General features: G+C 34.2%; 2 pseudogenes; one reads left to right on the top strand and one right to left on the bottom strand.

Moving 5' to 3' along the window:
* Positions 1-11,802: 11,802 nt before the first annotated feature.
* On the top strand, positions 11,803-66,098 carry LOC133076363 (breakpoint cluster region protein-like; annotated as a pseudogene).
* Positions 24,852-24,943, bottom strand: LOC133076712 (U6 spliceosomal RNA; annotated as a pseudogene).
* Positions 66,099-72,089: the final 5,991 nt, after the last annotated feature.

The following is a 72,089-nucleotide window of genomic DNA, read 5'->3' as shown; positions in this document are numbered from 1 at the left end:
ATATTAGTTTGAAAATGTAAAAATATTAAATAGTAACGATTAATGTTCCTAAAATGTTATCAGTATTTTTTCTTACCAGCCTAACTAGCTCTCACTTTACAAACAAGGGTGTACCAATGAGTATTCAGGAAAAAAAATACATTTTATTGATGTGTGTATGTGGCGTGATATTTTTTTAAGACTAAATATCAGTGAATTTAATTTCTGGATGTATTAGTAGATTACAGATGAGTAGAAAACAAAAGAACTATGTGTATAACTTTCCTCAAAGACACATTTTGTGATTTATCTTTCTTTATATATGCAGCTTTAGTTAATTAATGTTTTTAATAACATTTCATTTTGGAATGATTTTAGTATTATAGAAAAGTTGCAAAGATAGTACGGATAGTTCCTATATATTAGGATTCTCCAGAGAAGCAGAAGCAATAGGAGGTGTGTGTGTGTGTGTGTGTGTGTGGGTGTGTGTGTGTGTGTGGGTGTGTGTGTGTGGGTGTGTGTGTAGCTTCCTAACAGGAATATCTCCTCACTTTCTCATTGTGAGGTAGGAACTGATGCCACTGGGAAGCACATATCCCTGACCATTAACAACTTTTTTGTTTTCTTTGTAAGAGGGGATATGTTGGGGAGGGACATGCACACAATATGAAATATGAAATGCATTACAGCTGCACTGTGGAGCAGCCACTGTGAGTTTCTATGTTTGCTGGAAAGAAGGGAGGACTAGCAGCAGATTCAGTCACAGAATGGGGATTGTGGTGGACACAGGAGGAGCTCATTTCCTCTGCACATCTTGGCTATTAGACCTGTGTGTGTGTGTGTGTGTGTGTGTGTGTGTGTGTATGTGTGTGAAAAAGAAGAAAAAAGAGTCAGTGTTCACTGATTTAAATATTATTATTATTATTATTTTACTTTCCAATGGCGGCTGAGGGGATTGGAGAAACAAGTCAGGGCAGGGCCAGAGTCTTCCCTGGCATCACAGCCCACCAGTGCCACACTACAGCCCCAAGTGAGAACTACAAGCATGGCTGGCCCAAAGGATGGGTCGGGGAAGGGGGATAGGACAGGGGCTGGAAGAGGGGCTCCGGGCTCATCACGGCACAGGCATTACCTCACATAGTGTTAGTGAAGCCTGAACCAAGGTGCCACCCGGTCAGCACAATGACCACATCTCCCTTCTTGAAGAGATATTTATGATATACATATATATATATATATATATATATACATATATGTGTGTATGTATATGAGACTTATTCTAATAAGAAATTGACTCACACAGTAATGGAGATTAAGTCCTATGCTATTCCGTGTGTAAGCCAGAGATCCAAGAAAGCCTATGACACTGTTCCAGTCTGAAGGTCCATTGGCTCTAGACCCAGGATGAGCCTATATTACAGTTTAAATTAAAAGACAGGAAAAAATTGATGTCTCAGCTCAAAGAAGGTCAGGCAGTAGGGATTCCCTCTCACTCATGGGAGTGTTACCCTTTCTGTTCTATTCAGGCCTTCAACTGATCTAATGGGGTCCATCCAGATTAGGGAGGCCAACCTGCTTTACTTAGTCTACTAATTCAAATATTAAGCTCATTTAGAAACATCCTCACAGACACGCCCAGAATAATGTTTGACCACATGTCTGGACACCCTGTAGTTCAGTCATGTTGACCCATAAAATTAACCACCCAGCTCCCCTACCCCGTTATCCATTTTCCCCTAATGTTAACAATTTACTTTACCACAGAATATTTATCAAAACCAAGAAACCTACATAGGAACATTAGCATTAACTAAACTTCATACTTTGTTTGAATTTTGCCATTTTTTCCCATTAATGCTTTTTTATTGTTCCAGGATCCAGTCCAGGACACTGCATTGCATTTAAAGTTAATTCATTTCAATTGTGTAATGTATTTTATTGTAGGATTATGCCACAATTTATTTGTTCATTCTCCTAAAGGTGGTAATTATTTACAAATTTCCACTCTTGAAAATATAACTATCCAATGAAATCAGCTGAACTCATTTAGAGGCATTCATGAAGCATCCCTACTCTTTCTCCTATTGTCTCTTCAATATGTCCTGGGAAAAAAATCTGACTCATTCCACAGCATTTTGTGTTAGTCTTAAAACCAGTCTCCTTTTATTTTTTTCAGCCTTATTGATGTATAATTGACAAAGAAAATTGTAAGATATTTAGAGTGTACACTGTGATGATTTGATGTACATATACATTGTGCAAGAATTCTCCCCCATTGAGTTAATTAACACATCCATCACCTCACTTATTTACCTTTTGTGTTTTGTTTTGGTGAGAACATATAAGTTTCACTCTCTTAGGAAATTTTCAAAATACAATATAGCCTTACCAGTCTCCTGTTAATAACTAAAAAGTATAATGTGATATGATCATAAAAGCCTTGAATATTATTCACATTAAATAGACTCTTTTTTCTCCTTCTGGGGTTGGTTTCTGGTTTGCAAGTGTGCCATGGAGAGTGGAGCTTGGTTAGGAGATGTCATTAGAAGTGGATTTTTAATCCTTGAAGACTGGGCAGGATGAATGGAGTTTAAAATAAAGATACATTAAGAAAAATTATCCTAAACTTGGAAATAAGGTTAAAAATTGGGCAATATGTCACTTTAAGGTCATATGAGGGCACTGTTTAACAGGTCCATCTGAGGATTATCCAGAGAACTGTACTTTATCCAATTCACTTCAAACAAAGTCCCAGATTAGTGAAGTTACATGTTAAATTGTATATTTTTGTCCAAGAGAGATACAGACACTTTCTTTCTGAAAGAAAAGATAACCCTCCAAATTACTGGTTCTTGTTCCATAAGAAATCAACAAGTTTTGTAAGTAACCAGTCTTATTCACTATCTATTTATTATATTGTCTACAAACCTCAAGTCCTCAAATGATCTTTGAACTAGTTATACTGTCTTAATGGTTTCCTTCTAAATTCTTTTTCTTTGACACATGTTCATTTTGTATTTATTTGAGCCATATGTTTAAACTTTTTGAAAATCAGTCTTTAACAGACAAACGGATTCTGCTTTACATATTGAGTGATACTTAATCTGGCCTCTGTTCCCTCTGGGAAATGCAGATGCATAGTTGCTAGCTGCTCTTTTTCAGTATGCTTTTTTGTATTTTCAGAGATTCTCTTGCAGTAACTTCTGACTGAAGCCCCTTGGAAAATGATGCCTGTTTTCTGGAAGGCTGCTTTACACTCCTTTCTTTATTGATGGGTCTACAGACCCATCAAGCTCTTTTATTGGAATTCCACTTCCTCTGTAAATTCAAGTGACCCTCCATGGATCCTTTTACCACCATTAATAAGTATAGCTTGCTCTGAATGCAATCAACTAGAAAGACTGTTTCAACAACAGCCTTTCTTCTTTATCCTTCTCTAAATGATAACCAGGCACCAGGCTCTATGATTGCCAAACCTGAAAGAACGCTTTTTCAGCTCTCTAGGTGGTTGGCCTGAAAACTCCTCACTTAGCTTGAGATATGAGGAAGAAGTATTTTCACTTTCTATTTTTCTTCCCCCAGTGGGAACTCATTATATGAGCACCCTCTCTTTCTCTGAAGAAATCTTCTCCTCTGTCTCTTTAATATCCACTTACTTATAAGTCTTGCCACTTTTATTCCATATTTCTTTGGTTATTCTTGACATGTACAGTTTGTTCCTTTGCATACATATTTTCAGATTAGCTAGTTTCAAATCCAGTACTGTGAAAATTTTGCTAATATTCTGATGATAATTTATAAATTTATGAATTAATTTTTTGATAATTAGAATCTTCATACTTTTGAATAGTATTGTCCATGAACATGGTATGTTTGTCCAGTTTTTTAGATCTTCTGTTATATATTTTATTCTAATTTTATAATTTTCTTTATAAAAGTCTTATACATCATTGAGTAGCTCAATTTATGTGTATCTTGTAGTTTTAGGTTTTTATGTGGTTTTTGAAAAATTTTATTATTTAATTATGATCATAAAATGTTCTGCCTTTTGAATAATATTTTTATGCCAAACAACATTGTTGTTCACTATTTTATTTCTAATGATTTCTAGATTCTCCAAGGTTTCCTTTTCCTATATAATTAATGACATTTTTCATCTAATTTTATATCATGTATTTCATTTTCTAGATTTATTGAAATTAGCCAGGATCTGCTACCCTCCCTGACCACACACAGAGCCTATAAAGTTAAAAGGAAAGAATGATAGTGAGTGTAATTCTATTCTTGATCTTATGGGAAATATGTCTAAAATAACTATATATGTGATGCCAGATTTAAATTTGTTTGTAAGTTTGGGCCATTACCTTAATTAGTTAAAAAAATTAGCCAATTTTGTTGCTACAAATGTTTGATTACAAATGAATTTGGATAAGGTCTATTTTTTTCTGCATTTATTAGTATAATTATATGCTTTTTCTTTAAATCTTTCAATTTACTGCATTAATCACTGTTTTAATATTTTGAAAACCTTGAATTCTTGTGATATAGCTTTATTGATGATCATATGCATAAATACCTTGATAAATAAGCATGAACAAAATGTAATAATAATTGTGTACAAAGAAACAAGTGTAGGAGAGTTGCTTTTAGATCTTGTATTCTATATGAATTATCTGACAACCTTTATCCCTCATTTCATTTTGCATTAAAATGTCTTTAAAAAGTAAACTTTAAGTGAATAAAATATTTTATATAATAATCTACTTTTATTCAAACATTTGTGATTGCCATAGGTTGAGGTTTTTTTGTTTTTTGTTTTTGTTTTTTTATTTAAACTTGGATATTACAGTAGTTTAGGACCTTTTCCTTAATGCTTCCAAGGGGATTAAAATATTCTGTCTATGTAAATATTAGGAAAATTAGAAGAATCAGACAAATCATAAATATGCAATACAGTTATATTGTGGAAGGAAAGTTTTATGATTGTTCTAATTCAGGAAATGTTCTCTCAGTAAGCACTGGCCAGCTTCACTAAATGCAGCTGTGTTTCCTAGGGATAGAAGGACCAATAAAAAGCAGCATAACTACCCACACATCATCTAAAATATAAGGCTTGAATACAATTCATACAATTGTTGGATAGATTCTTTTAAGCTATGTTTATTTATATAAATGTTAACAGAACTGTAATTGCTCTACTCATAATTTTTCTTTGAAACACTCTGAACATGTAACAGAATCTTGTATATTGTGGATATTCAGTAAATACTGTTGAATATTTGACTGTCTTCATTTCATTATTCTCATTAACAGTAATATCCACATTGACCATCTACCTAGAAAAATAGCCTTCAGGCAAAATTTTAAATAAATGGAAATTATTTATATTAGGAAAGAGAAAACTCAAAATTGAGTTAAAACACCACTTTTAAAAGTATAATTTTATCTTTTCAAAGATATATTTTAAACTTCAACATGTATGATTATTATTATAAAAAATTTTGGATAGAAAGAGTTATTAAATAATGGTCATTATGATCATTAGTTTTATTGTCTACTTTGTGGTCTCCCCTTTTTTAATTGCTTGTTTTTGTAGTGGAGAACAAAACTGATATTTTACTCCCAGTCATCAATGACAATGAATTAGGTCATGACCAGGCAAATATCTATTAATGTATTTCAGTATATCCAATATCACTTCACAAGAAAACAAAACAAACAAACAAACAAAAATAAGATGTTAGCCCCAAACTCTGCCAACTAATCAAATTTCTAACTTGTAACAGTGGACTTTACAGCTTTCACAGAAATTCCTTGAACTGGTTCATCAAAAATCACCTGTGTTACTGTAGCCAGAAGATATTTACAATGTTACAAAGAAAATAGCAAACAAAACCTTCTGATAAAAGTCTGAGTGGGGCATAACCTCTTACACTGTCAGAATCTATGCCAGTTCAAAAAGAAAGAAATAAGGAGGATGGGAGGGAGACGCAAGAGGGAGGAGATATGGGGATATATGTATATGTATAGCTGATTCACTTTGTTATAAAGCAGAAACTAACACACCATCGTAAAGCAATTATAGTCCAATGAAGATGTTAAAAAAAAAAAAAGAAAAAGCAGAGAGAGCTACAACCACACGGACACACACACACACACAAACACAAACGCATGCAAACACACACACGCACACTCTGCTCCCTTCCCCAGGCCAAATAACAACAGACATGAACAAAATTCAGAATAGCAGGTAATTCACAGAGATTTTGTTTAAGAATCATAAACATTTTCAGAACACTGGAACCCAGAAAGGAGGTGAGGAACAAAGAAATAAGTATCATGATATAATGCCCATGATGGTATGATTCCATGTTAGAATCATATGGGTGTATGAGTAACATCTTTGGAAATTTGTAGAATTAAAATATTAACAATTAATCATCAAAAGGAATTAATGATTATGAACAAAAGTCACATTAAACCACTATTTCATACCATATATAAAAGTAAATTCCAAAAAGATTAAAGTCCAAATTAAAAAAATTAGAAAGACAATTTGCAAAATAGAAGATACCAAAGAAAAAAACATATGTAATATATTTGAGTACAAGAAATTAATATTTTCCAAATGGAAGAATAAGTCAGAGAAACATAAAAGAACCAGGAGAAAAGATCTGAAACATATAAAAGAAAAAAAGGAGTGGACTGATATTTTAATGTTCCAGTAGCTCCTGCAAATTAAAGAGTAAAAGACCTTTAAACTAAATGGAAACGATGGTAGAGATTATGACAAGAATATACAGAGTAGAAAAGACGATCAATTCAAATTTTCAATAAGTGTTTTAAAAGATGTTCCACCCCTTTTTTAATCAGGAAAAAGCTAATCAATAACTAACAATTTTCATTGATTATACTGGCAAATATGTTAAAGACTAATATCATGCAATGATGGTGAGGGCAATCAAAAGGAGCTCTCTCATGTATTTCCAATGGAAGTGCCAATCACAACAACCTTTTGGGAAACTAAGCTGGCAGAATCTAAAACTGAAATATGCATTCCAATATATTCAACATTCTCACTTCATAATAAAAATATGGAAAGAAAAGTCCCATTGTTTAAAGATTCCCTGCAGAATTCTCTGAAGGGATAACAAATAAAAGGATCCTAAATACCCATTAATAGGAGAATGACTAAAAAAAATCATAGCACGTCCATAAATATCTGATATTACACAGTCATTAAAGAAAAAAATCGATTCTTTATAAGCATAATGCTCGGTAAAAGAAGCAAGTTTCAGAGTAATGTATATAATAGCATTTTTGTAAAAACAGATTTTATGTATGTGTGTGTGTATATATATATTTTATATATGCTTTCATATGTTTACATGGACATAGAAAAATTACTTGAAAAGATGTCCATTATACAGTTAATAATTTTCCTTGTGGAGTGAGAGAAGGGAATGGAGAGAAGGGAGTGAGCACTTAGTTTTACCATGTGCTCTTTTGTGTCATCCATTGCCATGTGTAGTTTGTAAGGACAATCCAATAGAGTATAATTCTTGATTTTTTTTTACTGAAATAAGTGTACAATTCTTACAAATGTTGTAGAACACAAGGCTCAGTTTCTTGTGGAAAAAAAGAAAATTTTCTCTTCTATTTCACAATTAATTTAGTGTCAATCCAATAGCAGATATTGAGCTTTACCAGAGTTTATGAAATCTTTAAAATTGCTAGGGAAACTTCAGAGGCAAGTAACACTTCCTTTAAGGGCATTTTAGCTATTTGGATGAGCGTTAACAGATTGTAGCTGTTGGAACATTGTGATCTAGTCTGAGTGATAAAGTGAGGCACTATAGTTCATGGCAATAAATGCCAGCTGCAGTGACTTTATCAGTCAACTAATATTAAGAATATATTTGAGGGCACAGTATCATTTCTCAGTACTTGACATCCAGGCACAAAATATTTTCTAATGTTTATTAGCACCATATCAGTTGATATAAAAGGTGGCTTTGTTGGTTTCAGAAGTGCTTTTCCCCAGGACCATAATACACTGCTGCTTTTGGCAATGTAGAACGTGAGCTTTTTGTAAAACTATAAAGTTCAATGCATTTACTGTATATTCCATTAAGTACTTTGAGTCATAATATAGTGCGAGGCATGTGCATTCATTAAAACATTAATTTTATTGCATTGTTTCAATAAAAGAAATCAAAATAATCAGAATATTTTTTTAAATAAAAGGAGATAGTAATTGTATAAAATTGAACATTCTGATTTGATGTTAATAGCTTCTATATTACCATTGGTTAATAACATTCTAATTACCATTGGTTAATAACATTCTAAATTGTTCAATAACCAGAGAAAATATGTACAATTCTTATTAAATTAAAATATATTCCATAGGACAAAAGTATCAAATACTTTGAAAAAATGCTTTTCAAAACTATCTATATGTTTAAAAGCTTAATTGAAAATAAATGTTGATAATGATATCTTGAAAGACAGTTTGGATCCTCATTTAGTTTGTATATTGACCTTGGAAAAGTACTTGCATTCAGACTTCCCTGTGCTTAGGTTGACTTTTCACACCACTCTTCTCATATTACTGATTAACTCGTGTGAATGTAAATTTTTGAATGTGTGCCTTGGTAGGTTATGACAGCTTTTCATACAGTATTTCTCTCTGTGCTTCAGATTCCTATTCTTTTTTCATTTTCTTTCTGTTATGCCTCCAACTCCGTATACCAACATTTGCAGCAAAGTAAACTCAAACCTCTATTAGTGGCTGAAAATGTGCCTTCTGATCCACTCTTGTGCCAGAGATAAAGATTTTGCCCTACAATTTTTATTAATTTAAATAATTTTAAATTACTTCTGCTTGTCTCTTCTTCTATTCTCTCAATTGCATGTTGAGTTTTACTTATGTTTCCTTGATTATTTGTATATATCTTATATTTCCTGGAGAAAATATGATCTAACTTACTCATTTTTCTTTGTGTTTGCTTGCTTGCATTTTGTGAAATATGCTTGAGTAATAATAACTAATTATATAGATAGGGTGTATAAACCATGTGCAGGGCACCAAAAAACCCTTAAATAAATATTTATTTTCAGTTTACACACCATATTGTAGAATGACAGTTCAAATGCAGAAGAAGTCCTTAGGGAGCAAAAATGTTAATATTCCTGTTTTAGGTTTGAAGAAAAAAAGTGAGGGGTCTTAAAACATATACATTGATTAACCTCCCTAAAGGCTGTTGCCTGCTTTTGGGATTGGACTATAATTTATTTTATTTTGTTTTTAAGATATCTTAATTGATACACCAATTATTATTTAGATATTAACTGAAACTCTACAAGTAAAAGCCCAAAACTACTCTGGCAAGTCCATAAGGAATCCGTTTTTCCTTTCTAGTTATAAGATATATGCATTTCAGTTTAATCAATTTACAAATGTCGAACTGAGGTTAAAAAAATAAAATACAGCCTCTAGTCATTTTTCCTCAAAGAAAGAACCTCTCAGGGCAATCTGTCAGTTTACATTGCAGTTAAAAAAAAGCTTCAGAAGCATCGGCCTCCAAGTAATAAGCACATAAGAAAGTATAATATAAAACCTGTATCACAGAATTATCTTGATTTATATGAGTAGCACAGATAGAATTATCTAAGGGGATATGCAGTACAATTGAAATAAAACCAAAAAAATGCTAAATTTCACATTGTGTCTCACAATAGTTTGCAGAAAAGAGGTCTTGCTCAAGATGGTCATAAACTGACCTTAATGAAAGTCAGTAATTTATATACTGCATGTTGAACTATCTAATTTTTGTTTATGTTGATGTAATTGCTATGATGAAAGTGGGGAAAAAAGGACCAAACCACATTTTCAGAATACTAGAGTTTTATTTAGAGTGGTATTTTATAAGTTAAAGATGAACAATAAATTGATTTGACTGGCCACTAAATCATTTTTTTTTAATTTTACCTGATAAGATATGCTTTATAATAAGAGACAACAAAGAGAGAGAACAATGGCAAACAATGAATGATGCTGTAAAGAAGGCTGATTATCACTGATAGGTCTCTTCTTTTTTCTTTGATTTTCTTATTCATAATTTCGGTTCATTTAGAAACACTTGATATTATGTTATTGAATCAAAATTATGACTATAAAAAATGAGATTGCATGGATCAGAAGCAAAGTAGGAAATAGAAGAAGAGTACATCCACAAACTCCTTTTCAACATCATAGTCAAAAACTCTCTTTAAATATGAACTTCAGTACAACAAATAGATGAAGGCTACAGCAATGATGGACACCAGGAAAGAATGATATTCACACACAAATTTAATCAGTTTATACAATTGAAATTATATTCTATGATAAAAAATGAAAAGTCCCTCAGAGATAGGCTCAGAACACACAGAACCTGTTGTGATGTTTCAAGATACCTAAAAAATATATGTTTTTAAAAATTCCATGAGATGAAAGGCTTAGTTTATAGTCCCAGTGGTTATATAACAGTCATGAAGCTCTTGGCCTCAACTAACAAAGCATGGAATTAAATAAGACAAAGTATGTACAGGCATACCTTGTTTTATTGCACTTGGCTTTATTGTGCTTTGCAGACGTTGTGTTTTTTACAAATTGAAGGTTCATGGCAACCCTGCATTGAGCAAGTCTGTCAGCACTGTTTTTCCAACAGCATTTGCTCACTTCATGACTCTGTGTCACATTTTATTAATTCTCTCAATATTTCAAACGTTTTCACTATTATCATATCTGTTATGGTGATCTGTGATCAGTGATCTTTGATGTTACTACTGTGAGTCACTGAAGGTTCAGATGATTGTTAGCATTTTTAAGATATTAATTAAAGTATGTACATTGTTAGACATAATGCTATTGCACACAAACTACAGTATGGTATAAACATAACTTTATATGTACTGGGAAACCAAAAAATCTGTGTGACTTGCTCTATTGAGATATTTATTACTGTGGTCTGGAACCACATCCACAATATCTTCATTGTATGCCTGTAATGACTTCAATAAAGATCAACATAAACAACTATTTAGGAAGACTTTAATAAATCACTCTGTCTTTGAAAGAAAAGGTACTCTAAAATACATACGTATATATCTTAGGGTAATATAATTCATTAGACTTTTTGATGCTATAGATATATAAATTAACATATAGATATGTAAAATGACATAGTTATATGAAATGATTTATACAATGTTTGGCATATAAATAAAGGACACACTTTTTTACAATAAAATTTAAAAGTAATTCTGCAATCATATTCCAAATTAATGTGAAAAGAACATTTAAAGGCCACATTCCTTAAACTGCATTGCAATGAAACTAGAATTCAATGATTGCATGATTAATTATAAATCACCCAAAGTTATCAAATAATAAGTGTAGCTGAATACATCGATAGCCCAGAGAAAATGCAAAATAGTTTAATATATTTAGATCAAATAAACTTCAACTTTTTGGCTTAGTTTTTTAGTTAGCTGTAACTTTTACAATATACCCATGTAAAGAGTTCAAGAGCACTGAAAAAATTTAAAAAGTGTTCCAGTTAATTTTATGAAATGATCTAAATCCCAACTTTATTGGAGAGCAAGAGAAAGTAAACTGAACACCAGCCTTGTTTATCTGCAGGGTTTTAAAAGGGAACAGTGGGGAGACTGGTACAGCTTGAATCACTCCTACTCTTAGGAATATGCCCCTGACTACTGTGTGGAGGATAGTGAATACAACGGTTTGGGGGGGGGGGGGAAGCTGTTAAGGTCACGATGTCTGGAAACAAGATGGTAGCAGTAGAAGTCATTGAATGTGGTGGGTACTGGATATATTTTGAAGATAAACCTAATTTGATTCTTTAAGTGACTCAAGGTGGAGTGTCAGAGAAATAAGGGGCCAATGTCTTTCCATGGCTTAAAGTCTAATTTTATTATAAACTATGGGCTGTGCACTTGCTTGGTCATACTCAGTTCCTCTTCTCTTTGCCTGGAGCATTAGACCCCAGCTTCACTCACCTTTCCCTTCCCAGATTGTGCCCTTAAATCTTTGGCATAATATTTCTCAAATGCTTTTCCTCATTTCTTGTCCTGGCTGTTTTTGTCATTGTGGAATCATATTGTAGGTCTCAGCTTAAATGTGCTCTTTCATAATGACTTCCATGAACATCGTGTTAAAGTGTAAGCCCCCTTACTCTCTTCTACATTCCACCAAAATCATTCTGTATTGCAACATATTATTTGTTTTCTTTGCAATAATTTACATTTTGGAATCATTTACTTATAGATTTGATTTCTTACCTAGTTTTGTCGGTCTCACTGAAATTCAGTAAGTTTCATAAAGGCAGGAACTAACTCTGAATTAACTTCTAATGCAAATTGGGCACCTGCTGAGAACTTGGCTTATAACTGGGCCTCAGAAAACATGTAAACAAATGAGTAAATGTAAACAAAATTGGAAAAATAACATCTCTTCCTGATATATTAAAAAATAGTTAATTAGTAATAGGGTAATAAATTACTTTGTGGAAGAGAAATTTTATTTTAGTTAGAACTATCGTGGAACTCATATTTAACTATGAAGAAATAGAAACACACCAAGCCATGTCAGGATGTGACAACACTACCCCTCAACTGGATATCTTTCACTATCCCCCTCATATACACCATCTTCTGTGTCCTGCAAGGTCAACCCAAATAAACAACATTAAGTGTTCCTTTATCCCAAGGCTTCCTTTTAGGTTTATCCAAAGTTGAATACCTGTAGACATTATAGAGGAGGAAGGAGAGTTAAGTTGGTGAGTATATTCCCTTGGTTTGCTCCATTATGGCTATTCCACACTGATTGCATTTCTTAATACACTCAGTCTCCAGTCCTGATAACTGCTTTCTCCCTTGTCTCTGTAGCATAAAGGCAGTATTAGCACCCCTTTCTTATGAGGCCTAGAACTTCACTTTATCACGTTGCTTTCTTAACCCTCACCCATATATTTTTAAATAGTCTCTGTATTACTTTTTTAATTACTCAAATTTAGTGTGCTTTTTTACCCTTTCCAGGACCCCAACCAAAAAACCACTATTAAACCTACTGTGTTGCAAATTATGTAACCTCTAGATATAAATAGTCCAGCATAGAAATCAGAAATAAAAGGTATAAGGGTTGAAAATAGAAATGAGAAAATTATTACATATAAATGACAGAAATATTTATTAAACAAAATTGAATAAAAAGTTTTATAAGAACTTTAAGCAGTTCAGTAAGAAAATACACATATAATAAAAAGTTTTCCCTACATATTTTCCAAGTTTTATTGAGTGCATCACAGAAGATAGGGACCTTACCAAGCTCTTTGCCTCATAAAAACTCATCTAATCCATACCACAACTCAATGAGATTATTATTATTATTGAAATATTATCTTAATTTTATAGAGGAACTAATTTATACTCAGAGATTAGGTGATTTTCCCTACCTGAAAAGCAAGATAATCAAGATCTGAGCCCAGAGAGTCTAGAGATGGATAACTGTACTCCTTACTTCCATCCAGTACACAAGATTAATGAGCTAGAAAACATAAGGGAATATAAGTCTTCTCAAACTAGTATTTTAATACAAAAAATAGATATAAACCTACCAAGAAATGTTGCATATCTTTTCTAAGAAAATTACATAATTTTATCTAGAAAAATAATTAAAGATGAATAAATGAAGAGTCAGTATGTCATTAACTGAGAAAACACGTTTTTATAAAGAGTTCAATTCTCCCTAACTTATTTAATAGATTAAAACAAAATCAATTCAAGCTCACCCTGGGATATTTTCACCCCAAACTTGACCAATGATTTTAAGGTTAATGTGGAAGAATAAGTGGACAAGAATATACATCAAACACTCAAACAAAAAGAGAGTATTATCAAGAGGATTGCCAGAGACTAAGATATAGTATAAGACATAATAATTAAAGTGTAATCCACATGGGAAAAAATAAGAAGAAGAAATAGACCATATTACGTTTAAGTATTTAATGGATAAAGGAAACGTTTAAGTCTCTGGAAAATTTTCAATGAAAAGTCCCTAGCTCAGACAAATGAAAACTAAGGTGGACACCTACTTAACCAAATGCTAAAAGAATTTCTGAATATATCTGAGAGTTAAATATGAAAAAATAAATCAATATATAACTAAAGAAATCAAATAAGATTATTAATATTATTTGTTAGTGGGAAGGAATTTCTATGCTCAAAAAAGAATGTATATACACACATGCACAAACTATATGCATATGTATTATTTCTATCACTTGAGGCATTTATAAGTCAAAGTATTATTATAATATTGTGCAAATAATGCACTTAATAAAGAAATACATATGACAGATAAAGGGCTAATTTTCAAAAGATATGATTTTTTAAAAATTAAATAAGACTCCTCAAAATAAAAATGGACCAATGACATGAAAAACCAACTCAGAAAATTAGATTTAAATGTCAAATGTCTAGATTGAAAATTGCATATTTAACTAGTAAGCAATACATTAAAATTAAAATGAGCTGTATCTTTTATACAAAATTGGCAAAAAATAAAGATAATGACATTACATCATTAACAAAAGGATAATGGATGATGCTTTCTAATATGTAACACTTAACCAAGCTGTCTTCATATCTGAACTATTACTATTTTGAAAGGGAGTCACTGAGAGTTAAGAAACATTTCTTAGACTACTTAGTAAAGAGGAACATAACAAGTGTAGAAACAAAATTTTTTTAAATTTTTTTTAATACCAAGACTCATGTTCTTAACCATTATGTTTTATGCTGTTTAATATTTTCTCAGAAAATTCTATTATAATGCACCAAAATATCAACATGCTTTTATTAGGAGAGGAGGGAAGATAGTAACTGGTGAAATAAAAATATGTATTTCATATTATGTTTATAAAAAATTTAGGATGCAAATTTAAAAACTTATTGTTATCTAAACATTATAAATATAATTGCCCAGAAGTAGATATTATCATATGTTTTCAACTATGATTAACTTGGATGGTAGAAGTATAGGTTTAAATGTTGATACTTTAAAATACTGTTTAGAATATTTTCTATAATAAGCATATAATGCTTTAAAACATTTAAAGAAAACTAATACTTTTAAAATTTTATTTTTAAATTTAAATGTGTAGATTAACGTGGAGGAGTCACTATAAATTTCCAAGTAGAACATGCTTCAGCCTAAGATAATACCTGTATGGGTTTAAATTTTCAAGAGCTGTTTGAATAATTTTGGCTGCACCCCAAGCACAGAAGGGCGAGGAGAAGCAGCAAGATCTTCACGAAAGTATTTATTGACCTTTACAAGAGCAGTGACACCATCAGGTGAACAGAGATCTGGCAGCTTCTAAATAATGTTTGCATCAATGAGAATTACACCAAAATTGTGATGTTTCATTATGATGATTCTGACAGCTGTGTGAACTACAGGAATCTCTTCTACCCCCATCTTTCATGTTCTAGCCTCATTCTTCTCCCTATTCTTCCATAGAGCTTTGGATTAGCATTTAAAACTTTGAACTAGTAAAGTTTATTTTATTTTCCCAATCTTATATCTCATGACTACAGGAAACGAAACTGCTACTAGAGCAACCATCTCATGATTCTCCAAATATTCTACAGAAAACTTTGTAATTTAGCTCTCTTTCCTCCTTTAACTCCTAACATTCTAACAATTTTTCAAAGTCAAGATGTAATGCTACTTGTTTAATATTTCCTTCTGATTTTGATAGCTTTAGTATATCTGCCCTCCTAAAATAAGTAGAGTATAATCCAATATATGAAATATTTAATACAAGACTCAATAAGGTTAAAAACAGTTTTGAAAAATATTTTTTAAAATATGCTGGAGAATCTCACATTAAATAGGAACAACAGCAAAAATAAGCTAATGAAGTAAAAAAAGTACTAATTATTGTTACACTCTTTATTATACCTCCCTGATTTATCTTTAGGTCTTTTCAACTATATTTCTCAAAAATAGTATTGAGTTGGCCAAAAAGGTCATTTGGGTTTTTCCGTAGGCTGTTACAGAATGAATTTTTGGCTAACCCAATATTTAATTGCTGCCTCCATTTCTTACGTACACAATCTGTAGGCAACTCCAAACAAGATCAATTCATTTTCCTCACTTTAATTAAAACAGTACTTGAAAAAGTTAACCAAAGAAAGCTTTTCTAAACTTTCTATGTTATGTTCTGTCTCAGTAGAATTTGATACAATTGATGACTCCTTCCTTCTTTAAACTCATTTTTTCCTTGATTTTGGTGACACTTCCACTTTCATTATGGTTAATCACCATCACATTCAAAGAATAATTGTTCTCTCCACAACCTCCAGGTGCTATACCCTTAACTTTACCTACCCTGACTCTCTCCCAAGGCAGTCTCTTCCAAGCACAGAACTATAGTTTCCACATATAAGTCAAAGATTACAATTTTATCTTCAGCTAAGATTTCTCCACTGAGCTTCAGATTTATATCCACTGTTCTCGTGATGTCACCACTTGAATGCTTCAAAATATCTCCAAACTAACAGGTGAAGAACTGAAATAATGGTCTCCCCTCTTTTTTCCCCAGAACCAATTCTCTTCTATTGTTTCTTGTCACAGTGAATGGTACTTGCTCTTATATGAGCCAGAAACCAACATGTCAAATGACTTTCCTTCTCTTCCCCATATCTGATATATAACATTGTTCTGTTAGTTTTATCTTCTAATTATATGTTAAATCCATTTTCATCCCTAATATTAAATCCAAATTTCAGTTAATTTTGCTTATGCAAATTGTTTTTTATGCACTCTCTTTGCTTCTGCTCTAGGTTCAGCTACCTTCACACTTTAGTATAATGCTGTTTTTACAAGGTCTTCTCCAGTCATGCACAACTTCTGATTAAAGCAGTGCAGGTTATGTTTTGAACATCTTTAGGGGGCATTCTTCACTCCATAATCTTATTAGTTTAAATAGGTATTTGGCAATTTCCTAGCAGATGGCAGTAAAGTGTCATGAAGAAAGAAACCCTTTTGCTGATTTACACAGTCATTCTATGGTCTGGTAACAGAACACTTACCCTTCACTCTCTTGCTTAAAGTCATTCAACTCCTCTTCATTTATTTGAGGATTAGATATACTAAATATGCACTAGATGTTCTCACACATGGGCTGACTCTGTCTTTCTGTCCTCCTTTATTCTATACCACACTGTCTTTATTATCTTTGACTCAGTCATCCTGACTTTTTTCAACTCCATGAAGCATTACAGGCTCTCCTACCACACAACTTTTTCACCTTTTATTTCTGTTCATGGAGTGCTCTTCCCTCTGCATTTCCTCTGTTAACTCCTAATCTTTCTTCACATCTCAGGTCTGCTTTCATTTTCCCAGGAAAATATTCTCAAATCTTCTATCTAGGTCAAATTCCTCTATTATGTTCTCTGATTGATCCATGAACCTCCTTACTCATAATATTTAGCATAGTTATAATTTCAAATTTTTCTGTAATGATTTGATTAACATATGGTTGGAGGAGTTAATCAAGAGGACATGACCACTGGTTGATCACAAGCTGGACCCAGGCAATCAGAGGCTCCTCACTCCCTCACCTGTCCTTGGAACATACATTCAGCCTACAATTCCCACAATGGGAGCTGTTCCAAGGATACAGCCTTGAGAGAGTAAGGTGTTGTTGTGATCATCAGGACTGAATATGTGACCAAACGGGTTAAGACCTCTATGGAAAATTTTTAATTGAAGTATAGTTGATATACAATATTATATAAGTTACAGGTGTACAATACAGTGATTCACAGTTTTTAAAGGTTATACTCCATGTATAGTTATTATAAAATATTGGCTATACTCCCCATGTTGTACAATATATCCTTTATATATAACATTTTGTACCTCTTAATCCCCTACCCCTATAGTACCCATCCCTGCTTCATTTTCCCCACTGATAACCACTAGTTTGTTCTCTATATGTGTGAGTTTACTTCTTTTTCCTTATATTCACTAGTTTGTTGTATTTTTTAGATTCCACATATAACTGATATATATAGGATTTGCCTTTCTCTGACTTATTTCACTTAGCATAATACCCCCCAAGTCCATTCATGTTGCTGCAAATGGCAAAATTTCATTCAAGTATCTGGTAGTTGTGTGTGGAAATCTACTCATCCTGCTGCCGCCCAAGACAAGCCTCATTGCTTATGAAATTTGCCACCTACCAATCTGGAATGGTCTTCCTCTTTCTTCAGTCTCTTCCTGTCCTCCTTGTAGGGAAGCCAGTTTCAAATTACACCAAGGAAGCTCCCTAGAAGGTTTTGAAACAACACATATGTATTCTCTACTAAACTGGAACTTGATAAGTGATAGTGTCCACATTAGTTTTGCACAATTTGGATCCTTAATTCTACCTCAAATCCATGACCCTAGTAGGTTGGAAGGAAGAAAGAAAGGATGGAAGGTAAAAAAGTTTGTACCTACAAACTGTTGATGGCATGACCAATGGAGATGAATAATTGAATTGTGTGGAAGGTTTTATTAGATGTTTTCTAAAAATGATGACATTGTTTGCAGGATGGATATTTCTGCTAAAATTTAGAGTATAGAGAACACAAATAAGTAAAGATTTAAATTTAATGGGGTTTATAAAATAATTTTATGTTAAAAGCATGATAAACAATTTAGAAAGAATTCCTAAAACATAAAAATTGAAACTTTTTCAATTGTATAATGTATTTTGAAATTTTGTAAAAAAGCATGTTATTGATAATAGACTGGCTTTAACTGCTTAACACATTAAATATGTTTCACACATTTTCCATTCAGTATAACTAATTTTTTATATAAAGTTTCCTAAGAAGTCTTTTCATTAAAATTTTACACTTCAGTAACTGAAACTTTAATAACAGGTGAATATAGCTTATCTATTTTGGTTTCAGAAAATTAGTAAAAATGTTATATTTGAATAGTACTCAATTTTGATTAATGATATAAGCATTTAACATGTCTGTGACTTCATTTTTCTTTATTGTGAGTAAATAATTTGTTAAAAATAAATGTTATTCAAATTTATTTTATAAAGTAGGTTTCCTTTGGGTTTAAATCTTGCAAATTAGAAAGATGGGAAATATTCATTAAAGGAATTAATAGGATTTCTGTTGGCCAACAAAATAGATGGTACATTCATACCATCTTCCAACTGTTCAATAAATATATATAAAAGGTATATATACGTATGTATGCGTATATATATATGTATATATATATATACACACACTATGTGCTGTGTCTCAGAGTAGCAGTGGTAGTTAAGACACAGTCCTTGCTCTCACAGAGCATACAGTTTCATGAAAGAGACAGATTTTAAAACTTACAACACAGTAGCTAGTTACGAGTGTGAAGATAAAATGCTACAAGTGTATATGAAAGAGATTTCAATTTTTGGATTTCAAATAAGGATTCATTAAAGGAGAGATAAGAAGAAGGAAAAGGAACTGATAGAAAGAAACTATACTGGAGGTAGATGTAATGAAATCAATCAAATCTTGTTTTAGAGAAGACTAAGGAAAATATATTTAAATGAATGTTATGTATGAGAAACAAATGGTGGTTTCTTTGATAATAATGTATGGTTTAAGGAGAAAGCTAGTGAGAGATGAAGCTGGAAATTTGAAATATGAACCAGATATTGGCTTTGATTTACAAATAGAAATGTTTTGTTTAATTTGTTAATGATTCATAAACAGATTTTGGAAGGGAATTATAACAAAATACATCTTTTTTTAAAAATGATAATGATGAAGGCCCTATAAAACATGGACAAAATGAGAAGAAATAAAAATAAAAGTATAGTAAGAGTCTCAAATTTAATCAGAAACATACTGACCAATACCAGAATTGTAAGAAGGAATCTCATAGCATTTCTAGACATCATAACCTGAGAATTAATAGGTCTCTTTGGGAAAAAAATAATCATAATCTTGAAATTTTGAGCCAAGATGATGGAATAAATGCTTGTTAATTTTTATTCAACAAATATTTATTATGCAAAGAAAACATTCCAAGCAATATTTTGGGTCCTGGAGATACTATAGTAAACCAAAAAATACAAAAAGTCCTGCCAGGGAGACAAATAGATTTCCATTCTATCCAGGGAGACAAAAAGACTAACAATACATGCAAAATATATTAAATGTTGGCTCGTGATAAACACTAAGAAAAAAATAGTAAGGCAGGGAAGTAGACTAGGAAGGGGAAAGGGTGAAACATTTGATACCAAGAGAAGCCTCAATATATAAGTAAAAGTCAGATAAGGGCTGAAGGAGGAGAGAGAATAACACATGAGGCTGACTGGGAAAAGTTTATTCCAGAAAGTAGGGAGAACTTATGCCAAGACTCTGAGGATGGAGGCAACCTGGTGGATACATTGCAGGTGTCTTTGGGAAAGCATTAGGAGACCAGTGGTCTGTAGAGAAGTGATTGGGAAGGATAGTGGTGAAGTCAGAGAGAGAACAGGACATAGACCATACAGAGACTCATGGGTTTTTTGTCTGAGTGTGATGGGAGCCATTGGAAACTTTCAAGCATAGCAGTGACATGATCTGAATTATATTTTAAAATGATCACTCTGGCAGATAGATGGGGAAAATAGTAAAAGCAGGCAAGTCAAGGCAGGAGGTTTTGCACAATTTACAAGAGAAACAATGATGGCTTAGACCCCTACATCCAGTTTGAAGTAGTAGAAGCAATGAGAAATAGTAAAATCTGATTAACTGTGGTGGCGTAGCACAGCGGTCAGATGACCAGCTTCTAGAGTTCATTTGCACAGATTTGAAATCCAGTTAGTTACTTAAAACATAAAAGACAGTGTTTTATTTTTTTGTTTAACACTTCTCCCTTTTGTAAAAACAGGAATAATAATAATAGTAACTAATTGAGAGGTAATCTCTGAAGAGCACTTAGAACCATGCTAGGCAGGTAGGAAGCACTAAGGGTTGGCAAAACAGGGAAAGAGGAGGCACAAGGATTTGCTAATAAACCAAATGTTAAGAGTGAGCAGAAGACAGGAGTCAGATGACTAAAAAACTGGAAGGTCTCAAGTTTTTCTTTACTAAAAAGGGGAATATTAACTTAGTAAGAGCAGGCTTGAGTGAAGATATAAGGAGCTCAGTTTGAGATGTTTAATGTCTTGGATACCATTTAGATATCCCTGTGGAGTAGACCACTGTAGGTCTGAGATCGAAATATGAACTTAGGAAGCTTTAGGATGTAAAGGGAGTACATGATGATAGAAAAGAGAAGAGTTCTAAGGACTCTTCTATTAATACTCTATTAATACCAATAGATAGACTCTATTAATACTAATATTAAAACATACAACTGTAGGGAATTGGGAAATGAGGAAGAACCAAAAAATGAGACTAAGAAAGAGAAGTAAAACTAGAAGAAGAAAAAGAGAAAACAAAAGCAAGCCAAAACAAAATCCCCAAAAGCCTATGATATTTTGGAAGCCAAGAGAAAAGGTGTTTAAAGGTCAAGGGAGTCATCAACTCTTCAAGTAGAAAGAACACTGAGAAATGACCATTAGATTTAGCAGTTCTATAGTCCAGTCGCCCTAGTCAAGGGTTTCACTGGAGCAGTGGGAAAAAACATCTTATTGGAGTGGGGGGTTCAAGATGGAATGAAAAGAACAGAAGACTTTCTGTAAAGAAAATAAGAGAAATGAGATCTCAACTGAGGGGAAAGTATGGTCAAAAGGTTTATTAGTTTGTTGTTTCTTTTAGTTTTTTGAAATACAGGATGTTTGCAAGTTTACATAAATGGTTCAGGAGAAAGGGATAATTTGATGAATTCAAGAAAGGGTAAACTTGCTGGAATATTATCCTTGAGTAGATCAGAAAAGATTGGCCCAATGTGAACTGCAGAAGTTGTCCTTAGCTAGGAGCATGGGCAGTTTAATCCATATAAGTAGGAGAAGGTATAGTGTATGGACACAAACACATGAAGTTAAGTGGAAAATTGTGGAAGTTTTCTCCTGATTACTTCAGTGTTCTCAGTTTTAAAAGATACCATTCCTGTTATGCAAGATGAATAAATTCTGGAGATCTAATGTACAGTATGATGACTATAGTTAATAATACTGTATTAATACTGTACTTGAAAGTTGCTAAGATAGTAAATCTTAAATGTTATCAACACACACACACACACACACACACACAAATGATACCTACTTGAGTTGATGGATATGTTAATTAATTTTATTGTATTAGTCATTTTGCAATGTATATGTATATCAAACATCACGTTGTGCACTGTAAATATATGTAGTATTTATTTTGTCAATTATAGTTCAATAAAGCTGAAAAAAAAATACATGACATTCTCAGCAAAGAACATTAATTAAAAAGTAGTGTGGTGTGATGGTATGAATGGTCACATAAGAGGGGAAATGGCACATACATACATGATACACACTTATGAATATACACATGCATTAAACGTATATTTGTATGCACATATATTCATAAACATATGTAGATAATAAAGAAAATAAATATTTAATTATATATGCATGCATATACATGCATGTATGTATACACATGTGAGTACATACACACAAATATACATTCTTGTGGCAATGGGTGTCTATGTGTGTATAAATCTAAGTTACCCACTTGAGCCTAGAAGATCTTCACTGTTCTGAAATGATATGTTTGTTTTGAGGAGGTCATGCAATTGTTGAGTAGAAGGACATTCATAGATAAAGGTGATGAATAAGAACAGGAGATAACAAAACCTTAGTTCAAGGTGAGGCTTAAAAATGTAAACACTGGATTTAAATTTAAATCCAGAAAGCAAGAGTAATAATTTTATGCTAAATTTTCTTAAATGTACATTTTCTTGAATGAAGTAGAAATTAACAGGTAGAAACTAAAGGCTGAGATTCTCAGTAGTCCAGAATATTTGTAAGAATATTTAAAAATAAAAGTGCCATCCCCTGGCTACTTCTTCATAGTGATCAGAATATATACTAACAGGACTTAATAGTAGCTTAGTAATAGGTTTTCTTTAGAGCCAGCAAGAAAAATTGGGCCGGTCTTGAAAAAAAAGTGTCCTCAAAGAATATAGAAAGTAATGGTTACTTTAAAAGAGGGAAAAGGCAGATTTGGCAACAAAATAAAGAGAGAGTGTGTGTAGCCACCTTAGGGATGAGAAGTAGCCCTTGGGCTTACTAGTATATAAATCACAAGATTAGGAAATGCGAAGACAAATAGCTCCCTGAAGGCTATAAAGTTATAGTGAGTTGAAGGCTGTAACCAAGCTAAGAACTATTCATGAACTGATCAGCAATATTCTTGCAAAAGATACACTGTAGACAGAGTGGTAGAGAAGTTGTTAATGCTCTTTTTTTGACAGCACAGCATCTGATGAGCCAGTGAGCACAAAAACAAGATAAAGGTCAATAAAATTTCATTACAATACACCAATCACACAAACATCAGATTTGGAAGACCAATGTTCTAACTTTAAATTAACTGCCAGGGAAAAACTGTAAAATCAAAGCACTTGAGGGTGATCTGTAAGCTGGCATAAATGAAGGACATGGATCTTATATTATTACAAGAATCAATATATTTTGAGGGTGTGTTATGTACATTATAAGCCATAAAAATAATCTTAAGACGCTGAAAGATTTTATTTAAAAAGCTAATCAAATGAAAGTCTTAGAAATCCTACTGAAGACCACATATTAGAACAAATTAACATTTATATGCATGCTGATATATTTTAATTTGATAATACCCACTTCATTGGTTAACAAATGAAATGAGGTTCAATGAAGGAGGTGAGTTTTATACGGAGTTTTGAAGGATTATGGCTAGAAATGTATTTGAGGATAGTTAGATGTATGGACCTCAGTTTTGCAGTATTCTATTAACACGACTGCTAGCTAAAAATGAGATAGTCCACAAAAACAAAATATTGTCTCCATTTGCAAATAGTCATAAAAAAAAAATAGCCCAAACGACCTGCCAGGCTTTTATTCTGAGAAAATACAAAAACAAGTTTTATTTTGTTTCCAAAAAATCACTCTTATACATGTTCGTTTCAGAGGAGTCTCTTTGATAAGTGATTCTTGTATACTGTCAATCTGTTGAAAAACTGAAAGACTATATTAACTTTATGTTCTTCGATTGCATTGTTCATTGGTTCTACTATGGTTTGAACATTTTTGAAATGTGGACTATAGTAGAGCATTCACTAAACACCTTTCTCAGAAATGTTTATTGATGCTCTTTGCTTTGTGTTAATAACATCTGAATTGACAGCTTTACTCTTCATACTGAAGCCAACCTCAACACCAGCTTTGGCTACAGTGAGTGGGCCTTACAACCTCAGTCTGTTACACTCAGAACCTCTGTGTGCTTCTTCCCCATTGTGGAGGGATTTCTTGAATTCTAACTTGTACCATGTAGCTCAATCATGCTGGGTCCTTACACCCAGCTTTGCCTTTTCGATCTCTCTCACTCAAGGGCATGGGATTTTCCAAAGAGCTTTAGAAACTGGTTGGGTGTCACTTCTACCTAAATACACTTACTAAAACTTTCCAACAGGTGACTGCTTTTATTACGTTTAAGGTATAGCAAATGATATCTTTGGACACCATGATCTGGAAGGAAGACCGTTCCTAAAGAGGCCAGTCAATTGCACAACCAGGTTGGTTTATCTCAGATTTAGCCTTAATCATTCTCAGATTATTATTATTTTTTTTAATATGGAACACTTCAAGAATCCTTACACAGGATCCAGGCTAATCTTCTCTGTATGATTCTAATTTTAGTATATGTGCTGCCAAAGCAAGCATCATTCTCAGATTATTCTCTCAGATTATTCTATTTCCATATTATTTTGCCTCATAAGTAAGGACACATAGGACATAATAATACATCTCCAGGATTCAGAAACACTTACACCATGTTTCTTTGTTGAGTCTTTGTCTTTTAGTACTAATTTATCTATTTACAAATACATGTCTCTACCATGGGTTTCTCTAAGGTAGAAATACCTTTTTTCCCTTGTATCGACATTACATAACAATATGGTAAGTATTTAATAAGCCACTGAAAAGTTACATGTCTGAAGTTCACAGTAATAATAATAATAATATGGAAGTAATAAAGTTCAATAATTGTTATAAAAGTACAGATATCGTAGCTACTTATATCTTAAATAATTACTAGTTTTTGATGAAAGATATATATCAGAGTTGTATTTTTTAATTGAATAATTGTCTTTTTTATTGAGTCATTAATGCATGTTTGTTTAGTTTTCATAATTAAGATAAAACAACTATCAGAATTTTGTTTCTACATATTCGGTCACTCCTTATGTATATTACATAAATTTGTATATATTCTGTATATTCTAGTTTGTAATCAGTTTTTTAACATAAAAATAAAATCCATGTTTATTTTGCTCAGTATCTCCACAATCTGTAAGTTTTGCTTTCATTAAGTCTTTTATATTTTATTTAACCACTCCTGTAATTAACTAATCCCATATTAGTGTATGTTTTAGGTTTCTTATCTTTTCACTTTTCTGGATAAATGTCGTATAACACAACTTTGGCCACAGCCTAATTCTCTTATAATAAATAGCTGTAAATATGTTGTTGAGTAAATGGTATGCATTTAAAATGTTAATATACATTGTTAAACATATAAATATACTATTAATTTTAAAATTCCTAATAGTAGTTTGTATCTCTTGCTTTCTCTCTCTCTCATTTAAATGACTATTAGACATTTAAGTTGGTCAATTCTTCAGATTGTTGCACACTACTATCAGTTATTAATTATCATTAGTTTTATTTTAATTATTCTTATTTCCTTCTCATCCATATTCCCCAATCGTATTCCTATTCCTCTCCCTCACACAAACACCCTTTTGAATGTGTTTGATATATACCTTTAGATACATACATTATTCTAAAATATAACATGTTCCTTTGTCTCTGTATGTATTTTTGATGTACAGAAATGATGTCCTGCTTGAGAGCTCATTATTTTTCTTATCTATTACTCTCAGCAGTATACTCTATAAGATCTATTGGTACTTCTGAGAGTACATTGAGTTCGTGTTCTTAACACTGCATATTTCACATTTGCTTTAGTTCTCTAGTGATGAGAACTTAGGTTGTCTCCAACTCCCTCTACCAGAAAAAAATGATGCAATAAATGTGCAAATATATATTTTTTCAGACTGATACTAGTGATAGGGGTGTTAGAGGTTCTAGGTATACTTAATTTTAATAATTACTTTCAAAATTCTCTCTGTGATGGCTAATCATCTAAGTTACACTCTTTACTGCACACTATGCATTTTTTCCATATATTTGTCAAAACTTGATGTTATCTGACTTTCTATCTTTTGCCAATCTGGTGTTCATAAATTCTTAACTTATTCCTTTTCTATTTACACTACTTTAATCCTTAGTGAAAATGAGCATTTCCTTATAAACATGTTAGTAATTTGAATTTCGGTATCTCCTGAATCTTATGGCCCACGTGGCAGAGCACCTGGCTTGACAGCCTGGACCTGTTGTACAGTCTTCTCTTGTTCTGGGCCGCAATCAAAACTAGCATTCCTCAGGTCACTGGGTAAATGGCCCACTGTAACACACCCAAGTGAGGGATATGTTGCCTCCAAAATCCAAAGATGCCCACTAGACATGGAGCCTCTTTTTTTGGTTATAGAAAGGGACAGATGTGACAACTTATCCTTCACTTTAGAAGAGGTGTCTTGAAATGCCCTCCACTGCAGGACCCCTGGACATTTTACTGAAGTGGAAGTCTACTGAGTTTTTGTGGAATTGATTTCTCAGTTTTTGAGGAATTGATTTCTCAGTTTTTGACGTGCAAATATCTTAACATTAAGTCTAGAGTAGTTGCTACTTCTTGCTCATTAGATCTAATCAGCACAATCTCACCAATATGATAAACTAATGTCATGTCTTGGGAAATGGAAATTTGATCAAGGTCCCTAAAGACTAAATTATAATGTTAAGGCTGGAGATAACCCTTGAGGTAGAACAGTGAGAGCAAACTGCTTCTTGTATTTTTTACTACTGGGTATCAAGAAAGAAACACTGGCTGCATACCAGGTACCAGGGGATGTGTTAATTTGCTGAAGTGATGAAATCACATCTGGAAGACCAGCTGCAATTGGAGCCACCATTTGGTTAATTTTACAAAAATCCACTGTCACTCTTCAAAATCCATCTGTTTTCTGCACAGGATAAATAAGGCAAGTTGAATAGGGATGCAGTGGGAAGCAATACCTCTGCACCTCTCAAGTCCCTGATAGTGGCAGTAATCTCAGAAATACTTTCATAAATGTGACATGGCTTTTGGTTAACTATTTATCCTAATTAGAGGCAGTCCTAGTGGTTTCCATTTGGCCTTTCCTACCTCACTCCACAGGTAAAGGAACCAGTGTGTGGATTCTTCCAATTAAACAATCTAGAACTGGAGAAATAACCACAGGGTGGACTCAGGGACCCACTAGACCCAACATAAGATGGACCTGAGCTAAAACACCATTGATCACCTGACCTTAATAAACCCCTACTCTGAGTAATAGACCACAATGACTTATAGATCTCCTGGAATTAGTGTCATTTCAGAGCCAATATTCAGTAATCCTCAAAAAATCTGAACATTTCCTTTTCCCCAATCCTTAGTAAATCTGGTAAAAGGGCATATGTCCCTTTCAAGAAACCTGGGAGAAAGATAGACAGTATGAATTTTGGTGATGTAGCTGGATTCTTTCTCAAGAGGAGTTAGCCTTTTCATTCAAGAAATTCTGGGTTTATAAATGGGTTCACATCTGAGAATTGATCGAGGGGACATAGTTCTCTGTTTTGGTGATTAAAGTTAGACTTTTGTCTAACTCAATCTAAAGCTCTGATTACATTTCATAAAGTCAGAATTTCATAGACTCCCTATCTCTTTCTCAACTATTCTGGTTACTGCTTTGACTCCATTGTCCATTATGGCAACCAGACTCACCTTGTCTCTGGTGACTGAGTTCTGCCCATTGTTTCCTGCCACTCCGGGATCCAGTTACCCCCATTGTATGTAAGGATCTCTGTGCACTAGCAGCACTTTCCACTGTAATTTCTGGCCTACAGAGAAGAGATACCAAGGATCTCTTCAAAGATGCTGAGGCTCACCTCACAAATGATTTCTCAAAGTAATGTGAAAGGTGTGTTTTCTGGACCCTCTTGAAGTGGGTGAGCAACTCTTCCATGATTAATGTACTTTAACATTCCAATATTCCTAAGCCTTTCAACACCTTCCTCTACAGTATATCAGAGAAGTTCTTGCATTTTAGCTTCATGTAGTATAAGCTATTTTTTTTTTTTAATTCCTCAACTTTTTTTTTTTTTAATTTATTTATTTATTATTTATGGCTGTGTTGGGTCTTCGTTTCTGTGCGAGGGCTTTCTCTAGTTGCGGCAAGTGGGGGCCACTCTTCATCGTGGTGCGCGGGCCTCTCATTATCGCAGCCTCACTTGTTGCGGAGCACAGGCTCCAGACGCGCAGGCTCAGTAACTGTGGCCCACGGGCCCAGCCGCTCCGCGGCATGTGGGATCTTCCCAGACCAGGGCTCGAACCCGTGTCCCCTGCATTGGCAGGCAGATTCTCAACCACTGCACCACCAGGGAAGCCCTATAAGCTATTTTTTGATCCATGTTTCAGGCAACCAACTAAACACACTGTTAAAGCTCTTTCTAACCCATCAACCTGAAAAATTGAATCCAGAACCTTTGCTTACTTGGCCCATATTAATAAATCCAGAGTGAACCAACTATATATTCTTTTCACCATTTTCCTTCACTCTTTTTATCCTTTCCTACACGTATTCCCTAGATTTCTGTCTATATCCATTGGCATGCAGTATACCTCCTTGTAGGACACATGTTTTACTTCACCCTTTATGACCTGCTGGGACTTGAGTGTAGTTATAGGTCTAGAAGCTAAGAGAGATGTTGTGGATGGGTCCTGAGAAGAATCAGCAATGTCTTCAAAGGCAACCACTTCAAAATAGGCCATTAGTTTCTTCAGGCAAATCACGGTTAACCTCCTCAGTCTGTAGTGAAAGAAAGACTGCTTTTATTATCAAAGAAGACTCAACAGAATTTAGGAGTTCAATGTTCACAGATTTACCAGGATCTTGCCTTTCCAATTTTCAAGATCCCATTCCTTCCTAATGAATGCCCTCTCTTTAACAGAAGATATCCTATTGAGATGGTCGAGAATTCAGTTTGTGTTATGATCTACCATTCACAGGATGTGACACTGTAATTGTTTTTAGAATATCAGTCCTATAGCCACAGGAAACAGGGTTTGTTTCAGGGCAGAATAGAAGCTTTCAGGTAATGTACTCAGGGCTTGAACTAGGAATTTGATGTGCTCATCCCTTCTTTCTCCCAGTTTCTCCACTGCAGTTAGGAACAACCAGCCACTCTCAGTATACTCCTTATTTTAAGCCAAATGTTCTAAAGTATGAAATACATAGTTACCTAGAGTCTTACCTTATATATATATATGTATTTGTTAACAGATCCCAATGGTGATATTTTGTGCATCTCTAAGGCTACACCCCACCATGGGCTACCAATGTTCTCTTTGTTAGTGGAAATAGAGTAATATGTACCTCTAATCAGATTATAGAACCAATTCCAGAAAACCGAGAATCCGCTAAGAAAACACATCCTTTAGAACCACTTGTAACAAATTATCACAGAGTAGTTTAAAATAAGAGAAATGTACTCCCTCCCAGTTCTGGGGGCCGGAATTGAAATCAAGGTGTCAGTAGGACTGCAGTCTTTCACAGTTTATTGTTGCTTTTGTCTTTCCTTGACTCATGGCTGCATCTCTCTCTGCTCCATCTTCATATCACTTTCTCCTTTGTGTAACTGTGTATAAAATTTTCCTCTGCCTCTGTTTTACTTGTGATGGCATTTAGGGCTCACTTTCATAATCCAGGATAATCTCTTCCTTTCCAGATTCTTAACAACTATTTTTGCCACATAAGCTAATAGTCACTATTTTACCATATAAGGTAATACTTACGGGTCCAGAAATTAGGACATGACCTATATTTTGGGGGGAGGGGTCACCATGCAGCCCACTACACTCATGATTTATAAGATCTTGTACCAGTCAATTTCACTCTGTCTTGCTTAAACCATGGCATTATGGTTTGCCTATGATAAGAAAAACTATCTATTTTTACTATTTTTTTCCTGATGTTATGAATAATATCTCATTTTCTATTATATTTTAATTAACTATTGATGGTGCAGAAAAATACAGATGGTTTTATAAGTTGACCTTTCATACAAAACATTTGCTAAATTTTTTCAGAGTTCTAGAAATGTCTCTTGATCCAATTGAGGTTTCTATATAGATAATCATAACCTCTACAAATAATAGTACTTTGACTTTTGCCTACCAATTTTTGTAGCTGTTATATCTTATTTTTAAAAATAATTTTTCTGCCTGTAAATTCTAATCTTATGTTTATTAGTAGTGGCAATAAGAATCTTTATCTTGTTTCAGACCCTATGGGAAATATTTCCAATAATTTTTCATTAAGAATCATGTTTGTTAATCAAACATAAAAGTAGAGAGTACAATGGTACTTTCCAAGGGCTAGGAAGAAGGGAAGATGAGGCAATGTCAATGAAGGGATACAAAGTTTCATTTATACAAGGTAAAAAATCTGGAGATCTACTGAACAACAAACATAGGGCCTCTGGTTAAAAATACAATATTGTATACTTAAAAAATTGCTAAAGGGGTAGGTATAATGTTAAGTACCCTTACCACAAATGGAAAAAAAAAACCAAGAAATAACATTTGTTATTAATTTTTTTATTTACACACTGGGACAAGTTAAGAAAGTTTCTCTCTATTCCATATTTTCTTGTCTCAAGCATATTAATAACATTGTAGTAATTTTGTATATACCTTTCCTTTTTATTATGTGATTAGTACATCTCTTTTTGAGAGGTAAATTTAAAACTACAATAGTTTATTTGCTCTTTCCATCTTCAATTTTTTAGTTTTTTTTTTAATACTATCGGAAGCTATGTATATAAGGTGTATATATATTTAAAGCTGTTATAACTTTTAAATCTTTTTCATTTACAAGTATTTAAAGTATTACTACTTATGATAATTTAGCTTAAATTATATATAATTTAATATTAGAATTACTGTATTGAGTTATTTTGAGGTTTATGTTTGCCTGTTGTATTTGGCTTTAACAATGTAGTTTCAGAATTATGTATCCTTTTTAGTTCGGTGAATTTCTTACAGACAATATATTGGATTTTTTCCCTTATGTAATATCTCTTCTGATTGATGGGGCTTCCTTATGTAATGGACTAAATGATGGTCCTCAAAATGATATGTCTACATCCAAATCCCCAGGACCTGTGAATATTACTGAAAAAAAAAATGTGATTAAGTTAGGGCTCTTGAAAAGAGAAATATATCTTGAATTATCCAGGTGAACCACAAGTGTGATCATATATATCTTAAGGGAAAGCCTGAGGAAGGTTTAGGGCAGACACACAGAGTACAAGACATAAGACAAAGAGGAGGCAATGTGACCATGGAGGTAGAGATTGGATTGATGCAACCACAATTCAAGGAATGCCTGGATCCACCAGAAGCTGGGAAAGGAAAGGAACAGAGCCTTTGGAAGGGGCACAGCCCTTCTGACACATTGATATCAGACTTCAGGACTACAGAACTGTGAGAGAATACATTTCTGTTGTTTTAAGCCCAAGTTGTAGTAATTTGTTACAGCAGTCCTAGGAAACTAATATACCCCATTTACACTTATTGTAAATACTCTTGTGTTAGCATTAATTTCTGCCATCTTATTGGATGATTTCTGATATAAAAATGTCTTTTGATTCTTAGTGTTCAATTGAATATGTCCATTTTCTTCCATGGGATTCAAATTTTAAAATCATTAAAGTGTGTCGTGTCTGCTTTCTCACATTCTAAATAGGAAAATTAGCACCTGGCTTGTCTTCCTCATAGATTCTTTGTTGTGAGGATTAAATGGTTTACCAGGCCTCAAGTCATTTGGCTCTACTTTGACATGGTCGCATCTCCTAGTAAGTTTAAAAACTTAGATTGACACCTTGGATAACACACACTTATGTATTAGATATAAAGATATTGAATATAGAAAGAAAGAAAGGACTTTTATTCTGAGGTTATTTTATACGAAAATTCAGTCATGAAATGTATAACTGAGATAAGTATGAATGCATATATATGTACAGTACTTGATTTGGTAAAGTAGGTATAGTAAAGACAGGTAAAGCATCAAACAGTATAAACATAGTAACCTAAGTAAACCAAAATGAAATAAATGAAAATGATGAAGTATCCATTACAATTATTTATGGTATTTCACTGAAGAAAACGATTTGTTACAAACACAACAAGGAGCCATAAAGCTCAGTAACCAACATTGGATGGCAGCTTCATAAAATATTATTAAAATTATACTCTACCTACTACCACCAATATTAGAAATGGCTTTGCCGTAATTGCAGATCATGATGCAAGTAAATTATTAGGATATCTTTTCTAAATAAAATCATTTTATGACATTTGAATGAAGAATGAAGAAAAAAATAAGGCCTATGTGGTTTAATGGTTGGGAAGTGATGGAAAATTATTTTATTCTTGTTAGTTTTATTTCTTCTTAATTATATAGAACATAATTAAATAATAAAAACTATGACAAGTACATTTTATGTCACTATAAAATTTATGTGTTTCTTGGAATTTGAAATAATTAAACATATGTACAGTACATGTTTTATCTCTAAGTAGATGAAAGCTGCATGAAAATATGAGCTAAATAAATTGAAAACTGTTAAGTTTAAATTAAAAATGTTTAATATGTCATAAAGGGATGGGAACATATGCTCACATTTATACTAGTCTGTGGAGTTAAGATGCTTAGAAAGATCTTAAAATGGCATACACTTAAACACAACTTGGTAAGCATTCATTGATTTTTTTGGTGTATGTGTAGAAGTCTCAAATTCATATATAAACATAAGTAAAACTAGCCAGAAACAATATTACTGGGAATCCATTTGCAGAAAATACTATCATTAATATATATCTATAAATTTATATAAATGTATAATGAAATAAATAAATAAATATATATATGCTATATGTTCTTGGCAGATTTCAGTCTAAGCAATATGTAGCTCAATAGCCATGTATGTATTATTAATATTCACTATTTTTTGAAAGTTGCTAACATTTATGTCTTAATTAAAATGAGCCATGCACTGTTACATTTTTTACTTGTTAATATATTTAATATTTACAATAACCCTGTAAGAAATGCATTATCATCATCCACATTTTACAAATGAGGAAACAGTGGCAGAAAGAAGTTAAATAACGGCCAAATTCACACAACTAGAAATTGTTCTAGCTAAAATTCAAACCTTGGTAATTTGGTTCTAGAATGATACTCTTCATCATTTTGTGACATTGACTCTGCAGTTATAACAATTAGAGTCAGTTCTCCAGGAAAATCGTGATAGAAACTGTCAACAAAAAATTAACAAGTTGATCTAAGAAAAAAATGGAAATTTTTATTCAAGCCAAATTTGAGGATTATAACAAGGGCAGAGCATCTCAGAAAGTTCTGAGAATGAGAACTGTCTCGTCCATTAGAAGTCAAGGCAGAGTTATATAAGTTTTTTGAGACAGGGGGCTATACGTCAAATGATGTATTATTGACAGTTTACATAATCCAGATCTAAGCATCATTGCAGTGGGTTATGTGACCCCTTACAAGATCAAGAAGGGATATTATCTTTTAAGGAGTTGTCTTGTTGATGCTAGGAAAATGTTGCTCTTTATGGTTGAGCAGATACTCCTGATGATGTGGGAGGTCTGGTTGATACATAATGCAGATACACAATGCACAATGTGGGGGGAAGAGGAGGGCAAAGGGCAGAGCAAAATTTTTATGTTTAGATTTTTCTCGTCTTGCCATAAAATATTAATTTTATTTCACAAGACAAAATTTGCCTTCTACACTCTCTGTGTTTCTATCATACTCCTCTGTTCCCATAACTCTAAGTAGCACTGAGGTTGTTACCCTTTCTAATTACTCTCAGGATGACAAATAATAAGATGATATATCACATATTGCTACCTTTATATTTTAACAATCATACTAGAGATGTACCCACAGATTCAAAGAAATAGATCTGAAATTGTTAAATTTTGAAATAACAACAAGGCCCTAAGTGATGAAGAAGGTGAGGCTTTGGCAGGTGCATAATTGTCAGCAGGAGATCCTATTTAGTTCTCCTTAAACTGCACCAGAGATATTTAAATTTTTCATCTACTTATATTATTTAGCTAGCATGAAAAGTATAATATTCTTGCATACTTGTATTAATCAGCGTTCTCCAGAGAAATAAAACCAATAGTCTGGTTCAAGGACAGGAGGAGATGGAGGTCACAGCTCAGCAGGCAGGCAGACAGGGGTAAATCCTCCCTTCCTCTTTTTTTTTGTTCTATTCAGGCCCTCAATGCTTTGGATGATGTTACCCATATTGGGGAGGGCAATCTACTTTACTGAGTCTACCAATTTAAATGGTAATCCAATCTAGAAATACTTAGATATAACGTTTAATCTGGGTACCCTGTTACCCAGTCACACTGACACATAAATTTAACTATCACAACATTTCATAGGTCATTTAAATGTATAATTGAATTAGACTTCCCAGCGTTTGGGGAAAAAATAAATTGTATTTAACCATTATCTAAAATGACACCACCCTTGAAGTGGAACTGTACTGGGATATTACTTGAAATGGCCAAATGCCATTTTGCAATTGTCCATAAAATGGTATTTCTTAAGATTTCTGTCCAAATTCAGCATTGGGATGTGCCACCCTCACCCTTGAGATATGTTGTGTTCTAAGGAAGACAGAGTAGCCATCACACAGAAAGACTTTTCAAATGAGGCTCATGTACCCTGAAAGCAAAACAGCTGCCGTGTGGACAACTGAAGGCTTGTGACCTTTGCTACTGGAGAAAAATGTCTGTTGACACTTGGGCTCATTATTTCACACACACAGCCAGTTGGATTAAAGTTTCCTAGAATAGAAATATCAATTTCCAACAGATTTTCTTTCTGTTGCAAGGATGTGCTATTTCTCTTTCTCTGAGAGCCATTTTTGAAATTTTGTATAATAAATTTCAGAGCCACAATGTACCTTGTGGAATAGGAATGAAAATCCACTTTCCATTCCTATCACATTTTTATTACATCAAATCACATTTTTTCCATAAGTTCCAAATCAGGCCTTAATGAGGAAAATCAGCACTCCCATAAAAATGATTTGCTTTCACTTATTCTAAAATCAAAAATCTGTATAAAAATACTGTGGCTCTCTTTTTTTTCAAATGTATATGTATATATGTATGTTTTACATGTACACTTTATCTATTTTCTATTAACTCTCATTGTTTTTGAGGTATGTTTGAATCTCTTCTCCAAAATATTTTACTCCTTCTCATTTATTTACAAACTACATACTTGAATTGCTGCCCAAATGAATATTATAAATTCATCCATGTATGAATGTTAGGGCTTCTTTTCACTGTAGATCTCAAAACACTTTCTGAACTATTTAAAGGAATACATTTTATCCTGGATTATACAAAGGGAAACTGTAAGTCACATTTAAGAACTGATGATAAAGAATCACACAGCTTGATAGTAGAGATCCCTCTAATTTTCTTTGGCATGCACATTGAAAAAAATTGGCAAAAGTCATATATCAAAAAAAAAAAAAAAGTTCTAGTGTGTGGTGGTGTTTCCAAAATAGCAGCAGCTTGAACAGAGATATCCAACTCTTTTGTTCCAAGATTGGTGTTGAAATACCAAAAGAAAATTTCCCAGCCAACAGAAAAATCTCATTACAGCCACAGAAATAGAAGAAAAGTTTCACCTCACAGCCCAAAATTTGTAGGCTAGAAATGGAAACAATTATAAAAAACAAATGGATTAAAAAAAACAAACCAAACCAAAAAACACCCAGAGAGAACCCATGTCTCCTCTCACAAGTGCGAGGGAGGAATCATGGAAAATGAGGCGAGAAAACAGACTGTTGGACAACTCTGCTATCACCATTTTTCTTAGTAGAATTCTACACACACTGTTGACTTATAAGAAAGCCCAGGGAAATGATCTAGGTACAAAGGAAATAGAACTCTTGTAATCTCAGTATTCAGAAACAGCTATTTTGGAAGCCTAAATTTTGTGTGATGACTATATTGTTCAGGAAGCTGGCAGAGTTTGTTCAGAGCTATTCTTTGATGTAGTGGACCTGGCTGTATTAGCTAAATCAGGAAGGAGCCTGGATGTAGCCAGAAGTGAAGAAGCTCGGACAAAGGGTGGCAGAATATCTATTTTGTTGTTCTGTCACTTTATCAAGCAGAAATAAAAATTTTTGTACTGTCTGGAAAGCTGATGACCCTTAGCCATTCCACTCAATGTTTAATTTACAACAAATAAACCATTCAGATTAAAGCCTGTGTCTACATTTCTGAGAACAACCAGGTAGAAAGGGGGAAGACAAGAGGAAAATACAGTCACCATGTTTATGAGTACGAATCAGTTCTGGAAAGTGTGTTCTTTGTTTGAATATGGTTAAGTAAGAAACATAAGTAAAGGGAAAGTGGAACCAGTGAATCCATGAGAGTATAGTGTCAAGGAAGCTAAGGAAAGAGAATGTTTCAAGGAGAAAACTTCTCTTGGAAAAAAGTTGTCAACTGATTCAGTTGCCAGGAAGAATATGAGAACTGAAAACAGTTTCTGCATTTAAGATATTCAGATCCTTGGTGAATTTATTTATTCATGGAGTGATGGGAGCAGAAGCTAGGTTAGGGAAAGCTGAATAGTTACTGGGCGGTGTGTGGTAGGTTCAGTAATGCCTCCCACCAAAGATGTCCAGAGATGAGAGATTCCTACCAGGTGGAAATTTACTATCTTATTAAAGGGGAATATCTCACAATGTATATGTAAGTTGAATCATCACATTGTACAATTTAAATATCTTACAATTTTATGTGTCAATTACACTTCAAAAAGCTGATAAAAAGAGGAATATCCATTGGGCAAGCAGAAATATGTATGTGTATAAATGCCTGAGTGTGTAAATGCATGTTTATATATATGAAAATATATACCTATATAAAAAGCTACATATTTTTTAAGTGGAACAATTATTTCCTTAAGTGTGCTTTAGTAAAAAAAAATTTTCACCTCCACTTTAGAATAACAACCAAATAAGAATATAAGTAATTTGTTCAGTTACATAGTCATAAAAATGAAACTACAGCTACCAAACCCTTCTTCTACTTACTTCTCATAGCATGTCTCTCAATTAGTAGAAAGTCCACCATATGCTTATATCCTTCATTTGAGCTTAATTCCTATTGTGTCAACTTTATACAAATAAATTTAATTTTAAATTTACAGACCATATGTTGAGTTAAACTTGAAATCTCCTAGGAGGTCTACAATAAGATAAATATTCAAATCAGTGAAGTAAATTTTCACATCATAACCCCTGCTTCTCCTCATTGCATATCCAACCATTTTAAACCCAGCTGCAGTGCATAAAACAGACATTATATCATCCTAGCCCTGCCAATCATATTGCTCTAATTAATACAGAAAACCTAACGTGAATTGTACCACTGCTAGAAGCGTTACTCCACCAAAAGTTTCTCAAAGTACTTGATTAAGATTCTGTGGTACAGACCACAATTTAAAATGAAATGCTAAAATAAAGTCACATCCTGAAGAGGTTGAGCTTTCACCGTCATTTGAGCTATCATCATTCTTTGAGACAGTAAAGCAAAAGAAGTAATTATCTTGCATGAATGAGCAGACTTCTCCCCTTTCAGAAACTATATTGGTGACCTCAGTTTGCCTACCTTTGGCACTAAAATGAGCTGAGTACTTTCTTGTGGGAAGCAGTTGGGAAAATAATAAGGAAAAAGCAAGAGAGAGTTGGGGTAGAAAGGAGCAGGGGTGGAAGTAAAGAAAAAAAACCCTTTTTAGGGTTTGTTCCAGGAAATCTTAAAATGATCTGATACCTGTTTCTGATGAAAATAACGTATTTCCTTGAATATAGAAGCCATGGCAGTTGTCAAGAGAACACACTTATATGTTATATTGTTTTTGAAAGAGTATAAAAAGTATCTGCATGAGGACTTCCACAGCAAGTCCAAGCTGCAGGTAAACTGACCTGCTACTTGAGTTGTGTAGCACTGGAAGTTCCTGGGAGATGTGGAGATTGTAGGAGCCTCTGACAAGCCTCAATACAGTAATCATAACACAGATGCCTGGGCTTAGGAATAAGGCTATTTCTTCTTCAGGAAACACTATTGCACATTTGAAAAGCAGCTCCATGCTGGATCTTGGACCCCAACAGAGACCAAACCCTTGACCATGAGCCATTTCGTGATGATGGGATCCTAACAGCCTATCATGATCCAGGTATTATCTGATCTTACAAACTAGAAAATATATAAACAAAAACAAGGATAAGACCCCCACTTATTTTTTTTTTTTTTTTTGGCTAAAAGGATAATCTATGTTTTTAATTACTTGTTTCCCTTCACGATGGCTGTTTCCTCCATTTCTGTCATATAAAAATGTATCCTGATGGTGGCTAGTGTTTTATTTTAAATTTTCTGTAGGACTGTGGTTACATTGACACCATGCAGTGACAATATGGTAACTGATAGACAAAGAAAAGTGTATTCTGAAGGGCACAAGGGGAGAACTGTGCTAGATATTCTTATTTTCCATCCCAGATCCACTCCTCTCTGCTGTCCACTACTTCTTTTGCTCCTAGATATTAGCCTCTATCAGATTCAAATGAATCCCCTTGTCTTCTAACTGAATGGGTTCAGAACTCAGCTGTAACTACACTCTCTGAGTTCAGAGCTGTGTTGGTCACAGCTTTGCTTCTGGAGTGTTCCGGCAATCCATGTCATTTCCCTTAACCCTGATGACACATGTGTGAAAGCCCCTTCCCTAAACTTTCTTTAATTACCTTTTAAGAGTACCATCTGTTTTCTGATGGTCTCTAACAGAAACAGCTGTTTTGATGAAGCTGTAACAAAATGGCTGGTTAAAAAAATTGTAAAGAAACTGTTCTTACGAATTATATCTGATATAAACTGCACATTCTTAAACTTCATGGTATCTCCAAGCCTTGTCCTATTCCTTATACTCTGCTTTCTCTCAAACCCTTGACCAGCAAATATCCACACTACATGCAATCAAAGATTCCCATCACATCCTTGGTCTCAGTGGTGCTGAGAGTCAGGGATGTGATAAACTTGTACTTAAAGGAGTCTCGGGAATGGTGTAATGATGTTTATTAGATGCATGACAAGGCAACTTGAAAAAAAGAAAGTAGGCCTCTCATCTTCTGATGTGACCCACACTCTGTCTGTGGAGTGTATTTCTCTCTAAATAAATTCACTACTTACCTAAAAAAAAAAAAAAAAAAGAAAAGCAAAGAAAAGAAGGTAAGAACATTTTTTTTTACTTCTAAACAGAATAATTCCAAGGCCAGTTGTGCCTGTGCCAAAACAGCAAATTTCAAATGACTGTATATAGAAGTATTTCAGTATATTAATATTCAGGAGCATGAACTGATAGGCTGCTATAATGTATACTATACAATCAACAAAAGGAAGTTTCCAGCCCTTAATTACCCAAGATAAGTTTCTCAAGAAGAGTAGAATTATGAGAAGGTCTAGTTTAATGAGCATACATTTCCTTCACAGATTCTCTGCTGGGGCACAAATCCACCATAGTATTGTAAGTGCCTTTATTTACTTTTCAATGTTTATTTGATCCTGACCACTTGAAAATTCATAAGCATTCGATCAAGTATATGCAAGGAAAAAAGAAGTTTAGAATAAGTGAGTAAACACTGAGCGTGTGAACTTTTATAAAGCTGAAGATATATGTTGAATTTAGATCAACTCTATTTTTGTAATAAAAGTTTATAACTATTTGCTAGCATCTTTAAAAGCAAATGCAAGCAAACACCAATTTTTTGTATTTATTATTCAATTTCCCCACCTGTACCTTTCACGTGAATTTATCACTTTTGTTTCTGAGGAGTGTGAGCTACAGAAACATGGCATAATTTTGTACTTTTAAAACTGACCACTGACTGCTTGGATGAATTTTAGGGCTTCATGATATAGGGGAACTTTTGCACCAGAGCTCCAAGTCCCAACCTGACTCTTCTTGCTTCAAATACTTTCTCTTTTACTAAACAATTCCAGTTTTGAGGCATAGAACAATAACACCATAATAAGCATAACTACTTTCTTGGAATCTTTGAGTATCCAGTATTTGAGGCAATTTTTTTTCCATACATGCCATTAAAATCAATTCATGTTTCTGTGTATAGTTGAAATTTGACCTTGAATTTCACGCTAAATAAGATTGAAATGAAGAGTTGATCTCCTTCCACCATTTTAAACTTAATCTTTTTAATGCTGTCTTTGATCTCCTTTTGATCTTATTTTTTTAGAGTTCTGCATTTGTAAACCATTTTCCTCAGTGTTTGATTTGACATTTTTATAAACCTAAAAAATAAGTAAATAAATGCTACAATAGAGAAAAAATTGCCAGTAACTTAACTTGTTCTCCTCAATGTTGTCATGTTGTTCCTCCATCAATCCAAACTCACCCTCTTGTGATCTCTCTGTCTCTCTCTCTTTCTCTCTCTCTTTGACTTGCTTATTCATACCTCCTCTGTCACTTCAGTAAATTTTCACATGTATAAGGATCGAATAAAAATGTTATAGTGATTGAATCTGTTGGAAAAAATAAGAAATATATTTCAGATATCTAGATTACACTCCCTCCCCCCCCAACAATGTTCTATTTGAGTAAAATTTAGAGTGAATTACTAAATATTCCCCAAACATGCATAAAATAGGTTGAATAAGAACTATTCCAAACTGATTCTTTTCCTTTTTTCACAGTGATTTGAATTTGAAGACTAGTTCTATAGAATTAATTGGTAACTTTTCTTAGGATTCATGCCCACATTTTGAGAAATTTTTACCTGTGATTAATGTTTTTGTAAATGTTGACTAATCTGATAGATGTTCTTTAATACAATTACAAGTTTATACACACAATTATATCCATAGCTATGTTAATTATAACAAAAATGTATGCATAATAATGTATGAATTTAATACAAATAATTAATTGAATTACTAATTAAACACATCACTTTATCTCTTGGAATTTCACAAATAAAATTTATTTTTATGATTGAATTTTTATTCACGTATAAGTTAACAAGCAGTGTGGCTTTTAACAACTGATAATTCTCTTAACTCATAAGAACCTTGTTTTCCTTATTTGTCAAAAGGAAATAAAGATTCTCACCCCATGGATTTCTTGTTGAATTTAAATACAGGATTTATGTAGTCAATTTTTGCAAAACGCCTTGTACAAGTTAACCACACTTTAAGCAGTGGTGGTAGACATGGTGGAAGCTGCAGGGAGCAGCATTTGTTGTACTTTCTTCCTTTTGACTTTCCAGAAGTTCCCGAAGTTCATTTAGAACTGAAGAGATGGACATTTCCCATTGCTGCCCTAACAAATTACCACAAACTTAGTGGCTTAAGACCACTCAACTCTGTTATTTTAGAGCTCTGGATATTAGAAGTCTAAACTGGGTCTTACTGGACTAAAATCAAGGTGTTGTCAGGATGGTGGTCCTTTTGGATGCTGTAAGGGAGAATCTGTTTCCTTGCCTTTTCCAGCTACTAGAGGCTGCCTATATTCCTTGGCTCATTGTCCCTTTTCTGTCATCAAAGTCAACAGACCTGTATCTCTCTGTGCCTTTCTCACACACTCATATGTTCCTCTGACTCACTTTTCTGCTTCCCTCTTCCACTTTTAATGACCCTGCGACTACATGGAGTCCACTTAATTCAAAATAATTTTCTGATCTCCAGATCTTTAACTCACTCACATCTGCAATTGCTTAGCCACGTAGAACAGTACCAGTATGTTTGAAGTCAAGTATGTAGTTCTAAAACAACCAGTTTTCCTCTCACACAGCCCTAGTACTAGTTATAATGTTAAACTTAGTAGTGCAAACATTCTTTTGATTTTCTTTCTAGTATACACATGCATATCCAAAAAGCTTTATTTTATATGTTTTTTCTTATTTATTAAATTTCTAGGTAACTTTGTTTTTGAATAGCATGATTTTCAAGATTACTCATATTGGTGAATAGAGTTCTATTTCCTTCATTTCATGTTTGCATTATATTCTTTGAATGAACACATTGCAATTTATCTCTTCTAATATTGAAGATCGTTTAGGATTTTCTTATTCCCTTGCTATTAACAGTATAATTTAAAGCACGCTTATACAGATTTGCTGGTGTTCATGAGTGAGTTTCTCTAGAGAAGATGCCTGGTATCAGAATTTGTCTAATGCTAGGGTGAGAGTCCCATTGCTTAACATTCTTGCCAAAATTTGGTGTTGTCAGACATTTTAACTTCTGAAAATGTATTGTATATTAATTTAAATCTCACTGGGGTTTTAATTTGCATTTCAGTTTTATGTAATGACAGTGCATACTTTTTTGCATGTTGAGACAATTTGGATTTTTTTTTCTGTGAAATGTCAGTCTCTTATTTTGCCTGTTATGCCTATTTTGCTTATTTATTCTAAGATTTTATTAATAAACTCTGGATACTAGACTTTTCTTGGTTACATGTATTGTAAAAAGGTGTTACTAGTTTGAAATGTGTCTTTTTATATTCTTCCCTTACACAAGGTCATGAAGTCATTCAAATGTATTTTCTTGTATGTTAAACTTTGGCTTTTAATATTTAAACTTTTGCTTATCACTCAAACCTTACAAAGACAGGATAGACACTACAAAATATCTCTCTAACCATACTGCCAGAGGAACCTTAGTGCTTGCCTATTTGTGTGTTCAGTTCGGCTCTGGGCATGGGTCTCTGGGAAAGATGGGCTTGCTCTATTGGGAGGCATGGAGCTCTGCCTTGGACTAAATGATGCTTGCAGTGTGACTCTTTTCTACTTCTGTGATCATTTTTTTTTTTAATAATTATTTATTTATTTTTGGCTGCATTGGGTCTTCATTGCTGCACTCAGGCTTTCTCTAGTTGCAGCGAGAGGGGGTTACTCTTTGTTGCAGTGTGCGGGCTTCTCATTGTGGTGGTTTCTCTTGTTGTGGAGCACGGGCTCTAGGCGAGCGGGCTTCAGTAGTTGTGGCACGCAGGTTCAGTGTTGTGGCTCCTGGGTTCTAGAGCGCAGGCTCAGTAGTTGTGGTGAACGGGCTTTGTTGCTCCACGGCATGTGGCATATTCCCAGACCCGGGCTCGAACCTGTGTCCCCTGCATTGGCAGGTGGATTCTTAACTACTGTGCCACCAGGGAAGTCCTCCTATGCTCCATTGAAGTGATGGGTACTCGGCTGGGTTGCAAATAAATCAGTTTTTGTTGTTAAAAATTTTTTTTGGTGGGACATGATAAAATGATGATCCCTGATTGGTAGCGAATCTAAATATTTTATGTCCTTTTTTATACGTTAGTGTGCAGGACATCTTGCAATAAGTGTGTTGAGTGAGTGAGGTGACCTGGATGAGTAACAGGTACTTCAGAGAATCTGTCAAAGAGCCATCAGCACACAAGTTAGAATGCCCTGTGAATAATTGAGTTTACTAAGGCAAATCTGAAAGGAGGCTGAGAAGAGGCAATCAAGGAGGGGGTAAGAGAAGAACCGAAAGAGCTTAACATTGAGAAAGCTCAGGGAATTTTGGTTTCAAGGAGGAGGTTATGGTTTACAATATAAAATACTCCCTGGAGAATAGATAAATGAGTACTAAGTATTTATTAGATATAGCAACAAAAATTTAGCAACAGTCTTGCTGAGAGCTTTGTTCACTGGATGAGTAAAGGATGAAATTGGATATTGCCATGGTGTGAACAATAAATGGGAAAAGATGAAACAGATAAAGGGAAAGGATTTTTATTTTTATTTTTTCATGAAGCTTGGCAATGCTAGGTAATAGAGAGGGAAATAAAACTGGAGAAGGCTTGACGTATAAGAACAAATGGGAGAGACATGAGGATTTTTCAAAAATTCAAGAAGAAAAAGAAAGTATAGGAAAGAATGGGATAAGTTTTAATAATTGGAGTGAAATTCCTGTTGTAGCATTCATGGGATCCAGAGAACAAGGGGAAGAGTTAGCCTTAGTCACAAGGAGAAATTTACTATCATAATGAGAAAAGGAAGTTAGTTACAATATAACATCACTTTTATAAATGGGGTGTCAGGAATTTGAAAAAGTTCTTAACTGAGTGTGTCTATATTTCTGAGAAGTAGGAGACAAGATTTTCTGCTGAGAATGAGTAAGAAGGTAATAGAGTAGGACAGGTAAGGAGATAAGAAATGGTTTGATTAGATATTATGGAAAATGGAGGAAAACCTTAGAACAGAGAATTGGTGAGCAAGGTAAATGGCCCTATTGAGTTCAGAGAACCTTAACTTATAGAGGCAATTTTCTGAGGATTTTGCAATTTTCTCCAGTTGGATTCAACTGCCCAGGTAAAGGAACAAAGAAATCAGTCTGCTGGGTTGCTTCAGCTTTGGGTTTGCTAAGTAGGTTCAAAAATAGAAATTGAAAATGTTCACAAAGACGTGGTTGAAGAAACTGATCAAGGGTTATAGGCTTAAAAGGAAGAGAGTGAACCTGAGGCAGAAATATGACCTTATATACAATTGATTGTATGTCACAGGACTGAATACAAGTTAGCCTGATGAAATAAAAATATTAATTTTTTTTGCATGCACTCACCCATTCTGGTCTACTTCTAGGAAGCACAAGAAGATTGGGAAGTACTAAAGATACAGATATAACTTTTCTGTCAATCTGTTGGCTTTGCTTAAGCATGCTCTTTCTAACATCCTTCTAATGGTAGAGTATTTTGTCCATATTTAGAAAAAGTGTCATAAGATATTTTCTAAACTATTAGTGCCTTTTTCTTGGACCACTAATCAATGCTATATTGTCCTTAGGTCTTCCATCTGCACGTTTCTTTTGTGACATTTTTAATTTGGGGTTTTCAAGTTCATATAACCAAGGATACATATTAGAGGATAATGCAATTTTAGGAAATCATTTACCCCTTTGATTCACAGAATCGTATAACTGTAAATCAGATTAATGTCACTTTGGACATTTCTTTGTGAGATCGAATATATTTTAGCTATTTATTCTTGTTCAGTGTATATTCTCTCTTTTCTCTAAACCCCTTCCCTTGCCGAATTTTAGCTGTTCAAGGAAATGATTCAGAACTCACTGAGAGACACAGGTGAGTGTTGAAGGCTTCACATAAGATCATTAAGTTGGTTTGCAGGGCGCTAAGACAGGACTTAGCTCATGGCACTGCTGAGAAACTTTGAATGCAGGAGCAAAAGATTTTACCAGCACTGGCCTTCAAGTTCATTAATGTTTCCTAGGACCATGTCCTTGCTGTTGTACATCAAACATCTTCAGGTTGTGATCCATCCTTTCTACTATTGCCATCTTATTGTGTATGAGCTGAAATGATTCTGATTTTATGTTCATGCTCTTGCACAGATTCCACTTCACTAGTATAAACAGAGAAGCCTAATGAAAACTATATAATTCTCTGAGGTTGAAAATTTCCTCCTGTTCTCATTTTGTATCTCCATCTTTCCAACAGATTATGACATATTCAGTATTTTTATCCGAAGACACATTGCTCTTAACATATTTGGCACAGAAGGTTGTCTTTAAAATCCCCTCTAAATCTCCCAAATTAATCTTCTGTGTATTGAGCGCTTGCCAGCTTGGATAGTTATAGGATTAGACATTTTTAAATGATTTTTGACTCTGAAGGTTGTTTGCATGCTGTTACCAAATCTGGCTTTGTTTCAGCTTCAGCATCTTCCGTTTCATAAAGGATTTGCTGTAAACCTACTAAATGTTTTCATCTAATTTTATAATTATCATACCTAGGAAGTACCTTTATTAGAGCTTGGCACTTTCCTGCATATAAAGCCACGGGCCCTGTAATTGACTTTAACCAAGTGAGTACTAATCCACAATATTTCTTTGGGGCTGGGCTTGCCAGCAGGGGAGGCTCTTTACTATACCTCTTTTTCTCTGATAAAACAAATAAAAGTTTATTTATTCTACATATCAAATTAGATGTCATAATAAGACAAAGTTAATTCAACACTCATATGTTGTAACTGGTTATAATAATATTAGTAAATGGGGAATTAAAACCGATCAGAGAGAAAATGTTAAGAAATAAACACTAAGCCTAATGACAGTAACACACTGCAAAATTTGCACATCATCCTTCAAAGACACTCAGGATGATGGATGCATGTGCCTCATTCATCTTGCTTTATTTCCTAAACTAAATAAAATGATGTATTTCACTTTTTGAGATAAATTTTCTCAGGTAATTTGGGTATCTTTATTTCATCGTTTCTAACAAACAAGGTCTGGATCCTCTTGTAACATAAAAGAATTAGTCATCAGAAGGCAAGTACTCTCAGAATCTATCTGTATAGCATTTTCTCAATAAACATTGAATAAATTTAAATGAACATATATATGTATTATGGTAAACCAAGAAAAACCATTTAGCTACTCAAAAAAGAACTAAAATTAAATTAAAACTAAGTAGAAATTGAGAATGCACATTAAAATGTTGTTATTTGAGTATTTTATTTCTTGTATACCTAAAAGAGATATTTAATAATATTCCCAACTCCTTTACCAGAGCAGATGCTACATCAGAGAAAAGATGTCTCTTTCACATTTCCATTCAACTTAGAGGGACTAATTTCCCCCAATTTCCCTTCAGCAAGTTTTCCATTACCCTTAGTTTTTAAGCTTGATTTTTAAACTATGGCTACTTAGCTCTCCTTCTTAAAAGAAGTACCTGCAATTGAAACTACTATGCATTGAGCAGTGAAATAAAAGTTTCAAATATAATAAAAAAAATAATGTCTTACCTTCAAGTAGGGTATCCCCAAATGGCTGAGACAGATAAGAAAACTGGCAATTGCAACACAATATATGATTTGTGTAGTGGGGTAAATAATGTGATGCTATGAAAGCATAAGACACAGATTTTTAAGCCAAGGTTGTAGGGATCAGGGAAAGGTTACTGAAGAGATGAAGTCTTTGCTGAATTCTGCAGAAGGAGCCCAGGTGAGTGGGGGCCAATTCTGACAGATAAAACATGTAAAAAATCTAAAGGCAAAAATGATTAGGAAAATGTTGTGTCCAACTGGGTAGTTAGCAGAGAGATGTGCCTCTTATTGAGATAGGAATCAATCCACTGCAGCATAAAAAAATGTGAACATTTATTAAAAATATTTCAGCTTGAAAGCATTTAGAATGTGAGAATCATGGAGTCTCAAATCCCATGATGTTATACCTGAAGTAGAAAAAAGAATAGTGGAAAAGGTATGCTTGTTTCCAACTTATCTGTTTAAATGAATAACATACATATGTGTTACTACTCTCCAGCACACCAATTTCCTCTCTCTCCTTTATGGGATAGGCATCTCCATCTTACATGCATTTTGCTCACGCTATGTCTTTCCAATGTCTACCTAGAAAACTAGAATTACTTCTCTCAGAAAATGCATGTTCAATGTTCTTCTTAGACTTAGGTCTACTTCTAACTCATCCATTAATGAACTTTTCACTCTCACAGACAAGAACTTTGTTTTCTTTCTCTCTCTTTCTGTTTCTTTCCTGCCAAGTGGGAAAGGACATGAATTATAGATGTACTGCAGCTACATAGGCATTAAGCTAGACACTGTTAATATAGAGTAGAAAATTATGAAAAACCTTAGTCTTAGATGGTCACTTTCAGCCATGAAGTAAGAAGTGAGGCGTATATCCAGATTACTGAAGAGGTTTAAAAATTTTTCCTGCTTGGAGCTCTAGGACTGGGAACATCTGTTAAGGAAATGGGGCTGGCATTTGAAAAATATTCTCAAGCTATGTTAATTTATACTTTTTAAATTAAACCCCTTCCACACTTTGAGATCCACTGCTTCTGAGCTGCAGAGTTTTGTAGAGCTATGTTCAAAGGGTCATAAACTTAGATGGTAAATAATAGGGAGAAATGACAATTCAGAGTAAACATTTAATGGTAATAATCTAACATTTATTTTTGGATCAAAGCAAAGTAGGATGTGGTTAGAGGTCTGTGAAGAAAGAGGTAACATAGATAGCTGTTTTAGGTGTGATGTAAAATGCAGTAAGAAAATGGGGATACTGAAATTTTGAAAAGTTATTTGACAAAGATGGACCTCACCCATGGAAAAAGCTGTCAATTCAAGAACTGTATACTATCATAACAGGTATATGAAAACAAAGTGAAACGAATTTCAGAAAAAAATTAATTTGAATGTCAGTTCTTTATTTATATGCTGTGTGACCATCGGCAAATCATATTACTACTCTGAGTCTGCTTTCAAATATTTTAAATATATTAGATATAAATGTACTTCACTTCAGAAATAAACCCATGAACCTATGATCAATTAATCTATGACAAAGGAGGCAAGAATACACGATGGAGAAAAGTCAGTCTCTTCAATAAGTGGTGCTGGGAAAACTGGACCGCTACATGTAAAAAAATGAAATTAGAACATTTTCTCACACCATATACAAAAATAAACTCTCAAAATGGATTAAAGACATAAATGTAAGACTGGATATTATAAAACTCTTTGAGAAAAACATAGGCAGAACAGTCTTTTACATAAATCGCAGCAATATCTTTTTGGGTCCATCTCCTAGAGTAATGGAAATAAAAACAAAAATTAACACATGGGACCTAATTAAACTTAAAAGGTTTTGCAAAGTAAAGGAAACCATAAATAAAATGAAAAGACAGTCTACAGAATGGGAGAAAATATTTGCAAATGATATGACCAACAATGGATTAATTTCCAAAATATACAAAGAGCTCAATCTGGATATACACCTCAATGTTAAAAGAAAACTAAAAAAACAAACAACCCAATCAAAAAGTGGGCAGAAGATCTAAATAGACATTTCTCAAAAGAAGACATACAGATGGCCCAAAGGAACATGAAAAAATGCTCAACATCGCTAACTATTAGAGAAATGCAAATTAAAACTACAATGAGGTATCACCTTACTTGCCATCATCAAAAAGTCTACAAATAATAGATGCTGGAGAGGCTGTGGAGAAGAAGGAACCCTCCTACACTGTTGGTGGGAATATAAATTGGTGCAATCACTATGGAGAACAATATGGACATTCCTTAAAGAACTAAAAATAGAGTTACCATGTGATCCTGCAATCCCACTCCTGGGCATATATCTGGATAAAATCATAATTCAAAAAATACATGCACTCTGTGTTCATTGCAGCCTTATTTATAATAGCCAAGACATGGAAGCAACCTAAATTCCACTGACAAATGAATGGATAAAGAAGTTGTGGTACATATATACAATGGAATATTACTCACCCATAAAAAGAACAAAATAATGCCATTTGCAGCAACATGGATGGACCTGGAGATTATCATACTAAGTGATGTAAGTCAGACAGAGAAAGAAAAATATCATATGATATTGTTTATATGCAGAATCTAAAAAAAAAAAAAAAAATGATAAAAATGAACTTATTTACAAAACAGAAACAGACTCACAGACTTAGAGAATGAAGTTATGGTTACCAAAGGGGAAGGTGGGGGAGAGGGTTAAATTAGGAGGATATGATTAACATACACATAGTACTATATATAAAATAGATAACCAACAAGCACAGGGAACTATACTCAATATTTTATAATAATCTATAAAGGAAAAGAATCTGAAAGAGAATATATATATATATACATATTATCTATATAATATATAAAATATAATTGAATCACTGTGCTGTACACCTGAAACTAATGACATTGTAAATCAACTATACTTCAATAAAAAATGTACCACATTTTATTTGATTAATACTAAAATCAGTTCATGGATGTTCAAGAAATGGGACTTTTTATTATTATTTTATTTTCAGTATCATATAAAAATAGGACCATGCTAAGAACTATGGACATTACAAAAGATATAAAGGTTATGAATTGTTTTGTACAACTTAAAATCTCCTTGTGGAGACTCAATGTAGATAAAACTTCTAATCCTATTTAAAAAATATGTTCAAGTATGTGACACTATAAAGATGCCTGTAGTAGTACCTAGGTCTTACCTTGAACATTTGTTTTCTCTATAACCTACAGGAATCTGAAAAGGGGACATTTTCCCTTTTCCAAACAGGAGAAAATTGGAGTTTAGAGACATGAGGTATTTTGCATTTGGTCACATAACTATGAACTTGGGACTCTAGGATTTGAACTAGAGACCATCTGCTTTCACAGCCTACCCCTTTCTACTATAACATATGCCCCAAATAATTGTTTATGGTTGTTTTGGTTTTTTTGTTAACATCTTTATTGGAGTATAATTGCTTTACAATGGTGTGTTAATTTCTGCTTTATAGCAAAGTGAATCAGCTATACATATACATATATCCCCATATCTCCTCCCTCTTGCGTCTCCCTCCCACCCTCCCTATCCCACCCCTCTAGGTGGTCACAAAACACCGAGATGATCTCCCTGTGCTATGTGGCTGCTTCTCACTAGCTATCTATTTTACATTTGGTATTGTATATATATCAATGCTACAATCTCACTTCGTCCCAGCTTACCCCTCCCCCTCCCCCCTCCCCATGTCCTCAAGTTCATTCTTTACATCTGCGTCATTATTCCTATCCTGTTCCTAGGTTCTTCAAACCATTTTTTCTTAGATTCCATATATATGTGTTAGCATACAATATTTGTATTTCTCTTTCTGACTTACTTCACTCTGTATGACAGACTCTAGGTCCATCCACCTCACTACAAATAACTCAATTTCGTTTCTTTTTATGGCTGAGTAATATTCCATTGTATATATGTGCCACATCTTCTTTATCCATTCATCTGTCGATGGACACTTAGGTTGCTTCCATGTCCTGGCTATTGTAAGTAGAGATGCAATGAATATTGTGGTACATGACTCTTTTTGAATTATGGTTTTCTCAGGGTATTTGCCCAGTAGTGGGATTGCTGGGTCGTATGGTAGTTCTATTTTTAGTTTTTTCAGGAACCTGCATACTGTTCTCCATAGTGGCTGTATCAATTTACATTCCCACCAACAGTGCAAGAGCGTTCCCTTTTCTCCACACCCTCTCCAGCATTTATTGTTTGTAGATATTTTGATGATAGCCATTCTGACTGGTGTGAGGTGATACCTCATTGTAGATTTGATTTGCATTTCTCTAATGATTAGTGATGTTGAGCATCCTTCCATGTGTTTCTTGGCAATCTGTATATTGTCTTTGAAGAAATGTCTATTTCGGTCTTCTGTACACTTTTGGATTGGGTTATTTGTTTTTTTTTGAAATTGAGCTGCATGAGCTGCTTGTGAATTTTGGAGATTAATCCATTGTCAGTTGCTTCATTTGCAAATAGTTCCTCCCCTTCTGAGGCTTGTCTTTTTGTCTTTTTTATGGTTTCCTTTGCTGTACAAAGATTTTAAGTTTCATTAGGTCCCACTTGTTTATTTTTGTTTTTATTTCCATTTCTCTAGGAGGTGGGTCAAAAAGGATCTTGCTGTGATTTATGTCACAGAGTGTTCTGCCTATGTTTTCCTCTAAGAGTTTTATAGTGTCTGGCCTTATATTTAGGTCTTTAATCCATTTTGAGTTTATTTTTTGTGTATGGTGTTAGGGAGGGTTCTAATTTCATTCTTTTACATGTAGCTGTCCAGTTTTCCCAGCACCACTTATTAAAGAGTCTGTCTTTTCTCTATTGTATATTCTTGCCTCATTTAACAAAAATAAGGTGACCATATATGCGTGGGTTTATCTCTGTGCTTTCTATCCAGTTCCATTGATCTATATTTCTGTTTTTGTGCCAGTACCATGCTGTCTTGATTACTGTAGGTTTGTAATATAATCTGAAGTCAAAGAGCCTGATTCCTCCAGCTCCTTTTTCTTTCTCAAGATTGCTTTGGCTATTTGGGGTCTTTTTTGTTTCCATACAAATTTTGAAATTTTTTGTTCTAGTCTGTGAAAAATGCCATTGGTAGTTTGATAGGGATTGTATTGAATCTGTAGATTGCTTTGGGTAGTGTAATCATTTTCATAATGTTGATTCTTCCAATTCAAGAACATGGTATATCTTCCTCTTTAATTTCTTTCATCAATTTCTTATAGTTTTCTGCATACAGATCTTTGGTCGCCTTAGGTAGGTTTATTCCTAGGTATTTTATTCTTTTTGTTGCAATGGTAAATGGAGTATTTCCTTAATTTCTCTTTCAGATATTTCATCACTATTGTATAGGAATGCAAGAGATTTCTGTGCATTAATTTTGTATCCTGCTACTTTACCAAATTCGTTGATTAGCTCTAGTAGTTTTCTGGTGGCATCTTTAGGATTCTCTATGTATAGTATCATGTCATCTGTAAACAGCGACAGCTTTAGTTCTTCTTTTTGGATTTGGATTCCTTTTATTTCTTTTTCTTCTCTGATTGCTGTAGTTAAAACTTCCAAAACTATGTTAAAAAATAGTGGTAGAGTGGGCAACCTTGTCTTGTTCCTGATCTTACTGGAAAAGATTTCAGTTTTTCACAATTGCAAACGATGTTGGCTGTGGCTTTGTTATATACGGTCTTTATTATGTTGAGGTAAGTTCCCTCTGTGACTTCTTTCTGGAGGCTTTTTATCATAAATGGGTGTTGAATTTTGTTGAAAGCTTTTTCTGCATCTATTGAGATGTTCATATGGTTTTTATCCTTCAATATGTAATATGGTGTATCCCATTGATTGATTTGTGTATATTGAAGAATCCTTGCATTCCTGGGATAAACCCCACTTGATCATGGTGTATTATCTTTTTAATGTGCTGTTGGATTCTGTTTGCTAGTGTTTTGTTGAGGATTTTTGCATTTATATTCATCAGTGATATTGGCCTGTAGTTTTCTTTCTTTGTGACATCTTTGTCTGGTTTTGGTATCAGGGTGATGGTGGTCTCGTAAAATGAGTTTGGGAGTGTTCCTCATTCTGCTATATTTTAAAAGAGTTTGAAAAGGATAGGTATTATCTCTTCTCTAAATGTTTGATAGAATTCACCTGTGAAACCATCTGGCTTTTGTTTGTTGGAAAAGTTTTAATCACATTCTCGATTTCAGTGCTTGTGACTGGTCTCTTTATATTTTCTGTTTCTTCCTGGTTCGGTCTCAGGAGGCTGTGCTTTTCTAAGAATTTGTCCATTTCTCCAGGTTGTCCATTTTATTGGCATAGAGTTGCTTGTAGTAATCTTTCATGATCCTTTGTTTTTCTGCATTGTCAGTTGTAACTTCTCCTTTTTCATTTCTAATTCTATTGATTTGAGTCTTCTCCCTTTTTTTCTTGATGAGTCTGGCTGATGGTTTCTCAATTTTGTCTATCTTCTCAAAGAACCAGCTTTTAGTTTTATTGATCTTTGCTACTCTTTCCATCATTTCTTTTTCATTTATTTCTTACCTGATCTTTATGATTTCTTTCCTTCTGCTAATTTTGGAGGTTTTTTGTTATTCTTTTTCTACTTGCTTTAGGTGTAATTTTAGGTTGTTTATTTGAGATGTTTCTTCCTTCTTGAGGTAGGATTGTTTTGCTATAAACTTCCCTCTTACAACTGCTTTTGCTGCATCCCATAGGTTTTGGGTCATCATGTTTTCATTGTCATTTTTTTCTAGGTATTTTTTAATTTACTCTTTGATTTCTTCAGTGATCTCTTGGTTATTAAGTAGTGTATTGTTTAACCTCCATGTGTTTGTAATTTTTACAGATTTTTTCCTGTAATTGTTATCTAGTCTCATAGCATTGTGATTGGAAAAGATACTTGATATGATTTCAATTTTCTTAAATTCACCAGTGCTTGATTTGTGACCCAAGATATGATCTATCCTGGAGAATATTGCATGAGCATTGGAGAAGAAAGTGTATTCTGTTGTTTTGGGGTGGAATGTCTGATAAATATCAATTAAGTCCATCTTGTTTAATGTATCATTTAAAGCTTGTGCTTCCTTATTTATTTTCATTTTGGACGATCTGTCCATTTGTGAAAGTGGGGTGTTAAAGTCCCTACTATGATTGTGTTACCATCGATTGCCCCTTTTATGGCTGTTAGCATTTGCCTTATATATTGAGGTGTTCCTATGTTGGGCACATATATATTTACAATTGTTATATCTTCTTCTGGGATTGATCCCTTGATCATTATATAGTGTCCTTCTTTGTCTCTTGTAATAGTCTTTATTTTAAAGTCTATTTTGTTTGATATAGGAATTGCTACTCCAGCTTTCTTTTGATTTCCATTTGCATGGAATATCTTTTTCCATCCCCTCATTTTCAGCCTGTAGGTGTCTCTAGGTCTGAAGTCCGTCTCTTGTAGATAGCATATATATGGGTCTTGTTTTTGTATCCATTCAGAGGGAGTATGTCTTTTGGTTGGAGCATTTAATCCATTTACATTTAAGGTAATTATTGATATGTATGTTCCTTTTACCATTTTCTTAATTGTTTTGGGTTTTTTATTGTAGGTCTTTTCCCGCTCTTGTGTTTCCTGCATAGAGACGTTCCTTTACATGTGTTGTAAAGCTGGTTTGGTGGTGCTGTATTCTCTTAGCCTTTGCTTGTCTCCAAAGGTTTTAATGTCTCCATAAAATCTGAATGAGATCCTTGCTGGGTGGAGTAATCTTGGTTGTAGGCTTTTCCCTTTCATCACTTTAAATATGTCCTGCCACTCCTTTCTGGCTTGCAGAGTTTTTCCTGAAAAATCAGCTGTTAACCTTATGGGGATTCCCTTGTATGTTATTTTTTGTTTTTCTCTTGCTGCTTTTAATATTTTTTCTTTGTATTTAATTTTTGATAGTTTGATTAATATGTATCTTGGCATGTTTCTCCTTGGATTTATCCTGTATGGAACTCTCTGTGCTTCCTGGACTTGATTGACTATTTCCTTTCCCATATAAGGAAGTTTTTAACTCTAATCTCTTCAAATATATTGTCTGTCCCTTTCTTTTTCTCTTCTTCTTCTGGGACCCCCATAATTCAAATGTTGGCTCATTTAATGCTGTCCTAGAGGTCTCTGAGACTGTCGTCAATTTTTTTCATTCTTTTTTCTTTATTCTGCTCTGCAGTAGTTATTTGCACTGTTTTATCTTCCAGGTCACTTATCAGTTCTTCTGCCTCAGTTATTCTGCTATTGATTCTGTCTAGGGAATTTTTAATTTCAATTATTTTGTTGTTCATCATTGTTTGTTTGCTCTTTAGTTTTTCTAGGTCCTTGTTAAACATTTGTATTTTCTCCATCCTATTTCCAGGATTTTGGATCATCTTTACTATTATTACTCTGAATTCTTTTTCAGGTAGTTGCCTATTTCCTCTTCATTTGTTTTGTCTGGTGAGTTTTTACCTTGTTCCTTCATCTACTGTGTGTTTCTCTGTCTTCTCATTTTGCTTAACTTACTGTTTGGAGTCTCCTTTTTGCAGGCTGCAGGTTCCTAGTTCCCATTGTTTTTGGTGCCCCCAGTGGCTAAGGTTGGTTCAGTGGGTTGTGTAGGCTTCCTGGTGGAGGGAACTAGTGCCTGTGTTCTGGTGGATGAGGCTGGATCTTGTCTTTCTGGTGGGCAGGACTGTGTCTGGTGGTGTGTTTTGGGATGTCTGTGACCTTATGATTTTAGGCAGCCTCTCTGCTAATGGGTTGAGATGTGTTCCTGTCTTGCTAATTGTTTGGCATTGGGCGTCCAGCACTGTAGCTGCTGGTTGTTGAGTGGAGCTGGGTCTTAGTGTTGAGATGGAGATCTCTGGGAGAGCTTTTTCCGTTTGATATTACATGGAGCTTGGAAGTCTCTGGTGGACCAATGTCCTGAACTTGGCTCCCTCACCTCTGAGGCACAGGCCTGACACCCGTCCAGAGTATCAATACCCCATCAGCCACACAGCTCAGAAGAAAAGGGAGAAAAAAAAAAAAAGAAAAAAATAATAATAAAATAAAGTTATTAAAATAAAAAATTATTAAGAAATTAAAAAGCAATAAAAAAAAGAAAGAAAGAAGGGAGCAACCAAGCCAAAAAAAAAAAAAAAAAAAAAAGAAACCCACCAATGATAACAAGCAGAAAAAACTATCCAAAAAAAAAAAAAAAAAGGAACAGACACACAGAACCCTAGGACAAATGGTAAAAGCAAAGTTATACAGACAAAATCACACAAAAAAGTATACACATACACACTCATGATAAGAGAAAAAGGAAAAATATATATACATCCTTGCTCCCAAAGTCCACTGCTTCAATTTTGGGATGATTCGTTGTCTATTCCGGTATTCCACAGATGCATGGTACATCAAGTTGATTGTGGAGATTTAATCCGCTCCTCCTGAAGCTGCTGGGGGAAATTTCCCTTTCTCTTCTTTGTTCGCACAGCTCCTGGGGTTCAGCTTTGGATTGCCCCCGCCTCTCTGTGTAGGTCGCCTGAGGGCATCTGTTCCTGCTCAGACAAGACGGGGTTAAAGTAGCAGTTGATTAGGGAGCTCTGGTTCACTCAAGCTGGGGGGAAGGAGGGGAACAGAATTCGGGGCAAGCCTGTTCTGTGGCGGCAGAGGCCGGCTTGACGTTGCACCAGCCTGAGGCACACCGTGTGTTCTCCTGGGGAAGTTGTCCTTGCATCACAGGACACTGGCAGTGGCGGGCTGCACAGGCTTCCATGAGGGGAGGTGTGGATAGTGACCTGTGCTTGCACACAGGCTTTTTGGTGGCTGCAGCAGCAGTGTTAGCATCTCATGCCCGTCTCTGGAGTCTGTGTTGATAGCCACGACTCACGCCCATCTCTGGAGCTGGTTTAGGCGGTGCTCTGAATCCCCTCTCCTCGCACACCTCAAAACAATGGTCTCTTGCCTCTTAGGCAGCTCCAAGATTTTTCCTGGACTCCCTTCCAGCTAGCTGTGGCGCACTAACCCCTTCAGACTGTGTTCACGCAGCCAACCCCAGTCCTCTCCCTGGGATCTGACCTCCGAAGCTGGAGCCTCAGCTCCCAGCCCCCATCCGACCCGGCAGGTGAGCAGACAAGCCTCTCAGGTTGGTGAGTGCTGGTCAGCACCTATCCCCTGTGTGGGAATCTCTCTGCTTTGCCCTCTGCACCCCTGTTGCTGTGCTGTCCTCCGTGGCTCCGAAGCTTCCCCCCACCATCCCCCGTCTCATCCAGTGAAGGAGCTTCCTAGTGTGTGGAAACCTTTCCTCCTTCACAGCTCCCTCCCAGTGGTTCAGGTCCTGTTCCCCTTCTTTTGTCTCTTTTTTTCTTTTTTCTTTTGCCTTACCCAGGTATGTGGAGATTTTCTTTCCTTTTGGGAGGTCTGAGGTCTTCTGACAGCGTTCAGTAGGTGTTCTGTAGGAGCTGTTCCACATGTAGATGTATTTCTGATGTATTTGTGGGGAGGAAGGTGATCTCCACGTCTTACTCTTCTGCCATCTTGAAGGCCTCTCCCTGTAGTTAAGTATTAATCTTTTCTGTCTAATATATTTGCACCTAAGTTTAAGCCCTTGTTTCCTCTCACATTCAGTTTTACAAAACACTTTCTAATTAGTCTCCACAACCTTAGTTTTCTCTCCATTTCCTCAATTTCTATTTATTGAGTAGCTAGAACACACCTGGCATGGTTCTATGTATTGTGGGTACAGAAGTTTCTCTGTCCCTGCTCTACTGCAGTTGTCACAGCTATGGGAGACACACAACAAAGAAATAAACAGACGTATATCCTATGGTAGGATAAGAGTGATAAATATGAGTTGAGCAGGGCAAAAGCACTGAAAGTTAGAGGAAAGTTACAATGGAATGGTTATTTATAATAAAGTTAAAGTGAATTAGAACAGACACTTGAAGGAGGCAGGGAAATGAGTTGGGTGTAAAACTGGGAAACAATATTCCCTGGAACAGGAATAGGAAGGCAGAGTGTAAGGATGCTCTGTGTGGTAAAAGAGCAGTGTGTGTGGAACAGAATTAGAGAGAGAGAGACAGAGAGAGAGCAGAGAGAGAGAAGAGGGGATAAAAATAAAGACATAGTAGAGACTACACCAAGGCTCTCAAAGGTCAACATAAGGATTTTAGCTTTTCCTCTAAGTGAGTTGAGAAGCCACTGCAAAGTATTAATAATTAGAGAAGTGGGGCTTCCCTGGTGGCGCAGTGGTTGAGAATCTGCCTGCCAATGCAGGGGACACGGGTTCGAGTCCTGGTCTGGGAAGATCCCACATGCCGCGGAGCAACTAGGCCCGTGAGCCACATTACTGAGCCTGCGCGTCTGGAGCCTGTGCTCCGCAACAAGAGAAGCCGCGATAGTGAGAGGCCCACGCACCGCGATGAAGAGTGGCCCCCGCTTGCCACAACTAGAGAAAACCCTCGCACAGAAACGAAGACCCAACACAGCCATAAATAAATAAATAAATAAATTTAATAATTATAGAAGTGACATCAGGCCTCTATTTTAGAAAAATCACTCTGTCTACTGTGTTTTCATCTAGAACACTGCTGGTTATCTTTTCAAGATACAACATCAATCAGACTACTTACTTAGTCATAAACCCACAGCACCTCATCCTCATGCCTCATTGGTTTCGGCTTCTATTTAGCAGCAGCAGTGGGACAGGGGTTGCAGTGGTAGTAATAGTCATAGTAATAGTCTCTACTCTATGACCACCTGCTCTAGATATCTCTAGATCTATGGAGTATTTGATTTTTAATTTAATTCTTCCAGAGAACCCTATACTTATTTCTAATGCAATATCCATTTATGTCTCAATGGACATTAATGTTTTATACAATGTTGAAAATCCCTTTCTGTAGAATTAAAAATGAAACTCTTTGACATTCAAGGCTTTGATATTGCTGCCACATTTGATTTTTCTCTTTGTGGATGGTCTTTTCTTTACCCACTTCCCATAAGTAAGTTTTACCAATTCTTCAAGCTTTGCTCCAGTCTTACTCTCCCTAGGAAGTCTTACTTGATTTTTTTCATGAAAGTAACCTCCTTCTCTTATGATTTTCCATGATGTTGCTTCATAGTTTTTTATGTTACTTAGCACTGACTATATTCTATCCTATACATGGTTAATTATTCTTTATCCTTAATATGCAAGGATCCATGAGGGCAGGATAATCTACCTATGAGTCTAATATAATGACATAAACCTACTAGGAAATAAATGCTTAAGCCAACAATCAGTTTATTCTTATAAGAGTTATATCTATTCTGATTATATGTATCATTTATTTCCATGATTCAGTTGTAATCTCTTTTAAATAAAAACTTATGTTTGTCCCTTTAATATGTCCCCCATGTGTCCCACGTGGACATCTGTAAATTTCCCTTCAAGTCTTCAAAAGTTTATCGACTGAATGGTCAATTAATCCTCCAGGATGGAGAAATTTGCCAGTGGGTCAAAAGATTTAAATTATCCCTAGGGCTCCATTCTGAAAGAGAGATTTCTTAGCTTCAAAATGTTTGTGAAACGCCCCATGCACTGAGGAAAGATAGTGAGGCCAGACTCTCTAAAAAGCTGAGATGCCACAATTGGGGTCAAAAAGCTTAATCTTTCCTATCATAGTTTTTATTGCTCTGGCGTGTTTTGATACACTCCAGAGGGAACTGTCATTTTATCTTGCTTATTCCACAGGTCGGAAAACAGGCTGGTAGAGAGTATATTGAAGAAAGAGGAAGAGGTGAAATAAAACCTCCATTTTACTCAGTCTTAGAATATTACATGAAGGTGTAGTATTTTGATTATTCAATTGTAGAGATGTAGGTAAATTGCAGGAAAAATCAATTAATTATAACATACAAATTTATTTTTAACTTTGATATTTTTATAATGTTACTTCACTTATACAAATTAATACTGTACATCAAATAAGTTAGATATAAATCTAAACATAAAGTAATGTTTTCATAAATCTTTGTATCGAGTAATTAAGAAAAAAAGTATAATCCAATAACGAAGCTTTTTCCGATTTGCAAATAAACACAGGCGAATGATATGGAAAAATGTCAATTCATGGTTTATGCAGACCAAAGCCAGATCATTTCATGTTCAAATATTATCTTACTATTTAAATTGTACATTATTATAATCTTACTATTTGCCCATCTATTGCTATACATCTCTATCTTAAGATTTGTTTGAGATTCAGAAAAATGGATGCTCAATAATTCATGGTTGGGCTTCCTAAATCCTGGAGGGAGTCAAAAGGTAGGAGATGAGACAGACCTAAATTTAGGAAAGAATGAAAGATTCAAGATTTCAGTCTAAAGCACAGATATAAGAGCCCAGATTAGACAGGAAAATGTATTCAAAGCTACATAGAGCAGGTGAGATTGACAAACAGTTTGGTCCAAGTAGTAAAATTATAATAATATGTCCTAGTAATGTTGGTCTGTCAAAATATTATGAATAACATTATTTTTCTTCTCCTTAAAATCATCGAGTTTACAATTCCAATAAGAGGAAAATAAGAGTTTGGCAAAAATTTGAGCAGCATAACTTAGTTTTTTTAAAATCTAATGCAGATGCCTTAATGGTCTTTGAAGCAGGAAGGAAGGATAGGCGGTTTTTAATTTGATGGAAGTAACATTAGCAATGAGTAATTTTATTAGAGTTACACAAGAGAAGAGATTGGCTGGAACTTAGTTCAGAAAATAATTGCAGTATAAAAAAAAATTTTGTTAAGGGAATGAAGAAAAATCTTTAAACATTTGGGTTTATTTATCTGATCTATGATGAGGCTTCATCTAGAACTTGTTCCTCTTGAGCTGATAAAGTCTTTTTCATTTAGTTTGCAAGTATCTTGTTATCTATAATTCATTAAACTACTGCTTTGTAAATACAGTTGGCCCTCCATAACCTCAGGTTCCACATCCATGGATTCAATCCACCTTGGATCAAAAATTTTTTTTAAAAATTCTAGAAAGTTCCAAAAAGCAAAACTTGAATTTGTTGCATGCTGGCAACATTTACATAGCATTTACATTGTATTAGGCATTATAAGTAATCTAAAGATAATTTAAGTATATGGGAGGTTACGAATAGCTTATATGAGATTACTCCATTTTATATGAGACTTGAACATACATGGATTTTGATTTCTATGGGGGGTCCTGAGTCAATCTCCCATGGATGCCAAAGGATGTCTCTTAAATAACTTTTCTTGAAAGCACTAGACAACAGAAATAATTCTTCTTTACAATAAAATTTATTGACTGCTGTTTTTTTCTTTTAATTTTTATTCATACTATCTCTCTGTTCTGAAAAAACTAAAATACTAACTAACTAAATAAATAAAGTACCAGCCTTTCTCAGGGTAAAGTGGGAAGAATAAAAAACAACTGAAGGTCCTGCATTTTCTTGTCATTTTTATGAAGTGAAAATTTGTCACATTTATCCTTACAATTTTAGAAGACTAAATGTTACTTTGGTATGTCCAAAGAAACTTTTTATAAAATAACTTTCTTTTTAATATTATTGTTTAGAGATTTGCATTGAGTTCTAGAATGACAGCATGATATTCATCTTGCAGACCTCCCTTTAAAGCCTATAGTAATCCTAACTTAAAAGTAGTTTAAGGTTGATTTTAAATTTTGATAAGATTTAGTTGACTTTTGGCACTCTCCTGCTTCTAAGGCTCAGACTTTCACAGCTTGAAATTGCTAACTTTGCAGTTCCTTAGTACTCATGCACTCTACCCTCCTTTTAACAGGTTGTTAGCTTAGCTCCAGCACTCTTCCCAAAACCACTATGATATTTGCCAAACGTCTTGAGGATCATACTGGCTATATGTTCATGTAGCTACCTAAAGCACTGCTGATTTTTTCTGATCCAGTTTTGCCTTCTGTCTGGGACCCACTCAGATATTCTGCTTCCTACCTACACATAGAATTGGCATAGAATTGGTAAATTTCCCTTATTAAAAGGCAAGTATACATATAGCTGATTCACTTTGTTATACAGCAGAAACTAACACAAAATTGTAAAGCAATTATACTCTAATAAAGATGTTAAAAAAAAAAACTATGTGAGAAGAAAGGAAATAATAAAGATCAGTGTGTATATCAATGACTCAATACATTAGAAACAGAAAAAACCGTATAGAAAATCAAAGAAACCAAAAAATGCTTCCTCAAGAAGATCAACCTGTAACCAGACTTACTAGGGAAAAAAAAAAAAAAAGAACAGATTACTGATACCAAGAATGAGGGAAATGACATCACTAGAAATTCCATGATGTAAAAAGAATAAGTAAAGAATATGAATAAATTTGATGTTAGATAAAATGGACAAATTCCTTCAAAGACAGAAAGTATCAAAGCTCACTTAAAAAGTAATATTTAATGTGAAAAACAATATATCTACTAAAGGAACTGAACTTGTTGTTTACAAACTTCCCACGTAAAAGACTCTACGCCCAGATAGTTTGACTTGTGAATTCTACCAATTATTTAGGAAGAAGTAATTCTGATTCTACACAAATTCATCTAGAAAACTGAAGTTAAGGATATCCAATATTATGACCAAAAACATTAGTGGAAAAGAAAATAACACATACCAGTCAGAATGGTCATCATCAAAAAATCTACAGATAATAAATGCTAGAAAGGGTGTGGAGAAAAGGGAGACCTCCTACACTGTTGGAATGTAAATTGGTGCAGCCACTATGGAGAACAGTATGGAGGTTCCTTAAAAAACTAAAAGTAGAGTTACCATATGATCCTGCAATCCCACTCCTGGGCACATATCTGGAAAAAATACATGCATCCCAGTAGGACATAGCAGCACTATTTACAATAGCTGCTAAGACATGGAAGCAACCTAACTGTCCATCAATAGATGAATAGATAAAGAAGGTGTGGTATATATATATACACAATGGAATACTACTCAGCCATAAAAAAGAATGAAATAATGCCATTTGCAGCAACATAGATGGACCTAGAGATTATCATACTAAGCGAAGTAAGTCAGACAGAGAAAGACAAACATCATATGAGATCACTGACATGTGGCATCTAAAAAAATAATACAAAGGAACTTATTTACAAAACAGAAATAGACTCACAGACATAGAAAACAAACTTATGGCTACAAAAGGGGAAAGGTAGGGGGAAGGATAAATTAGGAATTTGGGATTAACAGATACACACTACTGTATGTAAAATAGACAACCAACGAGGACCTACTGTAGAGCATAGGGAACTATATTCAATGTCTTGTAATGAATTATAATGGAAAATAATGTGGAAAAGAAAAAAATATGTATTAAAAAAAAGTGGAAATTTTCAGTTCAATTCTAAATGATTCTGTCCTTGTTGGAATTTTAATTCCTTGTCTTCCATTTTTTCATAGTTTTCTGATGTCTTCAAAAATATAATTTCTGTGATTATCTAGCCTTTCTGGCTATTCTCTGTGGGACCGTTAGCTAGCAATGGACTACTCTGTCCAACTTAGAAATAAAATTCTTCCTTAAAAATATAGATAGATGATAGATAGATAGATAGATAGATAGACAGACAGACATATCTTCCTGAGGAATAACAAAGTTGAGTACAGGTTTATAGATCATTTGGGTACACACTTTAGTGAAATACTTGTTTGTCTTTTCTATTGTGCTGCATCTTTTTCATTGATTTGTATTAATTTGTTGTAGGATCTTTTCCCACTCTGCCATTTTATGAGTAGTGTTCTAATTTTAACATCATCCAATTATTTGACTTCTAAGAGTAGAATTTTTGTCCTGTTCAAGATTCTTTATATACTACAAGGTTACTAGATATTCTCTTGTTTTCTTCTAAAAGGTTTATTCTATTTATGTTTCATATGTTTATCCGAAATCCATCTGGAATTTATTTTGGTGTACAATGTGAAGTGTCAATAGTCATTTTGTTGCATGTATGTATGAAATATTTCACATTGGATGATTTATAAATTAAAATAAAAACTAACCAGAAATATCTGAATAAGGACAAAGTAGAGCTTCTACGTTTTAAAACATAATTATTGAACTTAAAACTCAGTGAATATTTTAAAAACTCTATAGGAAATTCATAAAATGAAAGTTAGATCTTAAGAAGCTATACAAATGCAGAACAGGAGGCAAAAAAAATAAAAATAGAAGATATGGAATAGTAATTAAAAGACATAAATAATAGAATGAAAAGGCAAATGTCTGCCTTCTTCAAAGGGATCAAAGAGAGCTAGTGAAAGAATTGAGGTAGGTAATATTTCAGGAGATAGTGGCTAAGAATTTTTCAGACTTGATGCAAGTCTCAGGTTAAGAAAACAAATTAGTTCAAGCAGGATTACTGAACAAGAATAACTTCATGCAAAAATATTCTAGTGAAACTATAGTGGATAAAAACAACCAAAACAAAAAAAAATAGACCTTAAGGTAAGCCAGGGGGGGAAATAAAAAGATTGGTAACCTACAGAATAATGAAAACAAACTGCTACTTTACAGCAACGTTAAAAATTAAATACAATAGAACAGTATCTTCAAAATCTTGAGAGAAATATCAATTTAAATACCCTATCTATCTATCTATCTATCTATCTATCATCTATCTATCTATCTACCTATCTTCATCTATCTATCTTTTAGATAATGTTGTGAATAAAGCAGAGATGTGCCTCTACAAGGACACAGCTTAACCAACCTGGAACAAGAAGTTTGAGATTGAGCTGGAAAGCTCCCAGGCCCTGAGGGTAGTGTGCTACAAAAAGTGTTACAACAAAACAAAAATCACCAAGGAGGACAGTGAGAGTTCAGACAGGATCATGGGGAAGGGTTAGCTCCAGCTGCATTCCCCAGGGCTTGAAGGACAGAAAGTGGCAGCTGACCATCATCACCATGAGTGGGATTAAAGTGAAATTCTCCCTCAAGTTCACCAGCGAGGAGTTGAGCTCCAAGAGAATTCATTCCTGAAACAGAAGTGCGTGCTCAGAGTCAAGATTGCCATGGTCACTGTGGTCACCAAGAGGTAGAGGCCCAGGGTGCCCTACCTCATGAGCCAGTGCATGGTGGAGATTGAAAACCAGGGCATGAAGGAAGTGGTCATATATTGCATGTCCAGAGTGGTCATCCACATTCAGGCCCTGAAGGTGTCCTTTGATGGCAATAACAAGGATGTGTCAATGAAGATGAAGGAGAAGGAAGTCAACACCATCCCTGGGATGCTGAAGTTCTACTTCCACTAGCTGCCTGAGCCAGTCTTCACCAACAAGTTCTACCCCAACTTAGCCAAAGGCATCCCTCTTTCCAGCCCAGCTGCAAAGGAGAGCTACATGCTTAACTTGCTACTGTCATTCCCAAAGCCAGAGATCACTTCCTTCTGGACCACCTGAAAAGGGTGGCAGAAAATGAAATGGTGAACAAGATGTCCCTGCACAACCTTGCCATGGTCTCTAGCCCCACACTACTCTGGGCCCTCAGAAAAGAGAGCAAGCTCCCTGCCAAACCAGCCAGCCCATCTCTATTACAGAACAGTTGGTCTCTGGAAGTCATGTCCCTGGTCCAGGTGTTGCTGTATTTCCTGCATCTGGAGGTCATTCCTTGCTCCAAACAGCAAGAGACAGAGTATCTTATTCTTCACCAAAGTCTAAAGGCTTTGGTGAAGGCTCCAAATCCATCTCTAAGATTCAGGCAGAACAGCCTAGAAACCTGGCAAAATGGGCCAACTGCAGAGCAGGAACTGAACCTTCCTGAGGATTAACTGAGCCACCCCCCTAAAGTCTGGACCTTCTACCAAGAGACAATTACCCAAGGCAAAAAGCCAAGTGACCTAGGCAACTCTGGATACCCTGTGGGCCTGCAAGCTCTGTGCTGGCTTTAGACTGTAATTTTCCATGCTTCCATCAGAGAACACCCCAAGCCAACAGGTCTCAGACTGCACTCGGCTAGGACAAGGCAAAGGGAGTGGTTTTTCTGAATTTACCAGAGTTTAAAAGATTTCTACTGGATTACTCATCAATATGAACTGTCCCAGGGGAGAAGGGAACAAGGCCAAATTCCCTCACTATCTATCCTGTGTTGAGTAAACATTGCTGCTGCTTCATGAAAAAAAAAAAAAAGGTAAAATGTAGGGGTTTTTAGATAACCAAAAATTCCTTCACCACCAACTGAGATTATCACCAACAAATCTTCTTAAAGATATTCTAAGAAATGTACTTAAAAATTTTGTTTTCAAAATTTATATTCTTATTTTATTTTGTGTGTTAATACTCCCCTATTGTGTCACTGATGTTTTTACTCTTATCTATCTAAACACCCTTGAAAACTTCATTTTTTTCTATCAAAATATGTTATTAGTCATGGCCTGTATCCTCCCCACAAAAGGACAAGAATGTTCTGTTCTCCCCCCTTGTTGCAAGCATCTTGACTTTTATACCTAGATTGTCATCAATTACTTTGCATTATGAGTCAATATTGATTTAGAATTAACTCAATATATTGTTGCTATCTGTCGGTAATATTATTTCTTATAGTTCACAATTTTTATCTTGATTTTTTTTTTTAATTTTGCTGTAGGGAAAATTGGAGTAAGTCTCCTAGGGAAAGTCATTAGGTTAATTTTGTTTTTACTCTTAAACACTGACCCTAGTTTGGCTGAGTACAGAAAACTGTGTTCAGTATCTTTTTTACTTTATACCTTCAGTGACACTGCTGCATTGTTTTCTAGAATCAAGCATTGCATATGAGAATCTCCACATTTTCACTTTTTTTTCCTTTCAAAAAAAAAAAAATGAGCTTCATTCTTGATTTGCTTTGGGATCTATTTTGTATTGCAATCTGGGTATGTCTTTTACATTCATCTACTTAACATTCAGAGTAGCTGTTCCATAATGAAGCCTCATGAACCATGTCAAATATAGGAAACTTTCTTCTATAATTTCCTTGTCATTAGTTGCTTCTCAATTTTATCTCCTCTGCATTATTTTTATGCTTCTATAAGTCCTATCAATCTATGAATTGACTCTGCTTTAAACATTATTTCCATATTTTTTACTCTTTTTTGCATCATATCCTGCATGATTAATTAATTTTTTGTTTTAGATTGTTAAAATTGTCTTAACTATGTTCATTATGTTGCCATTAAATTATTATTACTCATATTTTTATTTAGCAATTTTTAAATTTTGCTTCATTTACTTCAGTAAAATTCCTCTTCAATACAGCTTTCTTACCAAGTCTAAGTGTACAGTTTTAACACCTTCAAATATTTAAAATAAATGAGTAAATAAAGAGAAAACTAAATAACAAGTAGAAATATTAAAAGAGATGACCCCCCCATGAAATAAACTTAATATAGTATACAGGCAAGATCTTAAAATAAATTTCTCCATGGTTTGAAAATGCTTAATGTGAATACAATGAAAGCTTGTATAAAAGTACCTAATACAGTGTTTAAGCAGGAAGTGGGTATTCAAAACATGTTATTTATTACATGAGTTAGAGCTGTTTAATAATCTACTTTCTCATATAGATAAGAAATTTATCTCTAGTAAAGTTTTGAAGACACTGACCAAATAAACAGAGATTTTTATAGAAACTAACCTACATGGCCCCTGAGTTCCCTAAAAATTATATCAGTCATATAAGTGGCTAGTTTTATATGTGATTAAAAGCTAGTTGCAAAAAACTTTAAATGATTGCATGTAATATTAGATTGATGTTAATTGATACTATTCTTTAGTGTACATGCAATTATGACAGTAGTTATTTATTATCTAATTTACCTAAAGTGTCAATATTATATTGATCTTTAAGAAGTTTTTTAAGAAATTTTTACTGAAATCACAATTATTGTCATCAACTTCACCATTATCAATTTTTATCTGAGTCACATGTTTGCTCTGTACTTTTGGAATCAAACCAAACAGGGAGATATATTTCTGCCTCTAAAGGGATAACAACCAGAGTTCTAGTAGTGACACAAATGCATTCATGAAACTGTAGGGCACAGGACTGAAGAAATGCAATACAAAGGCTCAGGAAAAGGAGTATTTTCTTTCTTTCAGGAAGGATAAAACAGAAATTCCAGTGAAATGCAATGGACTTTAGTTCTATGATGATTCAATGGTAATTATGTTTATAAAAAATGATCCTAAAATACTAAGAAGTTCTCAAGTGTCTTCTGAATATTAGAGGACATTTTTAAAAAATTTAACTCAGTTTTAGTATTCAGTACATTTAAAATACTTTAAAAATTTCTTTGAGATTTTGCTATTCAAAATATTTGACTCAGGACGTACTCCATTCTCTCACCATGGTCAACAACCAAGTGTTTGGAGAAAAGAAAGGAAAAAAAAGAGAAAATAGGAGAAGATTTTCAATTTGGCTATATTTTATCAAGTAGTCTCTCTATGATTTTGGATGATTTGTTGTATTTTTTCTTCTAGCCTCAAACCATATTTGTGGTAAAACCACATAAAGTCAAATTCATTTAAGTTACTTGGGTTATCCAAATTTTGTTTTCCTTTACTTATTTGTTCACCTAGTGAAATAATTGTTTTTGATACATTCTTAATATTTCTTCCTATGTGTTTTTTATTATGCCTTTTATCTCCGCCCTCCCCGCCACACACACACACATTAGGATGAAGAGTAAGTACTCTGCTCTGTGGATACATTTTCTTTTCTTTTCTTTCTTTTTTTTTTTTAAACTAACACAACATTGTGGATACATTTTCTAAGACTTGTATTTTCTTTAGAGAAATCCAACAGACTTCACAATGTTCCCCTCCCTCTTTGATAACAAAATGAACAAAACGACAGACTAATTAAAAGTACAGGATAAAAAAGGCCTTCACTCCTTGTGTTGCTCCTTTCTACTGAGACAGGAAAGATGTGGTTTCCTCAGTGCACTATTCTCAGTAGCATTTGGGGTGTCTTTGCAATCAGTTGTCTTTGTTTTGTATATTTTGACAGCAGTGCATTATATGGAGAGATAGACTTAGTTCTAATTCCTTACCCTTTCTCCAAGTTTTATAACTAAATAACCTTTTAAATAAAATATTGCAACAGTCCTGCCTTTTGAGGATGAAAGTGCTGTTTTCTAAAAGGTCAATTCAATCTGGGAAATGTTTTCAGTTTAGACAATACATTAGAAACTGTAGAAACCTGTGGCAATTTTCAGCACCACTAACGGGAAATAAATTTCAGTCATTCACAGTAAGATGGCAATGTGGTGACATTTGAAGCCTGGACATGGGCTCTCACATTCATTGTATGTGACTGACTGCTGTGCAGCAGGGGCCTTTTTCCAACTGCTGGATGAATTTCAGATATAAATGAAAAAGATGGTCTGAACACTTTACAAAATGAGTGAGACCCCGTCATCTGAGTGACAATATTCTTCTTTTATAGCAGACAAGGATTAAAATACATCAAATTAATAAATCCCTAGGAAACCAATAATCTCACGTTTGCTGAACAGTTGTATATTCTAGTAGTTATTATCTTTGAATTACAGTGAGCCACTATCTGTTTCATTTTCTAGATATATGTCCTTGTCCATCAAAAACTATGGCAGTTGCACTACACAGTCAAGCAATAAATTTATGAAACATTTCTCTGAAGTGCATGCTTGTTTCATAATCCCGATTCCATATCTTTATTTACTTCAAAATATATGTAACTGTCAGCATGAGTGTCAGAAGATTACAACACTTTCTTTGTTTCTTTGCTAGTGTTTTTATTTAACGTGAAAAATAAGCTGCAGCACCAAGGGAGTGATGAAATAAAGGATATATAGAGTCACAATGGCATAAAAATGGTAAACACAGATACACAGTAAGAAAGATCATCGTATCAAATCATTAAAAAAAAATGTTTACTTCAGTAACTCACTCACCAACTTTATTAAAAATTCTAGGAAATCCAAAATGATAAACAAGAGCTTTAACATAAACAGAAAAAGCTCCTCTTCTCTCTGAAATTTCTCATGGTATCATCTGGCTTTTGACCGTAAGACCTCGTGTACTGTGAATGCAATTCTCTATTGTAGTCCATGATGGATTTGCTTAGCATTTTTAATCTACATGCACTTAAAAACAGCAAACCTCATAGGACATCATATTTTGTAAAAGTCTGTGATTCACCTGAAAAAGTTATAAATAAATAAGTTGGCAATTTTTATTCAAGAGAAACACCTCACAAAAGCCAACAAAAGGCATATACAAGTGGGTATCAACAACATATTCTTATTATAGAGCACTCTGACTTGGAATTACTTACAGTTTTAGAGTTCAAAATATCCTTTAGCTTAATTCTATCAATTAAGATAGCATGTCTCTTTTTATTTCCTTGCTATATAAGCTATTGTATGAATTAAATATGTTGAAATCAATTTTAATTACATGATACATTTCCAGAGATGATGGAAACGTATCAATTCTACATTTCTATGATTAATCTCTATAAATATTTTTGGAGGCTATTAGAGGATATTTCTGGTTGGTTTTTATTATTTGATTTTTAAAATATCACTGTTGGGACTTCCCTGGCAGTCCAGTGGTTAAGACTCCATGCTTCCACAGCAGGGCGCACAGGTTTGGTTCTTGGTTGGGGAACTAAGATCCTGCATGCCATACAGCACGGCCAAAAAAAAAAAAAAGTTTCCAAAAAAAAAAAGTAAATAAATTACAAAAATAAAATACTACTATTATCCATATTCTACAAATGTGGAATTATGGCTTCTGATCTTCCATTTCAAATATAAATCTGTATAATATTTTATTCATCTTTTATTCATCTCTACAATTATTTCAGGATGTTGGCTTGGGAAATTCACCAAGGTTTTCTATAACAATAGTGAATACACTAAATATCCTTCAAACTCCTCTAATAATTTATCAGCATTTCTCTAGGACCAAGGGGAGTTATTCAATTTCTTGGAGCATTGGTTTGTATAGAGCCTGGTTCATAACCTTATTATCTGGTTTCTCCACTTATATTATGTTCCATGTCTTTGGGACTTTCAGGTCAGAGTTTCACTGATAATATTTTCTGAGCAAAATGCAATTGGTTTAGGGACAGCTCTCTCTGCTCCAAATTAATCATGACTTTTTTTTTTCTTTTTACTAATTTATTCCATTTTTACTAATCAGTTATATTATTCCCCATAGCTTAGTCTTATCATTTTAACATTTCTGGTTTCCTATGGTTTGAATTTTTGTATCACCCCAAAATTCATATTAACATTAAACATTAATCTTAATCATATTAACATTAAACCTAATGCCCAAGGTCATGGCATTAGGAGGTGAGGCCTTTTGGAGATGATTGGGTCATGAGGGTAGAGACCTCATGAATGGGAGTAGAGCTCCCTTCTATAAGAAGAGGCCTAAGATAGGTTCCTTGCCCCCTTCTGCTATGCGAGAACACAAGGAAAAATCTGTGACCTGGAAGAGAGCCCTCGTTTGACTGTGCTGGCCCCCTGATCTCTGACTTCCAGCCTCTAGAACTGTGAGAAATAAATTTCTGTTGTAGTTAAGTCACCCAGTCTGCAGTTTTTGTCACAGCATCCTTAATGGACTAAGACACAGTTGTTTTGGCTATGCATTTAAGACTTAATAAGATGTACGGAGAACTAA

The sequence above is a fragment of the Eubalaena glacialis genome, chromosome 16, assembly GCF_028564815.1.
Source record: "Eubalaena glacialis isolate mEubGla1 chromosome 16, mEubGla1.1.hap2.+ XY, whole genome shotgun sequence".
NCBI classification, from domain to species: domain Eukaryota; kingdom Metazoa; phylum Chordata; class Mammalia; order Artiodactyla; family Balaenidae; genus Eubalaena; species Eubalaena glacialis.
Note: the sequence above shows the minus strand (reverse complement) of the source record. Positions and strands in the feature narration are given on the sequence as shown.